The following is a 70768-nucleotide window of genomic DNA, read 5'->3' on the forward strand; positions in this document are numbered from 1 at the left end:
CTTGTTAGCTGTTTCTCCTCAATGTTTTAAAGATGTGACCTTAAAATACAAAGAAACACACACACACACACACACACACACACACACTGCTCCCACTTGCAACTCAATAGTTTGGTCCCCTGTGGAGAAAAACCTGGTGCCAATTAGGCTTCATTGCCTCGTAACCCTCCTTCTGTGTCTTTTTGTTTCTGTTGTTTGTTTTCTGCTCGCTCTTTGTTCAGCCCTCGACTGTGGAGATCCTGATCACACTCACACAGTTTGCTCAAATACGGTTTAAGGGGAATAAAATACTTTCTGAAATGATTTTTCTTTAATCAAGTTTGTGCAGAAATCTTTTTTCTCTCACACTATGTCCTGATTTACGTGTTGGCTCTCAGCTCTCGGGTCGAAGCGAGATGTCGGTTAAATATGGAAAAACAAAAAAGGGCCAAAAACTACAAGAAAACACATTTTCTGTTTTCATTTAACTGGAACTACTTTTCAGTCTTAAACCAACCTAAACCAAAGTGCTTTTTCTTCCTGAACAACAACAACATGGCTCTATCACTGTCTTCATAGCATCAAACCACCATGATGTCGTCTGACAAAAGCACCATAATATGATCTTTATTCTTAAAAGCCCTCACAGTAAACTAGAAATCATCTTTTATAAATCTTAGAATTGTTTTAGGGATGTTTTAAGATTTTGAAAAAACTTTCTGTGTAAAAATAAACTGGACGACAGGAGAGAAAAAGATGCATTTATCTTCTTAAGATGGATTTATACCTCGCTACGCTGTAACCTCTGCAAAGTTGGCATAACGTTAGCCCCTTTTACACTGCCAGCTCAAGAGGAGTTCTGCTGTTTACTTACTTTTGTCTTATTTTGTCTTTATTGTTTTGAACCAAAACAGCAAAAGCAGGTCCTTGCATGTGTGAACCTACGAAGCAATAAACCAGGCTCTGAATCCGAAGGTTCCTGGGGAAAGTTCCTGCAGTGGAAACGCAGCGTTATGATATGAACGCTGCTCTCAGATCTTCAGCGCTGTTTTAATTCCACCCTCCAACCTGAACCCCTTGATGTGAATCTATGCTAGAAAGACTTTGCTGTTGAACCCAATGAAAAGAAGCAATCACAGAACTCGCATCATTTTTCGGGCCTAAACTTGAGCTCGTCATCGTTCACAGTCCCACTAGAAACATGAGAAGTGAGTTGGAGTTATGACGTCTATGACCGGACTGTTAGCTGCATGTATACGCAGAGATCATTGAAAAGCAGACTCGTTGTGTTCTATGATTGCATTATGGTCTGTACATTTCACCTCTCGTGCTTCCCGCACAGACTGTTCTCCTGCATTAAACCGAAGCTTGCTAAAACACCAGAGGACACTGCTAATCTGACTACAAACTGAAACCAGAAAATGTCAACAGCAAAAGTCTCGCCCATAGCCTGTCTGTTCTATCTGTTCATAGAGACCGTTATTATACTGAGATGTATTTAATAAAACAAACTAGCTGTAAAAGACCATAATAAGGAGTTTGATTATTCGGCCTCCTCCACTTTCTCTTTCCGTCTGCTTCCCAGCAGCTGTCAGACTCAGTGCCCCACATATCCATCCTTCCGCCTGCAGCGTCTTCGAGTTTCCTCCTCAAACACACAGGGCGAACACTTTGCTTCCCTGGAAACAAAAGAGGGATTTCCTCCCTCCCCTGACAGCCTCTCAAACCTCAACACACACCCACTAACTCTAAATCCTGACCTGTGGTGGAGGGTCGGCTGCACGTCCTACAGTAGGAGGCAGATTTGGAGGTGAGGTATGCAGTGACACCCCCTTCACCTCCTCTCTCATCCCCCCTGCTCCTGCATCGCTCAGGGGGAGGATCGGCACAGTCTGGCCCTGAGCCAAACACTGAACCCTGTCTGTAATCCCCTCCTGCTGATACACACAGCTGCTGGTGTGTGTGTGTGTGTGTGTGTGCAGTGCGAGCGTACAATGGCTGTCTCAGTGTCTCGCCACAGTTTGTGTTTTTCTTTTTTCATTTTTCCCCTCCAGCAGACCGCTCATATCTCAATCTGCCTGACAGGGTTGAAGAGGCCCGTCAGGAATGTGATGGATTTTTTAGCTCCATCACAGAGTGTGTGTGTGTGTGTGTGTGTGTGTGTGTGTGTGTGTGGGCAGGGGGGACATTACAGCTCCAGTAACAGACGTCGACTGTGAACATTTGCAGGTTTCAGGGTCCGTAACCCCTTTTCCTGCTCGTAATGCTGGAAATGAAACTGGAGACTTGGGCGTTTTCCTGACTCCAGATGTAGTAATTCTCTCACTCGCTCACTTTTTCACCTTCTGCAGAACGGAGCACAAAGAGCACTTTACAGAAAGTCTGCTGCCTGCAGATACAGTGAAAGTGAACGCCTCACATTTATCACAACAGTCAGATAACACATCTGGACTAGTGAAGAAAAAGAAGAAAGAAAACAGATGCAAAGATATCTCTTTTAATCCACACATTTTTCATTCTTAAACTGCACACTGCATTACCCACAATGCAACTTGACTGTCTGCAGAGATTCAGGTGTTTTATACCTATATAAACCATAGATAATGCATGTAGCCTCTGTGATGTGACCCCTTGGTTTGATGACTGTAGTTCTGCAGCCTCAAGTTTGGCTTTTTGGACGTCGCCATCTTGGTTTCTTGGAAACAGAAGTGACCATATTTGGATGAGGGGTTGGAGCTGGAATCAATACTGTATTAGAAAATTATATAATACATTATAGCAAAAAAAATGATGTGCAATACTTAACTTAAATAAAACTTTTCTTACCATCAACAACAAATCTCCTTTTGTCCTCCATATTTCTGCATAATATGAGCTCAGCTGGGAAAGTCAGGAACCAACTTTAGGACAAGTCACTCGAATTTCAAGGTGGAAAATTGATTTTTCTGACCGCACATGAATGCCCCGTTTTTAAAGCAATGAATCACATGACAGAAAGTGGAAATATACTGGTTGCAGACAAATAAATGCATATACTCATATATATGTGTGAATACAGATTTTTCTGGAGCCTGTGTTGGACATATCCACGTGGACGGGATCAAACTAAAGGAGCAGAACATCTGAACGTTCATCCATTTCTCACTGAGTTATCACGAACAAGGTGGCAAATAATTATAACATGTCTATAATATAAACGGTTGTTTAAGATGAATTGAATGCCTACAAACTCGTCCTACTTGTAATCCAAACACACCTCATATCATATTTATAGGAACTGAAGTTTCTAACCTCCCAAAAGGGGGCGTGGCCATGATGTTTTAAAGAAGAACATAAAATGTATAGAAGTAAATAATTCTGGGTCTTGAAAATGAGCAGATTCTGCAAACATGTTCCCCGTCTTCCTTTCTCAGTTTGTCGCTGTGTAGAGTTCAGTATCAAGTGTGAAGTCCTGCAGCCGCGCTGATGGACAGAACACATGTTTTCCCTGCATGGTTGTTACAGCTGGCCGTGACTTTGACCTGCTGCTGACCTGTTATTGTGCTCCGCAGCTGAAACTCAAGAACCACAAGCGAGAGTGATTTGCTCTGATTAACAGTGTGTGTTCATTTACTTCAGACTTTTTCTCATTCAATTATGAGCCCATGATGAATTACATAATTATAGCTGTTTAATTTTTCTTTATTTTAATGTTGGTCATTTTCATGATGCAAATGAGGACAAAAAAACAAGAAAGAGAGAAACACAATGATAACAAAGAGATTAAAAACAAACACAGAGAGACACAAAAACAGCCACAAATGACTGCAAAGAGATAAAAAAAACAATAATCAATCACCACAGAAAACCTGCTTAGAGATGCTAACGAACCACAAAGAGAAAATTACAAAAAAGAGGCAAAAATAGATAAAAAAGGGATCAATAAGGATGCAGAACGACTGCTAAGACACACTGAACATCAATAGATTGCCACAAAACGACAACTCAGAGATGCTAACCGACCACAAAGAGTCAGAAACTGACTAAAAAAGATGCAAAAACAGCTACAAAGAGACACAAATCAAAGTCAAGAGACGAATAAAGACCACAATGGATTCAACATGATGACAAAAGAAACACAAAGGCGCAGAATGGCAACAAAGAGAAGAGGCTGACAAAGTGCCAGAAGGAGATGAAATTAATGCAGAGACACAAACCAACTACAGCGAGATCAAATATGAGCACAAAGAAACACAAAATGACTGTGAAGAGGTGCTAAATTATTGCAGAGATGTAAATTGACTACAAAGAGACACAAATGCATATAATGAGATGCAACAGGACCAATAAAGATGCAAAATATCTACAGAGACACAAAACAAACACAATAGATGCAAATTTACTGCAAATACATGCAAAATGACCACAGAGATGCAGAACAACAATAGATCACCACAAAACGACAACTTAGAGATGCTAACATGCCACATAGAGTCACAAGGATAGACACAAAAGACCACAAGGAGACACAAAACTAGTAACTAGTAAAGACAGTCAAAACGACCACAAAGAGATGCGTAATAACTTCAACAACATGAAAAATAAAACAAAGACCCACAAAAACTTTTTAAGAGACACAAAACAACCAGAAATAGGTGCAGAATGACCACGAAGAGATGTGAAACCAGTATGAAGTATCAAACCCGCACCAGTTTGATGTGGAAACTTGAACGCTTAGACTTTTACGTGGATGTAGAGATCTTGTGTGTCCAGATGTTTAACTTCTGCGGTAAGTATTTGACTTGTATATGTTTTTAGATAGTTCTGTGCCTTTTCATTTGTCAATAATTTACACAGGACATTGACTTCATTAAGTATTTTCACACGGGTATTGCTACTTTTACTTAAATCAAAGTTCTGACCATGTATTCAACATATGAAGTCCCCATTGTGTAAACCCTGTGGCCTAGATTTGTTCCCTCCTCGGGTCATGAGGTCAGAAAAGTGTCTAACTGCTCCTTTAAGGTCTCAAAGTGTCCTTTTTGTCCATCTAAACTCCTCCCTCCTCCTCTTTGTGCCTCCTCTGCAAACAAACGGGATCGACCTGTTGTGCCTGGTCCTGGATCAGTTCAGATAACTACTCTCGTTCTGCGCAGCCGCAGGAGCGCGTTTGCTTCACTGATCCAGGGTCTGTTTGGATCCCCGGTCCTCCCCCCGCGGTGTATTCCGTCAGCCCCGCAGTCTTTTCCTTCCACTCCAGCCCGACTGTTTCCCACGCCTCCACACCGCGAGCCTCCACAAAACGTCTCGAATCAGCAAAGATTGTAAAATGCGGAAACGATCACTTTTAAATACCGTTAGTGGGAATTATGAGTTTTTCATACTGGATTAACGATGCTGGGATTAAATCAAAACGGCCTCTACTTTTTCTGCTGGACTAACTGCACAGAAGGAGACGTAAACTTTTCGATCGGTGTGAACGGACTTCGCTCGGATTTATAATGTCAGCAGCAGTGAGCTGTTCATGAGAGATTTTTAAAAACATTTTTGAACAATTTGCAGCATTTACTGTCAATGCACTGCTTTTTATGGACTATTTTTTCGGTGGAAACACACTCAAGGAGGACTTCCACACCTCAGGAGTTCGACGCCAGAAACTGACGCGTCCGTGAACGCCTCAGGTAGCTAGCTAGCTTGTTAGCTAGTTTTTAAAAGCCACTATTTGCTGTTTTAAACGCATTTGTAGATCAAATAATCAATCAACTTAACGTTAACACTGGCTTGGAAATGTTTAGCACACGTGAAACGTAAGCTAAGTTGTTTTTTAAAGGTTTTCCAGCCTTTTAGGTTGTTTTTATAACGTTGCATTCAAGTGCCCCTCGAATGCTCGAAGTTCCCGAGTTGTAAAGTTGTTTTGACGACTTCGATGTGTTCACTAGCTTCAAGTGGTAACGTGCAAACAGCATATACGCCATAAAAAGTATTACATTTTATTTCTTATAACTAAGCTAGGTCACTCGAGGTGGTAATCAACAAGCCATCACCGTAAACAAACGGGCCAGAAAATAATTAGCAACAAGTGAACTTGTAAAGGGATTTGATCTTTAAGCCAACATTTACTTTGGCCCGCCATGTTTCTGGGTAATATGACTGTCAACTCAGCAACATAAGTGAGCCTTGACGTGACTGATCCCAGTCTGAATCTAATTTTTCCGATTATTCCGACAGTACTTGAATGCGGGGTAAGTTAGCATCAACTCGGTCTAACTCCGCCTTTAATGTTAGCTGTTGCAGCTAACGTCCAAACATGCCGCAGCTAAACGGGACAGACGGAGACGACCTGGGAGCAAATGACGAGCTGATTGCGTTTAAAGACGAAGGGGAGCAAGAGGAGAAGAGGAATGTGGCTGCGGGACGGGACCTGGACGATGTCAAGTCTTCTCTGGTCAACGAGTCCGAGACCAACAGCAGCTCGGACTCAGAGGTGAGTTTACTGGGACCAGTAACTTTTCCGTATCGGCTGGTGGACTTCCAGTGTCGCTGCCTCTGCTCGGTGCTACTCCGGTCTTTGTTTACCTTTGTGTTTGTGGTTTCTGCAGGCTGACAGACGCCCAAAGACCAATCCAGATCTGGAGAGCCGGGTCAGGCAGAGTCTGTTGTTTGAAGAAGGTAAGAACTGAATCAGGACTTTGTGTGTTTCCAGTTTGTGGGAAGAATAACGAAACCTGAAGTTATACGTCTCATTTAAGTCTGATTGTACAAGGAAACTTATTTGGTATTAAACTGGTCAGGTCAGGATCAGGGGATATCGTACTTTAATTACATTCCATTGTGTTCAAATTCTTGTGTGTTCCTTATGACATAGAGCAGTGATTCCCAAACTACGGTACAGGTACAACTTCAGATGTTTTCATCCATAAAGCCCTTACAGTCAGGTCCTGAAATCATCCAGACTTATCCTTTCACTTGGGAACCTGGGCAGAGCGTGCAGGAGGCGAAGGTGGACTTTTCCATAAAGGGACTGTATTTGACAACATGTATAAAAATGCAGATTCGGACATCTTCATTTTCTTACCTCCATAATTTATGTGTTTTTCACATACGCTATCAGACCGAGGTAAATTCCTCGTATTGTTAAATTACTTGTTAATTAACCTGATTGTGAGCGCTCCTGTCCTCATCTCTCTTTATCGTCTCATGCTTAAAACCTTTCTCACCACTTTCTGACGCGGTCCAACTTTAAAGCATCACTGATGTTATCTGCATCGTACCTGCTCAGGTTGAATTAATGTGTCCGGCCCGACTTGCTAGATCTGAATACCAGTTATCCATCACCATCACAGTGTAACTGGTTCCACTAGTCTCACCAATTGGCACCCACTGGTTGCCCCTCTGGTATGAGGAACTGTTCCTCCATCCCTTGACCTGTCCTACAAAATAAAGGAACATGGCATTAAAATAAATTTGCTTGTGAGTGTCAGATTGCAGACGGGTGCCTTCACAGACAGAGGACAGAGGACAAATACTTCATGTAGAATAAATAAATAAAATTATCTTTAAAAAATAAAGCAATATATACACGTATTATACATACAAGGAACAAACCACATATAGGAGAAAACGTGACTGTAATGTTGATTTATAGACAGATTTATAGAAGACGGGTCAATATCTGTGCAGCAGCGGCAGAGATATCTTCACTTTTATGGCCTTTAGTGAGATCATGAACACTGGTCCTATAATGTCCATGCAACGATTTATCGATAAACTGTTTCAAAGAAAACAAATCAAAATGCAAATATTTTGATAATCAATGAGCTATTGATTGGTGATTTTTTTTCATGCAAAAAATGTCAAAACTCGCTTGTTTCAGCCTCTTAATTTGCTGCCGTGCTGTCATTTTGTAAAGAGAAAGTTTGTAACTGATGGTTTTACAATAAAAGGAATTTAATGAAGTCACTTTGGGATCTTGGTATTTGTCACAACGATAGAGAGATAGAGAGATAGATAGAGATTAACGTTTATATAGACTAAACAGTTAATAGTAAAAGTAATCTGCAGATTAAGAAAGAATCGTTAGTTGCACCCCTTTCGTAGAAGCTTTTTCTCTGCCTTTAACTGATTTTAAACTGCATGTCTCCAGTTCATAATGCAGGTTTTCTGTTTATCTTTAAGTGTTTGACCTGCAGAAACATGGTTGTTCTTTCTGTGAGAAGTAAAAAGATATTTATGCATGAAATAATTTGCGTGACTCTGCGTGACTCTGACGTTGACCTTGTTTCTCAGCGCTCAGGAGGCGGCAGGATGGAGGTCTCTTCGGGCCCTCCCCGTATGTCGGGTATCCCTTCTTCATGATCCCGGACCTCGGGAACCTCTGCAGCCCCTACCTCGCCAACGGAGCGCTCACACCGGGCGCTAGGACGGTAAGACGGCCAACACACACACACACACACAAGTGGTCTGGTTGCACCCAGGTTTGTCCCTCCTGTGGTCCCCTCTTGTGGTGTCTTGAACACTTTAAAGGTAAAACCAACATGCACATTCAGATTGAATTGTTGCACAGTCAGGTTTAAACTTTTTACTCAGTGCAGAAGAAATTTAAAAGAGAAAACGTCCCAATTTTTGGGACCAGTAGAAGAAGAAACCAGAGAAAGACTGATCGATTCATGGATGGTGAACATCCAGCCTGAGAGTCTGTTGTGTCGCAGAGTGTCTGTTGTTGCTGCAGAGGTTTCTGTGGCTGTAGACGTTCACGAGACGCTGACGTCATGTTAATTAACTCATTCACAGGCGTAACTTAAACCCTGCTCGCCCAGCACACGGCAACAGGTTCTAGCTGCTTCACATTGTTTTGCAAATGGAGACCTGGATACCACTGACTCACCATTGTCCTGAGAGCTGTCTTTTGTGCAGTTGTGCATTTGATTTGGTGTGTGTTTGTGTTTCTGTGTGCGAGCCGCCTGCAGCCTGTTATGATAAGGCGGTGTGTGATGGTACAGGGTTAGACAGGCCTGGACACAGTCTGCAGCAGGAATGAGCTCTCATCATGGCTGCTGCTGTGCTGCAGATTAGCTGCTCTGCACTGCGGGGTTGACAGCGTGTTGCCCAATTTTCCCGTTCCCTAAAGCTTTATGGAAGCTCAGCGTGGATTATAGGGATACTGTGTGATGGTTTAATACAGTAACTCTCATAGCCACTAATCTAAAAAGTGCCTGGTTGGCACAGTGAGGAATTTAAAGTAAAGTGTTAGAGCAGAGGACAGTGGAGAGGGCTGCTCATGTCTGATTGCTGTGGAGCGGTGATGTTGAAGTGAAATTCTGCTGTTTTTAAACTTTGGCTCAGTTTTATTTTACATATTTTTGGGTCCAGAATGAAATTGCTCCAGTAGATTTCTCCAGCCAGCAGCACTGAAACAGGATGCAATATTTTGGAGGCAAACGCTCCTCTCAACGTGCATCCACTAAAAGTTCTGACAGGCTCAGATTGTTATTCCAAGTGTGTGACAACATTACAGAAAGGATCTCTACAGAGATAGACCTTTTTGTTTTTTAGGGCGTTACAGCGCTCTCTGCAAACACACCAGACTCCATTGACAAAAACATGAATTTTACCTCACAGAACACAGGAGCCTCTGGTCCACAGCTGCCTCCATCAGTTTGTTTGTTTGTGTTATTGTGTGATTTATTGTTTGTTGTTAATTTGGATTGAGCAGAAAATGTGTCGAACACTCAATAAGAAAAAAACAATCCAGGAAACAGTAGACCAACAACTCCTGGGTTCTGCATTGTAAAAATCAGTGTTTTTATGAATGGAGTCTGGTGTGTGTGCAGAGAGCGATGTAACGTCTGTGTGTGGTTAAAACAATCATCTTCCTCTGTCACAAAAAGGTCTATCTCTGTAGGGATCCTTTCTGTCATGTTGTCACACACTTAGAATAACAGTCCCTCAGAATCTTTATAGATTTTCTGCGTGAGTTTGTGGATAATACTTTCTGGCTCTAAATGTTTGGCTTCAGTTTTTAGGGTTCTGGATTTTTCTTTTCCAAGTGACAGAGGTTTGAGGTTTTTTTCTTCTTCTCTGGTTTGTTGTGAAAGTTTTTAGCCCACACACACACACACACACACACACACACACACACACCGACTAACACACACACCTGCATTCCTCAGCTTTGTACCGCCCTCCCCCTGTGTTAGTGGGTCATTGTTGTCATTAGCAGCGTCTGAATGGTCCTAATGCACGGCTCCACAGGGGCAGCGTTACACCTCATTATACCTCACACTCTGCCCGTGGCTTCTCCGGCGACACACACACACACACACACACACACACACACACACACACACACACACACACTTCCACTGTGGCTGTCTGGCTGATTGTTTGTGCTCAGACTGCATGTTGCCGTCACTCCTCCTCTTCCTCGGCCCGGCTCCTCCCTCACATTTCTCCTTACACAATAGAGACCTTGTGTACTTTAAGAAGGAGCGTTAGGTGTGTTTATGAGGGACACAGGAGGAGGACATGCGCCTGCCAGTCTGAAGGCAAGTCAAGGTAAACAAGCCACGGTTAGCCGGACGCTACCTGAACCATAATACAGGCTGTTTACTGTACTGGTGTGCACGGGCAGGAAGCAGGAGCCGGCGTGTAGACAACCTGTCTGCTGCCTCCTCGCTGAGCCTCCCCCACCTGACTCCCGTCTGCTCCTCACTTCCACAAACTCATTCAGGTTCTTTAATCTTGTTGAAGCAACTAAAGCAAATCCAGTCACAACACACACACCAAGTTACAGAAGAGAGACATTTGAATCGAGCTTTCTGCTCATCCAGGAGCTGCGAGCTTTCTGCTCAGCGTACAGATAAAGCGACCGACCTGAATGTAAACAAGAACCAATGACAGGTTGCTGCACTGACAACGTAGATAAAGTTTATTCAAACAAGACGACCACATCCTTAACAGTGTTGATGAAAGGAGAGAAAGGCAGCGTTGCTTTGTGTGACTCGTCTTTAATACGCTCGGTGTCAGGGCTTCACTGTGAGCAATGTCTGCGTGTATAACAACATCAGTCGCTGCTTTTTAAAGTGTTGTTTACTTTTGACACCTGCTGCTTCATCACAGAACGCTCTGCTGCGATCAGTCACTGTGCTGCGTGCAGTATGAGAGTGTTTGTCTGGTTCACACATCTATTTTTAGGGGCAGAAGCTCGATAAATACTCGTACTGTGGAGCACGTTTATAACAGCTCATTTTTCATAGCAGCCACGAGGGAAATCGGAGGCTAGATCAGCTCGGACTTGCCCTCCTTCAGACTCCACCCCAGGTGACGTCTGATTGGCAGAAAGTTGGCCCTGTTTTTACACTTTTGTACCAATAATAGGTACAAAAGCTTTTTCTTCACATGTGCAAAACCTGTGTGACGTGTTGTGTGAAGGACCCGTCAAGTTTTTTTTAACATGTCCTGCTTTAAATGATGTCTTAATTTAGTCTGACATCAGACAGTCAGAAACATGTAATCCACCTGAAAGCAGGGCTGGGAGTAAGTCACACATGAGCAAGTCTCAAGTCTTACACTTCAAGTCACGTGCAAGTCCTAATTCTGATTCCACATTTAAATCATTTTGTGATGAAAAGTTGAGTTTATATTTAACATAACTCGTCCGAGGCGACTCTGACACAGCTTAAACGTAATGCTAGCCTGACCAGCTGATAGATTAGCTGATCAGACGCAGTGACGAAGCGTTCTTTGTGGGTTTTGAAGTGACGGTGTACAGCGTCTCTGATCTGGATGTCTGACTTGACTCTGGACGAGGACAATGCTTGAACAGGTTAGTCGTGTTGCTTTGCGGCGCAGACGCAGGTTTCATGACCTCTCTGCTGATCATTGTTTCTTCTTCACATCACTTGAACCTGAAACACCTCCAAACGAGCGCTGACGAGCCGCTTCAGGGGACCAGCTCTTCGTCTTCTGTTCAGACGTTTGACTTAAGTTTCTCCGACCGTCTCTGTTGTTCACTCTTCCTCTCTAAACTGCCGCTGAGAGGTCGGCGCTCATCACATGACACGCCAGCTCCCCCAGAAGTGAAGCCCAAAGCTCTCCATCGCCCCCTGGGGGAGCGGCTGTTAGTTTAGGGAGCGACTGATTTGATCTGCAGCAGAGTTTTCTACGGGCGGAGCATTTTAAACATCAACATCACCGCCAGTCATGATTATTTAATCGTGGGAAGACAAAAAGATGATCGGGATTAATATTCGATTGATTGTGCAGCCGGTACAGTCTGGTTCACTGCTGCTGGCTGCAGAAACAATCAACAAAACCTTTTTTCATCCCTCTTCTGTACGATACCTCAGCTTTACTCGACTGATCCACTGTCACCACGTCTGTCTGTGTAAAATTGTGCTACGAAGTGTAAAAAGGAAAAAGAGCTTTGCTGACTTTAGACATCAGTCATGCACACACACACGAACACACACACACACACACCTGCCTTCACAGCGGTGTCACACCTGAGCAGCAGTGAATGGCAGGAGCAGAGCTGAGATAAGCTGCAGGTATGTGTGAGTGTTGATCATGCAGGAGATGGCAGGCGTCACGCTTTATACTCACTCTGTTAGAAAGGTTCATGTTGACAAAGCTGACCGTGTGTGTGTGTGTGTGTGTGTGTGTGTGTGTGTGTGTGTGTGTGTGTGTGTGTGTGTGTGTGTGTGTAAATGTGGCTGTGCTTGTTTAGTTAAAGTTGGTGCTTTTCAGCAGGCTGAACAATCCCAGAATTCCTCTGTTTACTCGACATTGTCTCCAGAGTCTTAAAATACCAAGAGGATGACCCCACTGAATCAACAAGCTTATACATACGTGCATGCTCCTATATACATGCAAACATAAACACACACACACACACACACACACACACACACACACACACACAGTAACTAAACTAGAGGAGGAGACTGTGTAAAATTACATAAAGATGGACGAGGTGTACCCAGGAGCCTGATTTGTCAGCAGAGCTGTCAATCATGAGGCCACACCCTCTTTTTATGGCATCAAAAATATAATTAAAGTTAACTAAGATGATAAGAACGAACTATAATGACAGAAACCATGTGTGAGAAAAATGATGTGTATTTAGATTTTATAGTTTGACTCATGTCCCATCTGTTCACATGGAGGAGGCGGGCTTTATGAGCTATACTGCAGCCAGTCAGCAGGGGGCGACAGAGAGGGGTTGGCTCTCATGTGGGCCATCTTTCTATTCAGAATATCAAAGTGAGATTTAATCGACTACATGCAAGTCGACTTTTATGTGGCAGAACTTCACAGCGCTGCTTTTAAAATTTCTTTAATGCAAGATCCTGGATGTGTTTTCGTTGCACACTAAATGTCTCGACGCACACACTTTGGGCTATCAGTAATTAATTCTGTTTCCTCTCGTCTTCACTTCTTGGTCTTGAAAACCAACATGTCTTTGTGTGTGTGCTGTGCAGTGTTTCGTAAACAGCAGTGAGCCTAATAACCCCCCTCCTGAGTCACACACCGATTTTATGCTTCCCTCAGTAATAGACTCTGATTGTGTGTGTGTGTGTGTGCGCACAGATTTCCCTGGTATTTCCAACAGCTGGATCCAGTTAGAGCTCTCAGCCGGAGCTTCCTCGGGCCTCAGAGCGGGGGGGACGGGGTGAGGCTGTGTTGTGGAGTTAAATCTGTGTGCGTGTGTGTGTGTGCGTGTGTGTGTGTGCGTGTGTGTGCGTGTGTGTTAGAAGAAGTCATGGGGTTATACACTGCAGAACTGGGACATGTGCACACAGATTAATCGAATTCAAAAAGACACAGGAGACATGTAAAAGATGGATCCTCTGCAGGAGCATCAGTCATGGATTGACAGGAAACCACAGCTCAAGGTTTCAGCGTTGACTGTATATAAGAAGGGATTGATGTATTCCCTCAGTAAACATGTTCCTGATGACTTTATGGTCTCAGTCTCTAGTCTCAAGTCTTCTTCAACACAGCATGATGTTCATTTAGTCACTGATGCTCCACTGAGAGTCACACAGACCAGGAGGAGGGGAGGGGTTAGGGGGAGTCGGCTGTGCTAGCTGGGCTAGCTCCGCCAAGCCTCGCTCCTCTTCAGCTCCACCCTCGTGTCCAAATATGGTCACTTCTGGCTCCAAAACTACCTGTGGTGATAAGCTGTTACTGCAGGTGTGTTTTTGCACTCTAACAGAAAGTGTCCAAACTGTGTCTCTCTTCTTACAGATTTGCTCTTGTATTAAAAGTTCATCGTGTAACATTTCCCTGGACGAGTAAGCTGAATTTGACGTGTGAATGTGCAGTGACACTTTAATCTGTCTGTGCAGCCTCCTCTAATTGTAACTAAAGTCACCTTCTTATTGTCAGCCTTATGAAGAGGGAAAGCTCAAAGACCTGAAGGTTAGGAATGAATGAAAAAGCCCAAAAACTCAAAGCCACCGTCCTCCTCCTGTCTCCTTTCTCCTCTTGTCTGGGGTCAAAGGTCACTGATGTGAGTCTGTTGTCGTCACTCGCAGTTGAGTGAGCGCCAAAGGCCTCTTTTTCTTTCTGTTGAGCTGTGTGTGTGTGTGTGTGTGTGTGTGTGTGTGTGTGTGTGTGGTGGGGGGGGGTCTCCCTGTTGCAGACGGCTCGGTCAACAGTGGGACCCCGGTGGTTTCTGGGGTGTTTATGTGTGGGGTAAGGGGGGGCGGGGCGAAGTGGTCTGCACTCTGTTCTTTGTCTAACTTAAGACCCACACCCCCCCCTTTCTCTCTCTCTCTCTCTCTCACACACACACACACACACACACACACATACACACACACACACACACACACACACACACACACACACACACACACACACACACACACACTTAAACCCAACATGCTCCTGTGGTTTTAGTGATGATTTCATTTGACCTCCAGCACAGCGGAGCGAGAGAGAGAGAAAGTGTGTGTTTGTTCCTTTCAGTGTGTGTGAGAGGAAAGAATGTAAACATGCAGGAGATGAACAACATTAAACTGTGTTATCTCACCTGTTATCAGAGGTGTGTGGACCTGCTGTAACCTCAACATCCTGCACACTCGGATGTTTCTGGAAGTTCAGCGATGTTACAAAACAATAGAAGCTGCTCGGAGAAGAGTCACAAGTGAAATCGGTTTAAAAGAGGAAACAATTAATAAGAATTATTTTTAACTTCTGATGAACTTTACTTGTAGAAAGTCTTTCTTCTTCTTTCTAAAGAGTAAATGATAAAAGACTGAGTGGGTCCTCGACATACCTGAGTGTGTGTGTTTCAGCTGTGTAACGTTTCCTCTCTCTCCACAGTATCTCCCGTTTCAATGGCCTCTGCTCGACGTCCCGGGAAGAGCCGCCATGAGAGACTCTGCAACCCCCACACACCTGGTAACACCTGCTTCACACACACACACACACACGCACACACACACACACACACACACACACACACACACACACACACACACAATGTGTCTTACTTTGATACTCTTTGATACCACGTGTTTTAAAACGATACAATCTGTTATTTTTTACGGCTAGTAGCACCAAAAGGTACCAAAGCTTTAAAAACAACAACAGATCTACAGTCAGATTTTCAGCCCGAAGCCAGCAAAAGAGAGAGAGCAGCTGTGGTCGAGCGACATAGACAGGAAGTGAAGAGAGTGAGCGCCGTTCCATTTTCTGTTTCACAGCGACACTAACACGCCTACACCTCCGTACGACCCCGCAGGAAGGGACAGGGTTTAGTTTTTATAGGCCGAAGTCGACTGTGTTGTCAAAGTGAAGTCGAGTTTGTGACGTCAGACGGTGACGCAGCAGAAAAGAGACCGACAGGAGGATACTTCACTGGCAATGGGAAAAGAGACAATCAGCATCTGTAAGTGGGTTTTCCCGGGTCTGATAAACCTGCGTCAACGCGCTAAATTTCGGTGGGAATGTTTGGGAATTGAGAAACGTCCCAAACAGCAGAATAATAATGAGAATAGAAACACAGGGCAGATCCTCCACAGACGCAGACAGCAGTGATGATTAAGAGGGAATATTTAATATGGAGAATCCTGCTCATGAAGCCTTTCAGTGCTGTTAACAGTGTCTGTGATCTGGTGTGTGTTTAGTGTCCTGGACCTGCACGGTGTGAAGGTGGCAAGTTAAAAACAAGAAAATGGTGTTTTAGCCGCGCCCATGCTAACGTGCCTGATATCAACTGAGCATTATTGTACACTGGGCATGTGCACGCCGCTGTAAACAGGAAGCAGATCGTCCACGACCGTGATGACTGGCCACAACCAGCCTTCACCCCCATGAAGGAGTGTGAACCGCTGTTTTGAACTCTTCCTCCTAATCACAAATACGAGAATGTGTAATGGTGTTTCATCTTGCACATGCAGTGTGGAAATGTAGCTGCAGGAGTCAGACGTGCATATCTGAGTCTTTCCTTCACACTGACGGAGCCGTGCCTCCGTGTCGGGCTGAACCCATCTGGCAGTTTGCATGTTGTGATACAGATAATTAGCAGGAGTTTTTCTCTTCTGAGAGATAATCGTCTTCTCGTGATTCGTGATGAAGAACAGTGAATGTTATCAGTTGGTGTTGTGATTTCCCATGAACGACAACTTCCTGGATTATTTTTACTTCCTTCATTCAATAACTTTTTCTCGAAAGGCGACTTTACTGTTGCACAAGACGTTGTAAATAAAGAGTCCTCCTCTCCTTCCACATGACCACCTTCCTTTGGTTTGGTAACAACGGTCCTGAACTCCGTCAGCGTCCTGTTTCAGAAAGAATGAATCATATTTTAAGATATAAAGCTTCTATGTTAAAAAAAGGTCTGTGGCACCTCTTATTCACGAGCGCGTCCTTCTTACAGAGAAATGAATACCACAGTCATAAGAAAGCTCAGGTGTTTCAGATCAGGGCAGACGATCAGAGGACGCCTCCTCCTGTGTGTCGTAGACTGATGTAGAAACACTGACACCTGGTGGACAGACTGCGTCACTGCATCTCCACTAAATCACCTGTCCTCTGTGTTTACAGTCAAACAACGTGCCGGTGGTGCAGCACCCTCACATGACCCACCTCCACCCGCTGCTGTCCTACAGCCCAGAGGCCTTCTCCCCTCAGAGGGCCTCACCTGGCTTCTCACCTGACGCAGGTAAGCACCCACACCTGACCTACGCTCCCCCTTTAATCCTTACAAACACATAGGACACCGAAAACACACAAAGAAAGAGCAGACTACAAAAACAGGGATTAGTCTCACCTGGGTGTACGTGTGTGACTCTCACCTGTGCAGCAGGTATGTCGAGGACCCCGCATGCGCCCTGCTACCCGGTGTCACCTGGAGGCATGGCTCAGATCCCGCACCCCCTCGGATGGCTGTGAGTAAAACACAAACACACAAACAGATGAAGCCTTCATGTGACTGCAGGATACCTGACCGTGTGTGTGTGTGTGTGTGTGTGTGTGTGTGTGTGCAGGCAGGGACAGTCCATGTATCCCATCGCAGGGGGGTTCTCACCTGCCGCTCTCGCTATGAACGCCTCCATGTCCAGGTGAGTGTTTCTTTAAAGGTGAGGGTGTGAAGCAGTTTGATCGGAGAAAGTCTGTTTGTTGACTGAGTCATTACGCTGTTTCCTGTTTACTTTCAAAATAAAATGACTCTTTTTTTTGTGCATTTTAAACATGAATCCTTTGATATTCTGACTGTTGTTTTATCTGCTAGTTATTTTAATGATTAATCAATAATCAGCCTGATTTTTCGTAGATGCTCTTTAAATTAATTAAATTAATTACATTTTCTTCTTTTGCCTTTATTGTTTATTTTATTTCTTTTCATCAACAATGAACTCTGCAAATAAAGTTAACGCTGAATGTTCTGTTTGCTCTGCAGCCTGGTGTCCGGCAGCTTCTCTCCTCGCTTGGTGCCGAACCCCCAGTCGTCCATCCCTCACCCCGCCATCGTCCCCACGGGGGTGAAGCAGGAGCCTGCAGGCTGCAGCCAGCCGGGGTAAATAAATCAGAAATATTACGTTCTTTAACTAAATACTGTTAATGACTCGTTTAAAGTCCTCAGAGAGAATCAGCGACTATGATATTCGGTGTTTGACACTTTTGATACTTCATATTTCTACATCCTATAAACTGGTGCGACCGATACACCGGTATAAAGAGAGAGGTATTTTATTGTGTCACTGTATTTTACGATAGCGCTGTAATGTAGCTGAAGTTGACGGTTGTTAAGTGGTGACGTCACCCCCCCGCATTATAAAGTGTGTGTCTTCTATTTACAACGTGCCGCATGTGTTTGTGTCGTCCTCGGAGTATTAAGCGAGTTAAACTAACTTAAAAGTGACGCTTCGTCACGGACATGCACGGTCATGATCGCCGGTGCAGCCGCCACCCTCTCAACATTAACACCAGCACCAGTAGCGAGCAGGGTGTCGAACTCCACATGGTGAAAACAGACGTTAGGCTGTAATTTGTGCTTTGAACGTGTTTTAAATGAATACATTGAAATAGTGTTAAAATATTCTGGTTACAAGTTTTGATTAATAAATAGCTATAGAAACATTTTCCCTCTGGGACACCTCTATATTCTGGGTTTTACGGTAAATCAAACATCATGTGTCGTTTCCAGAGAGATGTTCTGTGTTGTTCTGATCTTACTGCACCGTCACCGTGGTAACCTGTCCCGTCCCTCTGCAGGAAGTCGATGCCGGACGCGCAGAAGCCGGAGAGAGAAGAGGAGAAGAAGCCGCACATCAAGAAGCCGCTGAACGCCTTCATGCTGTACATGAGGGAGGAGAGGCCCAAAGTGGTCGCTCAGTGCAAAGTGAAGGAGAGCGCCACCATCAACCAGATACTCGGACAGAGGGTACGTGTGTGTGTGTGTGCGTGTGTGTGTGTGTGTGTGTGTGTGTGTGTGTGTGTGTGTGTGTGTGTGTGTGTGTGTGTGTGCGTGTGCGCATGCGTGCGTGTGTGTGTGTGTTTTTTATTGGGAAAAGAATTAGTTTTTTTTAAGGAGACATAAAAGAAGTTTAGTTGTATTCAGAGTAAAACGCTCAGATATCTTGGTCAAAGTCTGACGTGGTGATATTTGAAGATGCTGACAGAGTTGTTTTGTGTCCACAGTGGCATTCGCTGACCAAAGAGGAACAGGCCAAATACTACGAGATGGCTCGTAAAGAGAGACTCCTCCACTCCAAACTGTACCCCGGCTGGTCGGCCAGAGACAACTACGTACGAACAGCTGCTCACACACAACTTCACTACATATCATTGACATACTAAAACTACATCACTTGTCTGCTTTACAGCAGCTGACATCAGATATGAAGTAACATGTTTGTTTTCCTGCAGGGTAAAAAGAAGAAGAGGAAGAGGACCAAGAGTGAAACTCAGCTCGAAGGTGAGACGCTGCTCCCGTCAGTCACAGAACAGCTTTGATAAATACCACAGTTCATTACAATCATCATCTGTCGTATTTCCGCAGTTGGAAACGCTTTTTCTCCGGCCTGGAAAGTTTTCAATATTTATTTTGGCTATTGTTTAGAATTTATGTAAATGTACGCGAAACACTGTCCTCGAATCATGAGAGAGAGAGAGAGAGAGAGAGAGAGAGAGAGAGAGAGAGAGAGAGAGAGAGAGAGAGAGAGAGAGAGAGAGAGAGAGAGAGAGAGAGAGAGAGAGAGAGAGAGAGAGACTGACTGACTGACTGACTGACTGACTGACTGACTGACTGACTGACTGACTGACTGACTGACTGACTGACTGACTGACTGACTGACTGACTGACTCTTATGTATGTAAGCCCCCGAGTGCAGGGTTAGGGCGATTTTTAAATAAAATGGTGGAAATGGAGTAAAATGTGGTAAAGACAGAATGTGTCTTAAAGAGGTTGTTTGATCCCAGTAAGAGGAGCTAACTGGTTCCAGTAACCTGGTCTGTGTCTGTTTGTGTCTCAGCTCCTGAAGACGACTTCCCCCCGCAGCTGAAGAGGCCTCGTGTCCCGCCCGAGGAGACGCCTCACACGCACACTCCGCTCACACAGACTGCACACACACACCCCCGCTCCCACCTCACGCAGCCGCACACCATCTCCCACCTCACGCACACACACCTGTCCCAGGCCAGCCCCGCCTCCTCGCTGGACTCCCCGGCCACGCCCACCACCGCGCTGGCCTCGCCGGCCGCCCCGGCGCCGACGCACACCGAGCACACACACTCCTCGTACAGCGGACACACGTCTCCGTACGGCGAGCAGCTGCAGCCGCTCTCCCTCACCACCAAACCGCACCGGACCCCCCACCCTCTGAGCCGGAACACCGTCACCCCCGGACCCTCCACCCCCTCCTCCTCCTGCGACACCCCCACCGCCTCACCCCTCATGTCCTCTTCCAGGTGTTCTCCTCCTCCTCCTCCTCCCCCTCCTCCTCTGCTCTCTCAGCCCTTCCTGGTCCGGCCTCCTACCTCCGCTCACCAATCAGCAGCGAGCTCCCACAGTGCCTTAGCCCAATCACAGCCATTCTCTCTCAGAAGAACCAATCAGCTGTGAGCAGCTGGTTTAACTTTGTGAATCCTGAAATCAAACAGAAAACATGATTTGTACCTCTTTTTAACGCTGTAAATACGCTTCTTTTTTAAACTTTTTATAGATCTATCACATTTTATATTAGTATGAAAGGACAAATAATTGGTCAATATTTGACTGCATCTAACTTTTTTTCAAACTGTCACTTTTTCTAATTACTTTTAATGAATGATCAACTTGTAATTGAAATTGAGGTGTGTCACCGGGGTTCATTCATTTGTTTAAAACGCTTTTTTTCACCAGGTAGTAACGAGTGTAAATCTATGTTCTGGTTCCTCCTCTGTGTTAATAAATATTCACTGAGTTCTCAGAGGTTTGCTGCTGAGTGTGTGTTTCTATCACCAGGTACTGTGTGCCAAAAAGTGCACCTCTTTCTTTTCATAACTAAGTCAAATCTTAACACAGACATGACGCACACATTTGATTCAGTGTTGTTTACACTTTCTGGAGGTATTACTGATATCAATATAAAACAACCAGTCCCTCAAACCACATAGAAATCATGGGGGAAAAGCGCAGCCTTACGACCTCAACTTTCTTCATGAAACTCATCTACTGACATTTGTTTGTGCGTTTTTGTTACAGTACAAAAAGGAACTACTAATGTTTAATTTGGCATGAGCCTGTGAAAAAATGATAGGGTTAAAAAGTTGTAGCCGGCAGCTAGCTAGCTAAGCGGCTACATGGCAACAATATTTCCAGTTTGCATCCAATTAAATCCCAAACGAGTGCTTCCAAAGCTGTTCAACCCAGCAGTCACACACAGAGTTAATGCACGTGTGTGTTTTTATCCCAGATTAACTCAGCAGGAGCGGATGAACAGCACATTGAAGTGATGTGGGTTCTTTCAATCATTTTCCACATCTGCACCAAAAATCGCACCCTTTTTTTTAAATTCATAACTAAGTCAAAACGCAGTCCGAACGTACAGACATGATACACACATTTTTAGATTCATTATGACTTGGACTCTCTCAGGATATTACTTACTTATGTTGACAGAAAGAAGTCCATGAATGTGAGAGTGCACCCCGATAACTTCAGAACGTCTCTGAGAATCAACATGGTTTAAGTTTTCTTCATTTGTTTAAACTAGGCAGTAATATCTGTTTGTACACTTTTGGTACGGCACAAATAGGAGCTACTAATATTCAGTTCGGCAGACTTTTAAAAACAGACAAAGTACCTGCATGTAAACAACTACAGATTAAAAAGTGGTAGCCCACAGCCGGCTAGCCAACCAAGCCAGTACAACTTTGAGGTACTTGTTTGTTTTTTAACTACATAAATAAGTGTTTTCATTTTCAACTACTTTATATTTCAACTCCATTATGTTGTTTTCTACTCTACATTCATTTCATTGCAACATTAGTTTTAATTAACATACAAAACATCTGTTTTCTTATACATGTTTTATTGTTTCAATATGCCGGAACTTCAGTCCAGGAAACCGGTCAGGACTCTGAAACACAGTTAATTTTATGGTCATTAGACGTGTGTTGACTCATGTGTCAGAGCAAACACCTGATGGACAACACACCTGAGGAAGACGTGCAGACGGAGTGCACCGAGTCGTTTCCCAGCACATGAAACAAAAAGTCCAAGTTATGCAACACTGTCTGACAAATGTGCGTGTTCCTGTAACTGCCTGAAAAGGACAGTCCATATATGGTCATACAGGTGTGTCTGAAGGCGTGGCTTCAACTCTACAGCTGTGCTCAGAGAGGTTTAACAGGACTGCAGGTCAGACACAGAGACATAACGGACACACAGAGCAGTTCTTACACACACACACACACACACACACACACACACGATGCTGCAGTGGAGAGGACTGAGGGAGCACAGGGGGGAGTGTATCCGGGCCGTGTTGGTGTCTGTGGCTCAGCTTTACCTCGGGGTGACGCTGGGGAGGAGGCCCGGAGCCGAGAGGGACGACAAGAAGCTCCACCACACCCTCAGCAAACTGGGCTTCAAGGTGGAGATCCACCCCGACCTGAGCAGTGAGGAGGTCTACCAGCTGTTTCACACAGGTGTAGGGGTCACTGACGATCGACCTCTCTGTCATTTGGAGGACGTGTAACAACATGATGTCATGGCTTTCAAAATGTTCCAAGCAGCCATTGTTTGTCCTGATATTTATAATTGTAAACATAATGACTCACTTTAAAAACGTGTCATTGCCTCTTTAGGTCACCATCCTGAGACAGCTGAGGAACAAAAACATGGACGACTTCAACATTGTCAAGTTCTACGACTGTTCTCCACATGGCGCTTGGACCGGCGCTGGTCTTTGAGATCTTAGACATCAGCTGAGTGGACTACCTTGATTACAACAATTTTGACCCTATGTTGTTAAATGACATCAGGATCATCACCAAACAGGTATGAATACAGCACCATCATTGGAAAGCACAGGTCTGTAAAACATGGTTCAGTCTCTGAAGTTATTTCTGACTTTGTGCTTGCAGGTGGCCACGGCGCTTTACGCACTGAAGAGCGTCGGGGTGATCCATACGGACATTAAACTATGTTTAGGTGTGGCTCATTGTGATTCGTTCTTCCACAGAGCTCCAGAGATTACTTTGGGCCGACCATTTTCAGAGGCCATTGATATGTGGGCGTTGGGGCAGGTGGTTTTCATCATGCGCTTTGGCTGTCTAATGATCCAAACCTACTCTGAATATCAAGCAGTAAGTCATTTGCTAATCTGACTTTTTTTTGTCCACTCTTTTCCTAAAAGATTGAGTGCAGCTTTTGTCGTGAGCGACAAACACTAAAACATGATTTGTCCTTTGTTGAAGTGAACTTTCAGGAGGGTTGAGGGACATTATGGGATGTTTAGTTCTCTAGAGATCTCTGAATGTTAGCTCTGGCAGTAGACCACCAAGGCATCCAAGACGACCAAGACGACAAAGACCACGAAGACCAGTAAGTAAAGTTTTTGAGTATTTCCATGTTGGTGGACCATTTCTACTGCAGTGTTCAGAAAGGTTCAGAGCTTTACATCAGACTAACAGTGATTGTTTGTACACAGGAAGCGTACGACTGATGAGGGAAGCGTTCCACCTCCCACAGCCCCTCTATGCCGTGTGATCCAGGTCCAGCCTGCAGCCTCCGACAACACGCTGCAGCTGGAGGATGAGGAGAGAGCAGACAGGTAAGGGACTTTTACTTTCTAAACTGTAGAATAACTGCTTCTACTTTAAGATCAGAGAACTTCTACCATCTCTGTGTTTATGAGTTCATGACAATCACAGGAGCAAAACTCTGACCGCGCGTGTGTGTGTGTTTAGTTTGCAGGACGGGTCCAGTGAGACATCGGAGGTCTCATGTGACTCAGCACCACCTCAGTCACCAGCGATGACTTCGGAGGAAAGCGAGGACGAGGAACAGAAGAAGAAGAAGAAGAAGAAGAAGAACATCTGCCAGCGCTTCTGTTCGTGGATAAAGAGGACCTTCCACTGCAACCGGGTCAGCGTCGTTCAGGAATGAGGTAAGAAGTGAAGCTCTGTGAAGGTTTGTGCAGCACGATAACCGCGCTGCACAAACCTTCACAGAGCTTCTGAGGGCAGCACGGCGGCTCGGTGGTTAGCACCGCTGCCTCACAGCAGAACCACTTCCTGTCTGTGTGGAGTTTGCATGTCCTCCCCGTGCATGCGTGGGTTTCCACCGGGCGCTCCGGTTTCCTCCACAGTCCAAAAACATGCAGCTTGTAGCTCAATCGGAGACTTTAAATTAATCTGATCAGAGAAGAACAAATAAAAAGTGATTTAACAATTGAAAAAGAATTTGAACTGTGTTGTGACTTTGATTCAAACTGAGTGAATAAATAAATGCTTCTGATCTGATCGACTGTGTGCTGCTCAGTACAAGTTCTTTCCCTGTTTGGTAACTGAATCAATAATAATGCTTCATATTTAATAAACAGCTGATTTCATTTGTGTGTAAAATCTTCAGGTGTTTTTATGTTTCCTTGTTGGACCTCCTCTCAGGTCTGTGGGGGCGTGAACAAAACGTGCTTGACTGACAGCTCTCTCATCCGTCTGTTGACTTTGTTTTACTTTCTTTGTACAAATGGGTGAAGCCACATCCTTCCCGGCCTCTAACACCTGACCACAGGCCTCTGAGACGCTTAACCTGCACAAATGAGACGACAGAAACTGACAAGAGATGCACCCCAGACTGTGCTGCAGCTGACACAGCATCTCTGTTGGATTATAGTCACTTTGTCTTATTGAAGCATTTAATATTATTTTCTATCTAAATAACTCATCATGCAGACATTTGAGCCTCATAGCAATAAAACCAAACAGCAGCGCTAACAGCCGTCAGCAGAGAGCTGGTGGAAACTGCAGGGCCGTGTTTATGAGAGGTGTCACGCTCAGACTTTCCAACCATCACAGAAACAGTTCCACCTCTGTGTGAATCACAATCCTGTGTGAATAATAGTTTGACCTTATTATGTGTAAAATCAGGGGTTACACTCGTCCTGGACCGTCACACTTCCCCGATGCTTGGGGACAGTATGGAGCCGTGACAAAGGACAGGAGGAGAGAGGAGTTACATGTGGTGGAGCTGCTCTGGAGGCTTCGCTGTCTGCGTTACAGACACAGAAACTGGACTCCCATCTGTTGAGGCTGGACTTGCCTCATCAACTGAGATCTGTGAGATTATATCTTAAATAATTCTTTAAAAAGAGACTTTAAAAACTCTAAAGTTACTCATGAGTTCAATAAGAACCTGTCATGAGCGGGTATGGAAAGTGTTTGATGTTAGGAAATGCTTCCAGGAGTGACGGTGAAATATTGGAGCTGCTGTGAAAACAAAGGTTGTGAAATCAAATCAAACATTCCTGCATGAACCCTCCACACACCTGAAAGTACCTGTAGGACACCTGAAAGCCTAGACAAGTGAAAGTAGGCTTCGTTAAACCGTAACTCATGACCTACTGTCGAAACCCTCGTAAACTGAACCACTCACTGTTCATGACATCATCACCTGCTGACAGGTGAGGTAAACAGGCTGTATATGAGCAGCAGGGCTCCAGCGGTCCGGTCGGTTTGAAGTCATTACTACTGAGTGAACCGTTAACATGAACATAAAACAAACTCTCAGCTGTTCCTCCATGATTACACACTCACGCTAAGGTCAAAGGTCAAACGATAACTGATGAGTGGTGTCTTTACTGGTACAGTGACTGTGCTAGTCCGATTCAGCAAAGGTAAACGATCCCCACAGAAGAACACGAGACTCTGAGATCACATGAGGCAGGTCAGAGTAAAACAATTATGATGCAGATGATTCACAAACATACGCTTCACTCGACCTTTAAATCTCTGCCTAACTGTGTCGAGCAAACCAGGTTTGTGTTTGGAGTGAAGTGTTCACGTCTCCGCGGGCTGCAGAGCTTCATGCTGCCTCTGAGGACGCTGGCTGACAGTATACAGGAATCATTTCTCATGCCGCCTGAACACGAGCAGAAAAAAGTGATTTTCTCGATCACAATAAAAATGTTTAAATGATATCTTGTTAAAACCTCAATTAAGAACATATATCCAAATCAAGCACAGTCATGGTGCTGAAGCTGACAGCAAACTGACCTACGAGTCAGAGGTGTTCAGGTGCACAGGTGAGAACAGAATCATCCTCTGGCTCCTGAAGTGTGCAGATTTAAACACATCCAGGAGGAAACAGGCTGTGTGAGCTTTGTGAGTTTGGAGAAGTGAAAAAAGAATCACGTGTTCTTTTGTGTTTGTCCTTTTTATGATGAGATCAGAGCGTCCTGGATGAACGTTCTGCTTTTTACAGAAACATCCAGTTGACATGAAATACACGTCAATAACCCTCGAGAGCAAACCCACTGCTTCATGAAGTCCACTGACGTTATTTCACACAGTGATGAGAGCAGGCCTTCACTGCAGCTGAACCTGTCTCCCTGCACAGTTTAGCACAGAACATAAAGACAGTTTATAAAGACATCAGTGGGATGAAACACAAGAGGACAAAAGCAGCTCGTCTCAGCTGTAGCTTAGCATGTTTAACAAGCTAATTAGCATTAGCTCTGTGAGTTTGCTTGAATTCACTTTCATTCTAATCTGACTTGTTGTGACATAATAACCCTGGAAACACACTTTCTAATCTGGTCAATTTGTGCAGATCACCATGTTTTAGACGTAGAGCTTCATCAGGTTCTTTTTCAGGACAAAGAAAGAGGCCATTTTGAATAAACTGGATGACCCACATGGAGCCATCAGGTCACTGTATAGAAGGACTTATAACTAATAACATACAGACTATCATCAGGGCTCCACACACCTTCAGTATAAATGGACAGTGGATCATCGTGTACAAAAAGCACAGATTAATAAAGAGGCTCTATTGAAGTACACTGAAAAATATCCTCAGCAGCCAAAACAAATAAATATTTAATACATCAAATATTCTGACTGAAGCTGGAAGAAAACTTGCCGTGAGCTTCTTCACGCTGCGGAGGTTTGTGCTTCTGTGTTTATCTTAAAGTAACATGGACAGACACAATTTGAGTTATTTATTGTGATTTTACAAACACATTGTTACACTTGAACATTATTAAAGCTTTACATTTGACATTTAAATATATAAAAGCAGCTCCAGATCTCTGTACAGTATGTGCTGAATATCTCAGCAGACATTTACATGATGGCGTCTTCAGATTTTCTCAGGGAGTGAGACAGCATCAGGAAAACACAGACAGGTTTGTGAGCTCTCGTGTCAGCTGTGTCTGCTGACTTATCTCCTCTCCTCCGTCCACATTCCTGCAGATGATTAAAGCTGTCGTGCTTCAGTCGTGTGTTGCAGTCTAACTGATGGAATGAGTCCGTGTTCGGATGTTTTCAGGGTGGACCAGCGACGTGGCCGAGAGCCCCGCGGCCCCGCCGTCTTTCCCCGGCTCAGAGAACGGGAACACTTCTCTGGTCAGTCGCGTCATGAGGCACGGCATCTCTTTCTTCCCGCCCAGGACGCGACCTTTGGCCTGGAAGGTGTAGGCCACTCTGTGGGAGAGGCGCGTCATGAGGCGCGTCAGCTCCAGGTTACGATTCCCTTCCTCCTTTAATAAAGTGCAGAAAGTCTGCAGGAAGACGGATCCGAGCGGGTGCATGAACGCTCCGTAACCTGAGGAGAGGGAGGAGGTTTAAACAGGGAAGAAGAGGATGTAGTGCTGCTGTTTAAACCAGGAAACGTTCAAATATCATTTACTATCAAACAACTTGTTTGTTTTTTGAGCTGTCTTCTTTTTCCAAGTCTTCTTCACTTGCAGGGATGAAGTAAAAATTAAGTGATTCAGTTGTTTAACTGGGGCGAGGCAGCATGGAGAACTTTCTCTTTAACGACATTCAATAACACATTTTCAGGCTGAAATCAAAGAGACAAAATAAATCTTAAAAAGAATCTTTTTAGCGTTGAGTTTAACTTTGGTGTATTTTGACATGACAACAAGGAAAAGCAAATTGTCTTGACAGAGCTAGCCTTTGAGGGAACAGTTAGCGGGTCCAGAAAGGAGGAAGCTAACGTAGCTTATTAGCTTATTGCACCACCCACTTCTACTGAACTCCTTGGAGTATAACCTGGTGTGTAGGTAGTTACAGAAAGTGAAGTAGAAGGTACAAATATGTCTTTAAAAGCTGAGTAAAGTTGTTGGCCAAGCTAACAAGGGCTAGCTAGCTGGGGGAACTTTCTCTCACTTTATGAACGCTTTACTAAATCAAATGATGAACAATCCTGAGAACAACATTTAAGGGGAGGTAAAGAAATAGAAGCTCAGAGGGAACTATTTCCTGGTTAGCTAGCATGTTAGCTGTTAGCCGCCTTGTGTTTGTAGCTCACTAAGTAGCTCTCAGAGGAGTCAGTGTGTCAGCGTTTAAAGCTCATATTTCACAGTGAAGTGAAACTCTCTGCTGTTCAGGTTTTGTGTTGGGCTGTTTCTGTGTGATGGTTTGAACGAGACGTTGGAGGCCGTCTGTGTTGTGAGCTGTATCAGGTGGATGGACGGTGTTTACCTGGTGCTGTGGCGTACATTACAGCTGTATCTACAGGAACGCAGAGCTGCTGTGAGAAGCTGCACTCTGAGCTATCAGCGGCTGAATCCACCTCCACACCGTCATCCAGAGCGTCTCCCCGACACGCCTGCAGAGACAGAGACCAGACCTTAGAAACACAGAGGAGACACTGTCCTCCTCCTCCTCCTCCTCCTGCTCCTCCTGATGCCTACCTGTACAAGGAACAGTTTGGCCTTTTTCTCCATGTGTTCGTTGTCGAAATAGGAGAAGATCTTTGACAGTCGGACGGGTTTCCCATCAGCTCCAAACACGCAGCCCTCGTCCCCGTGAGACGACAAGACAGCCAGGAAACAGTCCTTCACAGGCCGCCTGCTCTCTGCAGCACAAACACACAACACGTGATTACACAAGTACACACTTCACTCAGTGTTTGTTAGTCACACTGCAGGAGGACAAATACATATACAGGTGTGCATGGTGCAGCACAGCAGGTATGCACGCAGGCCGTCCTCTTTACACAACATGCAGTGAAGTGTGCAGCTGAGAGGACGTCCAGCTCTGGCTCATGGCTCCTCTTTGTTTCACTGCCGAACAATCAAACACTTTAATATCAAATCAAATAAATGAGAGTTTAAATGTCCTGTTAGTTTCTCAGTCCTCCATCAGAACCTGATTACATAACCAATCATCTCATTCAGTGTGTCGTCTGTGGCTGTTCCACATCTTATCTATTAGTGATAAGCAGTTATAAAAGTCCAACTATTAGCCTGTTTGTCGTCAGAGCGTCTCTGCTGGTGATCAAATGATTACACCATTAGATTTTTATTCTCACATCATATAAAGGTGAGTGTCAGGAGAGAAAAAGGCGCTGTAGACAGAAGGGGTCAGGTGTGTTTCAGCTCTGAGGAGAGTTCAGTTACTTTAACTTCAAAACATTCGACTGCAGCTTTTTAAATCAGTTGTTCTCAACAGAATGTGAAGCAGCTGGTACACTTTGATGTTAACAAAGAAAACTAAGAAATAAAAACCACTAAGTGAATCTCTTCTAGCTGCTCTCTCTCTTTATTTCCCACCACATCATGTTTCACCTTCATAAACTGTTAAAAACTATAATGTATGTATAACAATAATGTATTTACAGCTCCAGAGTTTCCTTTGAAGTTTCCTGCCAATCACTTTGTAAGAATGATCCGAATGTTCAGACACCGTCCTGAGACAGGTGTTTTAGTGAATGTAGAAGAGTCTGAGGCTGCAGCAGAGGATTACTTTCATTATGAAACCATCTGCAGATCATTCTCAGGAAGTATTGATTATTTGTTTGGTCTGTGAGTGTCAGGAAGTAGAAAAAAACAGCTCTCAGAGACGTGGGCTCTTTAAAACATTCAGGAGGCCTGTGATCAGATCAGTGATCCAACATGCATCTCATCTGTGTCAAAGTGAGAACTGAAGAGGAGCTCAGGAGGAGGAGCAGCTGATGAAGATCTAATGATCGGATTAATAAAGTTAAAGCGTGTGTGTGTGTGTGTGTGTGCGTGTGTCACCTGTGTGAAACAGCTGGTAGATCTCCTCACTGCTCAGGTCGGGGTGGATCTCCACCTTGAAGCCCAGTTTGCTGAGGGTGTGGTGGAGCTTCTTGTCGTCCCTCTCGGCTCCGGGCCTCCTCCCCAGCGTCACCCCGGGGTAAAACTGAGCCACAGACACCAACACGGCCCGGTTACACTCCCCCCTGTGCTCCCTCAGTCCTCTCCACTGCAGCATCGTGTGTGTGTGTGTGTGTGTGTGTGTGTGTGTGTGTGTGTAAGAACTGCTCTGTGTGTCCGTTATGTCTCCGTCTCTGACCTGCAGTCCTGTTAAACCTCTCTGAGCACAGCTGTAGAGTTGAAGCCACACCTTCAGACACACCTGTATGACCATATATGGACTGTCCTTTTCAGGCAGTTACAGGAACAGTGTTGCATAACTTGGACTTTTTGTTTCATGTGCTGGGAAACAACTCGGTGCACTCCGTCTGCACGTCTTCCTCAGGTGTGTTGTCCATCAGGTGTTTGCTCTGACACATGAGTCAACACACATCTAATAACCATAAAAAAAAACTGTGTTTCAGAGTCCTGACCGGTTTCAGGAAAGGTGTAATTATCAGTGGGACAAACATGATCTCACACAAGGTCCCATCAGTAATCGTTACACAACTTGTAATCAGGCCGTGCTGTGGAGATAAAGAGTTCAGCAGAGCAGCTGATTAAGGTTTTTGTTTTTGTGACATAATCATCGTCCGCTCGTAGAGTTTGCATTACAGACTTAAAAGTTCAGTTAAAGGACTTCTCTATAGATTTAACATTTCTTACACTGTCAGACAGTTTCGAAGGCTCCTTCAGATGCGGCCTCCTTTTTGGGCCACAAAGGATCCATCGAGTGCGTCCTTCACGGCCCAACATATCCCAAGGTTCATTGCACGCCAATTCAAACAAGATAGCAGACTCTTATGCGGCCGAGGAATACACTTTAAATGTAAAAGTTTTTGGTTTCAACTCACTGGAAGAGCTGGAGATACACATATTAAAGAAACATTTCAGCTCGGCCTTAGCATCCTTCCAAGGATGCAGCCCCTGAAATGAGACACAACTAGCATCTGCTAAATCCAGCCTACGTTACCCACAACGCAACTGTCTGCAACTCAAACAAATATTTTTCAGCTCATAGACGGCATACAAAGTGCAAATATCCTCCACGTCTTTCAAGTGAAGCCAGAGCATAACTAAAAATGTGTGTAGTTTTAGCTTTAGCTTACGCTAGCTGTGACTATCTCACAACCTAGCTTTGTCCTCATATAACAGTAGCTGCTTTTTGGTTTTAGTGCCCATTTTGTAATAACTGTAATTATTTTATTTTATTAGCTAAAACACATAAAAGTTTAAGGAAAGAAGAAAAACAGGATTTTCCATAATAAACTTGCTGGGTCTGAATGATCGAGCTGGTACTAAACCTGTCGGGTAAAGTTCTGTCTGAAGGGTTTTATTGGTTCATTTTAATCCTTTGTTCGTGTCTTCCTGATTCCGATTATTGTCTGAAGGGTTTTATTGGTTCATTTTAATCCTTTGTTCGTGTCTTCCTGATTCCGATTATTGTTTATTTGTGCATTGATTTTATGTCCTAATGTAAGTACGGTGTAACTTCTCACGGTTTAGTTTTACTGAATCTGGATTGAAGATTTAAATCTTCTCTTTAAAATACGTCAAACGACTTCTCTTCAGAACTGCAGTGTGGACATGATGTTCCATGCAGGGAAATGTCACCAGTCAAGTCACGCAGGTTAACAGTCATAAGTAACTTTCCACATCATGTGAGTCAGTCGTCTTTGTGATTTGTCATTTCTCATTAAATTTGCTCCTTCAAACTCAAACCTGACTTCTGCTCCAGAGTCAAACCTGTCTGTTCTGCTGTGATGAAAACATGATGGAACAAAACAACTCATAAAAGTCTCTGTCTGCCATGACAGACCAGACAATGTGCTATGACATGTTCTGCATTCTGTTCTGGATTTGGGAGGTGATAAAAACTTGGTTTCAGGTATCAGACAAAGTGATTAACTGCACCCTGCCTTTGTTTACATTTTTAAGGGCCAAATTTAAAGTGAGTGATACATATGAAAAAAAAAACAGCATGACATTTTTTGTTTAACACCACCACTTAAAGCACGTACAGGACAAAATCAGCAAAGAGATGAGAGGTACAGCTTATGTTTATGTCTTACAGAGCATCAAATAAACACTGATGTGATCAATTCAAAACACTACAATCAAAAGTGTTCATGTACATTTTGAGGCCATGTTACATAATTCAAATGCATACAAATGTGTGTATATAAGTTTCCCTTTTCTCGTTATGTTTTTGTGTCCCACATTTACAGTACTACATGTGTATGCAACACAAATGTTACGGTAACGTTTTTACGTAGTATGTTGCAAAACTCACTCTAACAAAAGAAATATTTATTTGTAACTGCAATACAAAGTGTTCAGCCGAACTGACACTTCCTCTGTGTTCTTGCTGCTCCATCTTCTTGCCTAACACCTGTATAAGGCACTCGAGGCACTTTTATACTCTGACACCTAATTGAAGTGTTCTTCCAATTCAGTTTGCATTTTGAAAGCCTGTGTTTCAAGTAGGAAAACTGTCATCTTTATCGTAGCGGCAGCAACGGCCACCAGATGGCAGTTGGACAACTTCCGCTGTTTTGACATTACGTGTCGTTACGTCATCCACATGCGACAGTAGCCGGCAGCGGACAGCTGCCTTCAGTTTTTGTTTTAACACGAGAGTAGCCTGTTAGCTTATAGTATGGAGACGGCTACAGCACGATAGCTAACAGTACTTTTTAATGATTTAATCTAAGTGTTCTACTTTTGCTGTGTGTGTGTTTAAAGTAACAACGACAGACACTTAACTTCTAGATAAATACGGCTGTAAGCAGGCTAACTGTGCGCTGTGGCTACACGTGGACACGTTAAAGGTTTTTATATATTTTTTGGAGAGTTTATTTAAAAATCGGACAAAGAAGAAAGACGAAGATAAAGTAACACCGTAGAAATGTTCCACCATAATAAGAAAAACGGAATACCGGACAGGTAAGTAAGAGAAACATGCACGTTTCATGTGTTGTAACGTTACAAATGTCCAAACTGCTGATCTCACTTTGATTAAACTTTTGCTGGAACAATTTGGAATAATACCCCAACTGTATGAAACTGCTGAGCATCTGTAAAGAGTGATTTCTAGTCACAGTTAAAGACCCCAGAAACTAGAGCTCAGCTGATACTGGATATTTGGTGACTAAATCGCTCGATTTTTTCAGAGTTATTTTCCTTTATTTAACAATAACACATACACATGTCTTAATAAGTAATGCAAATGAGGGTACCCCTGTAGTTGTGTGTTTTTTTTCAATAATAACTTCCTTTTAAAACTCAATAAATTAAATGTAACACAGCTCTAAGGTCACTGGGGATTATCAACAAACAACAGTTTCATAATTATGTTTTGTTTATTTACGTTATATTGTTTATTTATTGAAACACTCTTTGCCCAAATAAACTCTTTATTTGCTGCCAAAACTATTTGTAAGATTAAAGACTTCCTAAACACGGATCAGGCGCTTCCCCTCCTGTTCTGAAAACTGAATATGACAGTATACAACATGAATAATTATCCAGTATGTGTGTTTTCATAATAACATATGTTCATGCCTTTCTCTGTAGTATCATTGTTAACTCATTATATCATTATTTTTTGATGTGTAAACATAATCTCTCCTTTCCCCAAATTCATCTATTTTCTTTTTGTTTTTTTCAGAACGTTTTTATCTGCTGCTTGGTTTGTGTTTGCTTGGGTGCACGTAGCATGTAGTAACTGTATCACCTGTATGTTTACGTCCTGACAGATGGCAGGATTACAAAGCTGTGGGGAAAAGACTTCAAGGCACACGTTTCATCGCCTTCAAAGTGCCTCTGAAACAGGTGACAGGTCACAGATGAAGTCTCTGGTTTGACCACGAGCACATGTGTTTAAACGTGTGTTTTGTAGCGAGCAGTGAGGCTGTGTATGCTGACGAAAATCTGTGTGTGACCTTCAGTCCTTAAACTGGAAGCTGCCGTGTCGGGATGTGTTTGGACCCTGGGAGCTGCTCGACACTTTGAACAAAGAAAACCAAGAACTTGGTTTGATCATTGACCTCACCTTCACCACACGCTACTACAAAGTGCAGGTAAACAACCACAAACACCCAGACAGGTTAAAAGCACTCTGAACTCTACGATGGAAGTCAGTCTGGTTTACTTCTTTTAATGATATTTGTGGAATATCTTCGATGAGCGCACGACGTGATGACTCAAAAGTTGGAAGCTTGAAGCTTTCCATTGTAAAAATAAAGTAACGGTTTAATTTGAGAAACAGTTGGATTAAACAACAAGCTCTGTTTTCATTGTGTTAAAGGGACATGACGGAAACTCCTACTCACTGTGTTGTCCGTGTGTAGGATTTACCCGAGTCTCTGCTGTTTGTGAAGATCCTCACAGCTGGTCACGAGCTTCCCAGTGACCAAACAATCCTGAGCTTCAAACGGGCCGTACGAAACTTTCTACGAGACAACGCGGATAATGGTGAGAGGTGGAAATAATAATAATAATATTAATAACCTTTATTTTAACAGCACTTCTCAGAGCAAAGTTACAAAGTGCTTCACAAACCAGATTGCAGCAGGTAGGTCATCCGGAGGTTGGGAGCCGGAACTGCAAAAGCCTGTTCGCCCTTAGCCTTCAGTCGGGGGGACAACCAGCAAACCCCTGTCAGCTGATCTGAGCGGGCGCCCAGGCTCAGAGGGGGTTAGTAAAATGATATACCTAGGGACCTGGTCATGTAGAGCTTTAAGAGAAAGTTATGGAATCTTAAAATCAATATGGAAATGGACAGGAAGCCAATGCAGGGTGGCCAAGATCGGAGTTCGGATCCTGTCTCCTTGAACCAGTGAACTGCATCATTTTGGACCAGTTGAAGGCGGTGAAGGGAAGCCTGAGAGAAACCCGTTTAGAGAGCATCACAGAGGTCCGAACGGGACAAAACAAAAGCAGGTTCCAGCCCTCACCTGAGCTCATGAGCTCTGGGTAGTGGCAGAAAGAATGAGATCGCGGTTACAAGCGGCCGAAATGAGTTTCCCTCGCAGGGTGTCCGGACTCAGCCTCAGAGAGAGGGTCAGGAGCTCAGGCATCCAGGAGGAGCTGGGAGTGGAGCCTCACAGGTGGCGTAACGTTTTGTAATAGCAGGTCAAGATGTTGCTTGTAGAAATGAGGATGTGTCTCAAAAACACAAACACAGAAAACTAGCGATGTACGATATTGGATTTTTTAACAACATCCAATATCGTATTAGGCACACGTTATTTTCCACCTAATTGCAGAGAACATCAAGTCTCCTGTAGTGGAATTAATATCATGCCTGCTCTTGTTGTAGTGGCTCGCTGACAGATGCAGAAGTAACATAAAACAGTGCTTTTTAAAATGTGCACATTCACTGGGCAATATGAGAAAAGTACTTAAACTTAGGATATGTACAAAACGCCATATTTATTTGTACAGAACATTTTCTGTCAAATGAAACTGTAATATTCGTACAAATGAGATACGGCTTGGATGATGAGATCTGGCCCCTCCTCACATGACCGAAGCTGAGCAACCTTTGCAAACGGCAATCTTGCTGTCCGTTTCTAAAAACTGCCGTACCGCGGACATCGTGCGCTCTTCTTCACGCTTGATGGAAGAGGTGTGGTGCAGGCAGCGCGCGCACACTCGTGCAGAGTTAATGTCGTAGCATTACGTCAAACTTTTTAAGGGAGTCATCGAGCGTTTAGGCAGAATTAAAGTTTTGTTTGATCGGCAGAAAACAACAGCAGAAAAATGACACGTATGCCGATGTGTCATTTTCAGGCCATAATCTGCAGATACGATCATATCGTGCATCCCTACAGAAAACATTTCATGTCTCTTTTACGAATGTTCACTACGACTGGGAGAAAGTTAGCGAGCAGCTCAAAATAGAAACAAATGAAACTATAAATAAGTATAAAAATGTAAACAATATAAGTGAGTGTCTCCTGAAGTGAATGTGTCTCCTGCTCACACCTGTTTCATGCTCTTCGTTTCCACTGCAGACAAGCTGATCGGAGTCCACTGCACCCACGGTCTGAATCGCACCGGCTACCTGATCTGCAGGTGTGTGCACTGTAAAACACACAGAGCTGCTTTAACAGGAGGGGTGTGTTCACTGTGTAACGGCTGTGTGTTCGTCCTGCAGGTATCTGATCGATGTCGACGGGATGGATCCTAAAGAGGCCGTGCAGTGTGAGTGCTCGTGCTCATTTCTAAATGAAGTGAAAGAACCTGTTTAATATTTAGTATTCTTGATTCTACGATGTTGTTTTGTTGTCAGTGTTTAACTCATCGCGAGGACACAACATAGAACGGCAGAACTATCTGGACGATCTTCAGTGTGGACCAAAGAGGAGGTGCGACGCAGACATGTTCACTTAAATATGTTGTTTTTATTATGTTTGCACTTTGAACAACAACACAGCGTATTTAATGAAGTCTCACACGGTGCATGCAGGTGTTACCTGCTGTTTTCATCGAGAATAAAGCACCAAGATCTTCTTAGAGATGCAAGAAAAAGACACTTCAGGATATTTAAAGTTTTCTGTACGTCCATGGAAACATTGCAAACAGGAGCTGCTAACAGCTCATTCAGTACACTATAAAAATAATGTACAACAACAGTTCCTCCAAAGCATCATGGGAACTATCTTGATTTCAGGTTTAGTTTGATCGGACTTTCCTGGATGCTTATTGGTCTTTTTGAAACAGCAATGACGGGATGGAGGAGTCTGAGCAGGAGCCAATGAGAGGGCGAGCAGCACATCGACCATCAGACTCGGACAGCAGAGAGGAGAGACGACCGCACTTCAATGAGTCCCGGCACCACAGGTAGAGAGGAGGAACAGCAGACGACTATGAAGAGATCATTTCTTTGATTACTTACTAATCTCTCGAGCCACGTTTTAAGAGATCTTTAGATGCATCCCTCCTTGTTCACATATCTGAGTTATTACATAAAGCTGATGGAGCGATGCACCTGTGCGTTTAGGGCCCCTTGGCTCTGGAATAACCTGTCTGAGGAGATCAGCGCTGCAAACGTTCTTTCCTAAGTGAGCTTGTTTCCTTTTTCTTACACACAGATTCCTTCTCTGTCTCTCATCCTCTCCCTGTCTTTGTTTCTTCCTTCCAGCAGAGCTTTCCCTCCAAGAGAAGGAAACCACCGCTCACACCACCACCGCCAACACGACGGCCTGCTTCCCAGTCCTCATTTTCTTCCACCTCCTTTATATCAACCTTATGGAGCAAATCTCAACCCTTACAGATGGACCGCCCCGCATGCTGACAGCAGTCAGTGGAGGAGACCCCCCCGCTCAGAGGAGAGCAGGTCCAGATATCCTCCTGCAGATCGGGAGTGGAGTTCTTCCTCCCGCTGGCAGGAGGACAGAAGGAGAGCTCCTCCTCCGTCTCTCCCCCGGTACTCTACCCGCTGGACCAACGAGTCCAACGGCCATGACGGCCCTGAGGAGGAGTGGGCCACTCCCCGACATCACTACAGACAGACGCACAGAGACAGAACTGACAGATATGAGGACTATTAGTGTGAAAGAGAAGACGGGACACAGACTCCATAGTTATTACAGGGAAATAATCCAGGGTTCTTTTTCACACACATATTTTGGGGTCTGAATGACTAAAAGGTAAAAAACAGTTTCGGAATACCTCCAGTAGATGTGTTCATCCTGCAGCAGTGAAACAGGCTGTAATGGCTGCAACATAATCCTCGATGGGTCAAAGGTCGTCCACTAAAAGTTCTTGTTGTTTCCACTGACAGGCTCAGATTGTTCTTCTAAGTGTGTGACAACATGACAGAAAGGATCCCTACAGAGATAGACCTTTTTGTTACAGAGGAAGATGATTGTTTTAACCACACACAGACGTCACATCGCTCTCTGCACACACACCAGACTCCATTCAGAAAATGATCATTAAACAGGAAACAGGAAAGGTGTGTCATCTGTTTGTTTTTATGTGCTATTCTGTGTCGCAAAAGTATTGTGTTGTGCCTAAACTAACCTTAAAACGCTAAAATCACCCAAAACTAACGACCGATCTCGGCAGAGGTGGACCTCCACCTTCAGTAACGTGACTGTTTTTAAACCTTTGTAGTCATTCAGACCCGGACATGGATGAACAGGGCTCAGATCAGCACAGCAGGATCACCCTTTGATAATGAAAGGAGACCTGAGGCCGGGGTGGAGTCAGACGACGTGCCTTGTTCTCACACAGGGAGCGGAGCTGGTGACGTAGCAGCTTTTATCTTGTTTTTATTGGACTCTTTATACTTTCTTTTTTCACGTGGCCTTCGCTCACTGACGTCTGCACATGTTCGCTGTTTCACATCAGACTTTGGACAACTCGGGATTATTTTCATGACGGATTTATCTGTTCATTGATTTGTCCATTGATCCAGTGGTTGCTTTGAAAGCAAACATATGCCCAGTGTGATGCCTTCAGGTTCATCTGTCTAAGAAATTCAGTTTTCCATCATAGAAGACTCAAAGTTTACATTTGGAACCAGAACCATGTGGAACAAGCATTTCATAATAAAAATTGACTTAAAGGATTATTTAAGTGTCTTAAATGATTGGTTGGAAGTAGACAGAATAATAAAATGCAACTATTTTGATAATTAGATTAATTGTTGCAGAAAGTTGGTGAAAAATGTTAAATGTTCTCAGGCTGCAGTCTCTGAAATACGCAGATATTCGGCTGTAAACCTTAACGTGAAGATAGCACACCGTTAAAACTTTGAATAGACAAAAATATATTGAATACATGAAAAATGATTTGCAGATTATCAGTATTTTGTTATTTGCATACCTTATTATCATTGACGAAGGTCGTGACCTCTCGCTGGCCTCCAACCACATAGTTTGTTTCAGTAACAGGAAGTGAACCTGTTCACCTCTGTGTCAGTCAGACGGCGTTTTAATTGAAGGTTTGTTTGTTGTTTAGCAGGTGGACTTCAGGTGAGCCGACGATTCTGTTGAGATTAAATGACATGAAATCATCGTTGACTGCTTTACTTATTTCAAGTGTTTAAATGCAAGAACAAAATAAATCAAGGTTTCTTCTTACGTGTTCTGTATGTGGATAAAACACACGAGTAATCGTGTGGACAGAACCAGCTGAGATCACCAAACTCTCACAGAATTTAGATTCAGTCTCTTAGAAATGCTTTTTAAGGACTTCTTTTATTTCAGTCCAAACTTTTTATCTGTTTTCATCCATAAATTGCAGGAAATATTAAATCAACTGAAGGATAATTGTAACTAAAGTTCATCCACTTCTTCTCTTCCTCTCTTGGCTTTTGTTGTTGTGCCACCTTGAGGTTTACATTTCGGTCCCTTAATACCCCCCAGCCTCTCTCCTGCAGGGCTTTTTAAAGGGTCACTTCACCCAAATGAAGAGTAAAACATTGAACATGCACTCCCCCACCTGTAGCTACCTGTACACTCAGGAGACGTCCCTTCAACTTCCCCTTTAATCTTCTAAACTTACATTTCCCCCATTTCTGATTCACTAAAAGCTTTTAATTGAAACGTTTTAGTAGATAGTAAATTATTTCGAAGTTTCAGCTTCCTTATCGATGCAGCGGCTGAGCTTCCCGCGCATGCGCCGAGCCCGTCACGACTCTGTGCGCTGCTGCGGCTGCTGCAGGTGCAAACATGGCGATGAAGGCGCTCAGAGGGATGGTGAACGGGGCCATGAGCGAGCTCTCCTCGGCCGTCAGCGGGAACAAACCTACGGCGGCGGCTCCTGCTTCCACGGCCGCGTCCCGGGAGCAGGTGATGGCCGTGAGCCGGGATTACATCTCCCAGCCCCGCCTCAGTGAGTCCCTCTGTAACCCGCACAGCAGAATGTAACGTGCTGCAGAGTCTGATTGTTTTTAAAGAGGTGTGCGTCATTTTAAAGCTATTAAACTAGATTAAAGTCATTAAAGTTCGGTACGCGCAAAATAAGGCTGTTTATTCTCAGTGATTTTGTGTGTTCACAGAATTAGAGCTGAAACAATGTGTTAACTGTGTTGTGCTCAACTAACTGCAAATGAATCTGCAGTTCTCAGATGTAAATATTCTCAGTTTGAACTGAGCTGTAATATTTAAATGAACCTTTAGTGTTTTTTTACTTTAACACTGGACAGAAAAAGATTTAACGCTGCAAACTTCAGTTTTCTTCCTGCATTTTTCACAGTTTTCTGACATTTTAGAGCGTAACTTGTTCATGTGAAGGATCCTTTTTGAAGCTCAGGCTGCTGACAGTGTGTGGGCCTCAGTGATATAAAAATATAACCACTCTGCAGCTCCCTGCTGCTCCTGCTGCTCCTGCCAGAGGCTCGCTCACAAATAATGTGATGAGTTGCATCACGAGTGTTAAATTACACCCATTAGTCTGAGACAAAGCTGCGAGAGAGCGGTTATCTTCTTGATGAATCGCTGTATTGTTGCTCTTTGAATGTTGATTAAATAATGAAAAATGTCCATCACAGATTCTTAGGCTCAGAGTGACGTCTTTAAATGTCCAGATCCTAAAAATATTCAACGAACTGGGATATTAAAGAAACTAATCTAGCTCTTAAGAATCTGCAGGCCTGCTCTCTGCTGATGTTTGGTTTGTATGAACCGTCTCAGAGCTCTGACGTCCTGCTTTCTGCATCCCCAGCCTATAAAACTGTGTCTGGAGTCAACGGTCCTCTGGTGATTCTGGATCAGGTGAAGGTAAGAGCGACCAAACATCTCAGATCAGTCACCTTTTTCCTTTCTTAACAGAGAGTTGTAGAATTTAAAGGTGAACTCTGGTATGTTTAAATCTGGCTCCTATCTTTCCTACAAACAGTCTGAACGTCTCCAGTAGATGTGTTCATCCTAAGTGTGTGACATGACAGAAAGGATCCCTACAGAGATAGACCTTTTTGTTACAGAGGAAGATGATTGTTTTAACCACACACAGACGTTACATCGCTCTCTGCACACACACCAGACTCCATAAGGTAAGGTAAGGTAAACTTTATTATCCCCGAGGGGCAATTCTTTTTACAGCCAGCAGGACAAAAAAACACAAACAGACAAACACAGTCACACAGTACACAGTAATCACAAGTAAAAACACATGCTACATGATCTCGTTGAGGAGTCTGATGGTGGCAGGAACAAATGAGTTTTTAAGGCGGTTAGTCCTACACCCCGGCAGTGCATACCAGCGCCCAGATGGCAACAGCTTGTATGCCGCAAAAAGCGGATGGGTGCAATCGGCTAAGATAGCCTGTGCCTTTATTGTGGCTCTGGCTCTGTATAAAAAAGATAGGTCATTAAGACTAACGCCAGCAATTTTACTGCACACTTTCACAATGTTCTCCAACCTTTTCCTATTTTTAAGAGAAAGAGACCCAAACCAACAGATACAAGAAAAACAGGGATTTAAGCTCGCAGAACAAGGTAGCTGCTGAACTACAAATGCCCATATTGATGAGTTTTTTTGTATTGCAGTGTGATGCACATATTTTGTTGAATCTGAACCAACCCTAAAAAAAACCAAGAGTCACAAAACACAGACACAAACAAGCTAACAGAGCGATGCAGCAGCAGAGCAGCAGCTGCTGTGTCTGTGTTCTTAAATGACTGTTTTTCTGAATGGAGTCTGGTGTGTGTGCAGAGAGCGATGTAACGTCTGTGTGTGGTTAAAACAATCATCTTCCTCTGTAACAAAAAGGTCTATCTCTGTAGGGATCCTTTCTGTCATGTTGTCACACACTTAGAAGAACAATCTGAGCCTGTTAGTGGAAATAACAAGAACTTTTAGTGGACGACCTTTCTGCCGAAACAGGTGCATCGTTATGAACACCTACAGAGATGCCCAACATGCCTTATAATAACCCCACATTCCTGACACTTCATCTAAAGCTTCATCTCACTTCATCTACAGCAGGACATGTTATTGTATTATTGTAATGTATGTATAACACATATCTCTTGTAATTAACTCCTGGGCTCCTTCTTTCCCACAGTTTCCTCGGTACGCAGAGATCGTCCATCTCACGCTGCCTGATGGAACCAAGAGGAGCGGACAGGTGCTGGAGGTCACCGGATCCAAAGCTGTGGTTCAGGTGCTCTTATTTCTACACCTGCTGGATGGACTGACATAAAATATACATACGCACTGGGTCCCCATCAACTGTAATTGCACCTTTCCCACTGGTGCATTAAACAGATAATAGACATTTACACATAACGAATGCATGCACCCCAGAGTTAATGACATGACATATGCACAGTGTAGATGATGCTCATCTTCTCTTCTCCGCTCCGCCCCCTGCAGGTGTTTGAGGGAACTTCAGGTATCGATGCCAAGAAGACGAGCTGTGAGTTCACAGGAGACATCTTACGGACGCCGGTCTCTGAGGACATGTTAGGTACGAAACACAGCACAGTGACATGTCACATCCACTGAGGTGCAGCCTTACATGAGTCACCAGTGACTGTTGTTTGTACTGTAATTAAAATCCTTAAGGCAGACATGTTTAACTCATAAATCCAGTAACATGTTAGTGTGTGTGCAGGTCGTGTGTTTAATGGATCTGGGAAACCCATCGACAGAGGACCGGCCGTTCTGGCTGAAGACTTCCTGGACATCATGGGTATGCTGACTGTTTCTGCTCTGACGTCAGTGTTGGGCTCGTGTAGAAACAACACCTTCCTTACACACTTTACATGAAAACATCCAACTGAATGTTTTTACGCTCCAGGTCAGCCGATAAACCCCCAGTGTCGCATCTACCCCGAGGAGATGATCCAGACCGGAATATCTGCCATCGACGGCATGAACAGCATCGCCAGAGGGCAGAAAATCCCCATCTTCTCTGCTGCAGGGCTCCCGCACAACGAGGTACACACACACACACACACAGACACACACAGACACACACACACACACAGACACATAAAGATGCTGATTTATCACGTGTGTCTCTTCCCGTTACTTTGCTTGATTTCATTCACTTAAAAAGCCCCGGAGACGTTTTCTCTCTAAACTAAAGCTTCGTATAAGTTGAGAAGTATTCAGATCCTGAACTCATCATTATCTCCTCCATCAATCGACTGATTGTTCAGTAAACCGTTTCTCCGTCTCCTTCCTCCTCTCGTCAGATCGCGGCTCAGATCTGTCGGCAGGCCGGTCTGGTGAAGAAGTCGAAGGACGTGATGGACTACAGCGAGGACAACTTTGCCATCGTGTTTGCTGCCATGGGGGTGACAACTGTTGCTTATTTTTCAGGAACAATTTCACAATCTTTGCCGGTGCAGACGGATCTGTAAGAGCAACTTAACGTGCCTTTTTTGATCTGATCACGCCTTCTCCAAAAAAATTAATCTTGATATGTTGGGCTGAAGAAAGGATCGAGAAAGTACGACGCGTATCAGGGCCACTGTAAAACATAACAATGGAGCTGGAGGAGAAGAGCAATACGCCCAGAAAAAACTAGAATATTCTGAGATTAAAGTCGTAAATTTGAGAGAAAAAAATGTAATTTCTTCTTAGAAAATAACTTGCATATTCATGAGATTACAAAGTCATAACTTTGCAAGAACAGAACTAGTAACATCGTGTTTATAGGAACCTTTTTGAGCCCTCTGATTCACCTGTATGGCTCGGAGGTCGGAGCAGATTCAGCCTCTCTGCACACAAGAAGCAGACTGAGCGACCCTCTGCTGCAGAAACACACGTTTCTCTGCTGCCTGTTTGCCCCAGGGGTGACATCACACATGACAGTTACCCTACGACCTCATGACGGGGACTAACAGGAAACAAACCTGCATTACAGACAGAAACTACAAGACTACTTTGAATCAGTTTGGCTGAACAATGAAAGATTCTCACACTCACGTTTGATTTTCTTTCTTCATTGGTTTTAAGGATTCTTCTAGTTTTGATCTGAAAGAAAAACCTGAGTGTAAATCAAACAGTCTATCACACTATAAGTCTATCACACTTTTTTACACTGTGAGGAGATGGCAGGTGATGATTTGCTGTAAAGAAAATGTGCCAAAGTTTGATGAAACGTCGTTGTTCTGCCTGTTTTCAGCAGAGGCTCTTTTAATTGCACCTTTTCTATGGCGCAAGTCTGCAGCATTATCGTCACCTGTTGATTATTATATGTGCACAACAGTAGTGGATGGAAATGAGGATATATATATATATATATATATATATATGTAATAGATTGTCTTGTTCTTGTCGACAGGTGAACATGGAGACGGCTCGGTTCTTTAAGTCTGACTTTGAGGAGAATGGCTCGATGGACAACGTCTGCTTGTTCCTCAACCTGGCCAACGACCCCACGTACGACCTTTTATCATCATTTAAAAATACATGAATTTCAGTCATTTGCTATTGATTAAAATATAGATCGACACTCAAACTGAACGATGATAAAGTCACACATCAATCAATCAATCAATCAATCAAATTTTATTTGTATAGCGCCAAATCATAACCAGAGTTATCTCGAGACACTTTACAGACAGAGCAGGTCTAGACCGACTCTTTATGTTATTTAAAGAGAGGCCCAACATGAATCACCATGAGTAGCACTTAGCAACATTCGGCACATTGGCAGAAAAACTTCCTTTAACAGGCAGAAACCTCGAGCAGAACCAGACTCATGTTGAACATCTGGAGAGACTGGATGGGCCGAACATGGGACAGAAGGAGATGCAGGATAGAGACAGGCAGAGAGAGAAACAACAACATATGTTCTTGTTAAACAACAACAGACACATACTGATGGTTACAATGCCAATAATAGTGGTAGACTAGGGTGAAGTTTAGCTAAATAAATACATAAATAAATTAGCGAGAGAAGCAGAGTAATGATAAAGGCTGAGGTAATCGTAACTGTAACAGTTGAAGTCAACAGGTCTACTATTAGCATTAGCAGCAACAATAATGATACTATGGGGAAGGCTGATCACATCAAACCCTTCCAAGTGAAAAAACATTTTGTTGTGTTTTTAGGATTAATTTGAGTTCTTCCGTTGATTCTGTGGAGAAGCTCATATCAGCCGTGTTGAACAGGGCTCAGATAGATTTGGCACACAACAGATGTCTTACTAACTGCCTTGTAAAACCTTCTTTCTTGCAGCATCGAGCGAATCATCACGCCTCGTTTGGCTCTGACATCAGCCGAGTATCTGGCCTATCAGTGCGAGAAACACGTCCTCGTCATCCTCACAGACATGAGCTCGTACGCCGAGGCTCTGCGAGAGGTCGGACGCCGTTTCTGTGCTTTTAATCTGAAAGGACAACAGGAAATTGTGCACTTACTGACCTGTGTGCAACTAATCTAAACTCAGGTGTCTGCAGCCAGAGAGGAAGTGCCGGGCCGGCGAGGTTTCCCCGGTTACATGTACACAGATTTGGCCACCATCTACGAGAGGGCGGGGAGAGTGGAGGGACGTAACGGCTCCATCACACAGATCCCCATCCTCACCATGCCCAATGATGGTACACACACTCACAAGCAAGCTCATAATGCTAATGCTAATGCACATGCTAGTGCTGTTGTTACAGTGTGTCCTTGTGTCTCTCAGATATCACTCATCCCATTCCTGACCTGACGGGTTACATCACTGAGGGACAGATCTACGTGGACAGACAGCTTCACAACAGACAGGTGAAGAAGAGCAGCGTCTCTCAGACACGTGTAGATCCTGTGGAAATCCTGACGGGACCTGCTTTATGCTCAAAGTCTGTCAAGTTAACACAGATACCTGTGTCCTAATGACAAGGATAAGCACTCAGTGAAGAAACCCCTCCCCTCGCTGCCTCATCCCAGTACTACAGACTAAGGACCCGACTGCGACACCGCGGTCCAGACTAAGGACCCGACTGCGACACCGCGGTCCAGACTAAGGACCCGACTGCGACACAGCGGTCCAGACTAAGGACCCGACTGCGACACCGCGGTCCAGACTAAGGACCCGACTGCGACACCGCGGTCCAGACTAAGGACCCGACTGCGACACAGCGGTCCAGACTAAGGACCCGACTGCGACACAGCGGTCCAGACTAAGGACCCGACTGCGACACAGCGGTCCAGACTAAGGACCCGACTGCGACACAGCGGTCCAGACTAAGGACCCGACCTTGAGTTGACTTATGGTTTTGACTTCGGTCTCGTCTTTGAACCTGACTTTGGTCTTTGCATGAGACATGCGTTGGCACCTATTAGTCTTGCATTGGGACCTGACTGGGGACTTGTTGGACTTGACTTTGCTTTGAACCTGACTTGGTCATGTTTGGTTTGATTTGGGATCTGACTTGACACTTGTTAAACTTGACGTAGGATCTGACTTGATACCTGCTGAACTTGACTTCTAGACTTGTTGATCTTGACTTGTCACTAGTTTTAAATATCTTTCAGAAGTCTCTGCTGCGGTTTTTGCAGAACTTGTACGCCCCCTGGTGGTTCTCCAGTGTTACAGACTTTTTAAACCACATCTTAGCATTGTTCTGTAAAGAAGGAGAAGGAGAAGCACGGGATCCTGTTTGTCCTCCTCACATCTCACTGATCTTTTCTTCTTCTGTGGTTTCAGATCTACCCTCCCATCAACGTGCTGCCGTCTCTCTCTCGTCTGATGAAGTCCGCCATCGGAGAGGGAATGACCCGCAGAGACCACTCTGATGTCTCCAACCAGCTCGTGAGCTCACACACACACTTCCTGCTTCTTACTGCACTTACCACCTGTACCTTTAAACTCTGAAAATGTGTGTGTGTGTGTGTGTGTGTGTGTGTGTGTGTAGTATGCGTGTTATGCCATAGGGAAGGACGTGCAGGCGATGAAGGCGGTGGTGGGCGAGGAGGCTCTGACAGCGGACGACCTGCTCTATCTGGAGTTCCTCTCCAAGTTTGAGAAAAACTTCATCTCCCAAGGTGCAGTGGGGCAGATCACTCAAAGTAGCTGTGTCTACAACTTATACAACTAGTTAATAATGGATGAGACAACTCAGTGAATGAATCGACAAACATTGTATTTGTTTAAAGGGTTGTTGTGTGTGTAAAACAGCCGAGGAGTAAATAACTGATGATCCTCGTGTGTGTGTGCGTGCAGGCGCGTACGAGAACAGGAGTGTGTTTGAGACTCTGGACATCGGATGGCAGCTGATGAGGATTTTCCCCAAAGAGATGCTGAAGAGGATCCCTCAGAGCACCTTGGCCGAGTTTTACCCCCGAGAGGCCAAACATTAAGCCCTCACACCCGTCTGTATCTCCACCACACGGCTGCTTCCATCAGTGAACATTCACTGCGTACGTACAGTAACGTGACGTGATGCTGTGACCGTTAAATACTCGTGACTTTCATGTGGCCTTGAACGCACCATTCCTGCTTTAAAAACCAGAAACACACGGAGGGAAAAACAGTCAGTGTTTGTTTACAGTGTGAATGTAAAGAGTGTAGATGGAGGGAATAATGTCTTTAACTCTTTTATGAAAATATGGATCACTGAGTCATATAGTCAGAAAACGATGCGACACAAAGCCAGAAACAAAGTAAACAATCCTAATAACTTCCACACGCAGGTTTTCTGACCTGCACGACAACCAAAAACGCCCGAAGAAGCCAATAAAGCATTTATACTTCAGTCTTCTGTAGAATTCACAGTAAGAATAATTATAAGTCAGTTTTGCTTTCAGTGTGGAGATTAAGTTAGCAACATTAAAGGGTTAGCTGTAGCTTTCACTGTATCGTAAAAACAACGTCCTGAGGTCGAATTAAAAATGTTCAAACCAAACCCCATTCCAAAAACAGTCATTTTAAAGTCGTGTTCTTGTTGTCTCACAGACAGACCTGACAAAGCATGACCTCAGCCTCTCTACAACCCTGCCTCCTGATGTAGTTCTCTCAGCATCCTCTCAGCCTGTTTATTGTCATTAAATCTCAGTAACATCTGTTTGTTGTGGCTTCATAGCGCTGTAGTGAGACAGATCTCAGCCCACCTGTGACTTGCTAGATACAGTGAAACTGCCACTCAGCGCAGACAGATGGACGGGCGCTTAATAATAAATATTTAATTCTTAGCAAAAAAGTGTTTTTCCAACATGTCAAACGATTCCTTTGGAGGGACCCTGTTTCTGACACGAGTTGCACTAAGGAGGAAAGTTTCATGAGCGGATCCAAAGACTGCTAGCAAGCTAACATGTTTGTAACCAATGCAGATTTCTAAATGTTCATTAAAGCAGCTTAACAAGAGCTCAGATCTTAAGGATACACGCGGTGTGAAAACGCTGAACGTAAAGCAGACTTGTTGGTTTACAAGAAGACTTTAAAATGCACCTTTAACAGCAGCTGTTTTCTGTCCTCTCGTTTAAAGTGACATCCTGTTTATTCTCTATAAAATACTAACTTTCAGTTACAAAGAATTGATGTTACTTTTGAAAAGACATTAACTATTAATTATTTTTCTTCAAACTGTAATAAAAGCTTTTAAGTCCTGTACATATGAAGCATATCAGCCTCATGAAGAACAAAAGTCTTCAGCCCACAGTCGGTGTAAGAATAGACGGCTCGCTGTGTGTTCAGGAGTAAAGCTTTACCTGCAGTGTGTCCGCCTGAACACTGCAGCTAATGAAGAAGTCTCACCTGAGTGGACTTAAGAGTTTGACGACAGGTGTGCACATATTAAAGTGTTCTCATTTGGCCTTCAGCACACATTTCCTGTCCTTGAACGCACCATCAGACTGTGACACTCTGACAGACTCGTGTACTGCCATCAGGTACAGGCCTTTCTGCACTTAGCTTTGATGCAGCCTTTCAAGAAGCCATGAAATTATATGACAGCATTGTAGTGGTGAAGAAGCTGTTTAAGAGAAATGTCCTTTAATTCCTTTTTCTGCACGTTGATGTCTTTAGCTTTGTTTTATTGTAGTGAGAGAAGTGATTATTCTGTTTCATGTTTCCTGTTTAACTTTGGTGTCTTTCCTCTCTGAACAGATCGGCCTTCAATGTCTTTAAAATGTGTACTTCTGTTTGAACAGTGTGCATGTCGACTAAATATTCACCTGGCTGCATGCATGGCTGTTAAATGTTTCCTGTTGGTGCCTCATGTAACAAATGAAGTAAAAGCTGCTGTCTCTCATTATTTCATTACTCAGGTTTGATGTTGCGTGTGAAACAGTGAAACAGGCTCCATGTCAAATCTGAATATTAGATTTCAACCTTTTAAAGTGACAGGAATCAGCATTTTTAGCCATGCTAGCAAACACTTGGTATGGTCAGTTTTAATCAGTATGTTTGTTAGCATGCTAACAGGCTAAACTAATGTGGTAAACACTATACACCTTCCAAAAATAGCATGTTAGCATTGTTATTAGTAAGCAACCGTAGCCTGTATGGAAAAAATGGACATAGCCTGCAAAGATGAAGTGAAGCCAACAATGAAGTCCCTTAAACCTGCATTCTTTCTAGTGTCCAGCAGGGGGCGACTCCATTGGTTGGACTCACACTTAGTATTGCAACCAATGGAGTATTGGTCGCAATACTAAGTGTGATCCTATAGAAGTCTATGAGAAAGTGCTCCTCCTCCTCTCCTGATGTATTCCCTCAGTAAACATGTTCCTAATGAGTTTATGGTCTCAGTCTCTAGTTTCAAGTCTTCTTCAGCACAGCATGATGTTCATTTAGTCACTGACGCTCCCATTGAGAGTCACACAGACCAGGAAGAGGGGAGGAGTTAGGGCGGGGCTACCTGTGATTGACAGGTCGCTAAGGAAACCTGAAAGATGTCTTGTGCAGAGTTCGGTTGTACTGAAAGCCTCTCTGGAGCCAGCTGACCTTTTTTCTGTAAGTATTTTCACTAGCTTAAATTAGCATCACAATTAATATCATAGTTGTGTATTTCATTAACATAACTTAGCGTTTGCTAACCCCTCGCTCCTCTCGTCTAAATACAGTCAGACCTGGCTAAAAAACCAACAAACCAACAACAGTAGAAGTGATACTAGTAGAAGTACTTTTGCTCTTTGAACTACTTGTACCCCAGCTCACACTTTCTATCCAAGTGGGGCTGAAAATAACTAAAATAAATAAGTACTTTGTTTTTTAAAATCTGTTCTTATACTCGAGTAGTTTTCATCACAAATGTCATTTTCTACAGTCCAAGCTGCGGTCTTTACAAAGTATAAAAAACATGAAATAGTCCTGCTGCTCAACTCAACCCACGCCCACTGATTTTGAAAGAACAACAGCCAATGAGGAAACTCCCAAAACCCGACCGACCGTCAAACTAACCTTAGTTTATCACCACGCGAGCACGTGAAGTGCTGCAGATCAAACGCATCCCTAGTGTTGCGTGATCAACAGGTCAACGCATGCATGCCGGGCCGGGCTAAATGCTACAGTGCTAAAAGCGGAGTGGTCACAGAAAGACGGAGAGGCTGAGTTTGTGAATGAACAATCACAGAAGATTCACCTGGAGCAGACGGAGGAGGACTTCCGGTACGCATGACGTTCATACATACAGGTGAGCAACAACAAACACTGACGTCAGCAGCCATGGTGATCTTTAAGATGTGTGTTAAATGAGTTTATATTTCGTGTTGGCACATTGAAGTGTTGTGGAGTAATGTTGCTTGTTGCTCCTTCATGTCGTCTTTATTTATTGTTGGTTATTTTTGTCTAATTGTTGAGTTTTGTCTCTTTTCTGGTTACTTCTTAAGTTAACACAGAAATCACGTTTTTGTAGAAATGGAATGTAGCCTCATCAGAGCTCACGTTGCTGATGTTTCTCCGTTGGTGTGTATATGATGTGAACAAATTATTTTGAGACCGGATTGTAATTCAAAATGACGATTGAAGTAACGTAAGTTTACTTTAAACCTGGAACAAAACTGAGTAACAACAATGGGTTTAGAGGTATTTTATATCCAGAGAATAAAAGATCATTTGTCTTGATTCATTAAACATAAAAAGTTACGTCCTGAGCGGGTCTCACGTGCTGTTGCTCGTAACTCTGTTCATTTTAAAGTGTATATTTGGCGAGTGTTGTGTTCAGTGTCTGGATCAGGAGAACGACACAAATGTGATTTAATTTACATTTAATTAAAGTTTGAGTTTAATAAGTTTATAAAAGCTGCAGATTCTCAGTGGAGCAAGAAATCACAGTGCAGTTCTGTGAGTGACCACAGGGAGGAGCTGTTGGTCCGTGTGTGTTCCCTGCTTAAGCTTCCCCTCCACAGTTTTCTCGTCTCTGTGTGATCCAATAATAAAATTAGAGGTTGAGAAATTTCACATGAGTCAGTGCATCTCTGAAAATACCAGCAGGTCACACATCAGAGTCCAACTGGGAGTCAGAGACGGTGAAGTGTCTGATACAGAACACTGCTTCAGATTACAGAGGAGCTTTATGAAGGCTGCGCTGCGACACCGTCTGTGGACTGTCCACCTTCCCGTCCACCTGTCTACGTGTGCTTCTACCTGCCCGTCTACCTGTGCATCCATACGTTTTTCTACCTCATTTGTCCACCTGTCCGCTCAACCTTCTACTTCTCCCTTTACCAGCTTGTTCACCTGTGTGGCTACTTTCTTTCTACCTGTCCCGGCACCTGCCTGTCTACTTGTTAATTCATTTGTCTCTTAAGTCGACTGCTCACCTTATTGTCCACCTGCCTGTCTACCTGCTTGTCTTCCTTCTCTGTTCATCTGTCCGCCCATCCGCCTGCCCTCCCTTATGTCCACCTGTCTGTCCCAATATCTGCCTGTTTACCTGTCTGTCCCTTCTCTCCTCCACCTGTCTTCCCACCTCATTTAAAATAATTTATCATCTTCACCTTTAGTCTCCTTCTGACCTCTTTTCTGTCCTTCCCTTGTTTCCTTTTCCTTGTCAACCCTCTCTTTCTTCTCTCCTAGCCTCTCCTCCTCCTCTTTCCTCCCTTTGTCTTTGTCCTCTCCTCTCCTCTTCCTCTTTCCTCCCCTTGTCTTTGTCCTCTCCTCCTCCTCTTTCCTCCCCTTGTTCTTTGTCCTCTCCTCTCCTCTCCTCTCCTCCCCTTGTTCTTTGTCCTCCTCTCCTCTCCTCTCCTCTCCTCCTCTTTCTCCTCTCATATTCTCTCTCTTCATGTCTCTTGCCCTCTGTATCTCCTCTCCTCTATTTTCTCTGTTTATAGCTGTCTCTTCTTGCCCCCTCCTCCTTATCTCATCTTCTCTCTCTCCTCCTCTTCCCCTTCTTTCCTCTCCTTGTCTCCTCTTTTTTTCCTTCAGCCACCTCCTCCTATCTTCTCTCTTTCTCCTCTCCTCTCTCTCCTACCCCTCTCCTCCTCTCCTTCCTTCCATCCCTCCTCCTCCTCCTTCCCCTCCTCCTCTCCTGTTGACAGGATGTGAGTGGACGAGTGTGGACTCTGATGTTGATGGATGCTGACAGCTTTGTGGCATCTTTGTCTCTCCACGCTGCTCTGATTGCTCACAGTGACTGGTCCTCTGCCACAGTGTCACCACCGTGTGTGTGTGTGTGTGTGTGTGTGTGTGTGTGTGTGTGTGTGTGCCTGCGGCACACGCTCAGTGTTAAAGGCTTCAACATGGCTGCAGGGGTCTCAAACTTTTCTCTGTGTTGTGTGGCGCCCTCACAGGATTTTATTTCCTAACCTCCTGAGAGTCTTGAAACACTTCCTAAAAAAATAACATTTGTTCTTTATTTATATTTTATTTTAGTTTCATTTGTTTCATTTCAAACAAAAGCACGAGTTTAAACATCCACATCACGATTCTTACAGATATCTTTAAACAGCCGGCTAAAACTTTATTTTAATTTAAAGTAAAATGCACCACATTGTGATGTGTTATTATAAATGAGTCAAACTATTATATGACGACATTTTACACACTCTGAGAATGGGATTAGCGCGTTGACGCAGGTTTTTGAGACCCGGGAAGACCCGCTAATAAATACAGATTGTCTCTTTTCCCATTGTCAGTGAAGTATCCTCCTGTCGGTCTCTTTTCTGCTGCGTCACCGTCTGACGTCACAAACAGGAGACAGGGTTAGTAACCAGTGAAGATGTTACGGTGGTTAGGTCTTTGTTGTATCCGTTACTCATTCAGTCTGTTTATCAAACTCGGTGCAGACAACTTTGGAGCGATGTTCAAGCGCTGCTCGGACGGAGACGGGCGGAGTTTGTTGCTGAGATGACGAGGAGTCGCAGAAGTTACCGACGGAGCATAGCATCACGCCTGAAAGGGGGCGGAGATTAGCGTCTCGACACGGGTTTGTGTTCCCATCAATGCCGATCGGAGACGAGGCTATAATTACCTGGGTCTGCTGCAGAGTCATGTGACCCGGGTCTGAATGCTGATTGGAACCTTTCCCACTAAGAACAAAAAACAGATGTTAGCGGGTTTTTTGACCAGCGGGAAGCGGCTTTAGGCTCCTGTTTCTGAGCAACGAAGATCTGCTGGATATATGAAGGAATAACAAATGATGGTATCAAAGACTGAGACAGATCTGTCTTTTCTGGTTCGAAAAAACAAGAAGGCAACAACAAAACACGCCAAGCAAAACAAATGAATGGATGAGTTCACGTCGGCTACGTCGGCCGTGTGTCTGTGGCCCAACCTGTTTGAGAATTAAAGGTATGATTGAATAATTCTGCAACAAAACACGACAGGTTGTCGCTGTTGTTTCCTGAATGTGTGAGTCTGTTACTGAACAAAGTAAACCCGGTCGAAGAAATAAATCCTCTTCCAAACAGTAACTCAGTTGGGTAATATGTGTGTGTGGAATACGATTTAATGCATTAGACTGTAAATTTAAATTGACTGCACTGATACCACCCTGTTAATCTTCAGGAGCGTCCTCTGCATATTTCCTCTGTGAGCGTGTTTGATGAATGTTCCTGGCTGAGGGTCGGGAACACTGTGCAACGGGTGCAACTCCTGCCTTCTGCCAGGAGTGCATTATTATTCTTGTTTATTTCTGTGTGTGTGTGTGTGTGTGTGTGTCTACCTCCGTGTGTGTGTGCAGGGGCAGAAAAAGCCAACATACATGAGTGTATCATTCAGTGTGCATTCATATTAATTTTCCGCAAAAGAGAGCCAAGGAACCCTTTAATTAGACTCAAACCGGGACTATCTCATCCGTTTTGTACTTCGGTATCACTCTTAATTATCTGCGGCATTATCATTTCAATGGAGCGGAGTGTGTGTGTAGGTGTGTGTGTGTGTGTGTGTGCGTGTGTGTGTGTGTGTGTGTGCCATGTCAATAAGCAGTCGAAAGGGTAGATAAACACACGCTTCCTGCACAGGACTAGAATTATTCATGAGCTGTCACAATGTATTCCCAACCACACAACACACAAATAATTGAAATAACGATGTTAAAATACTCATGCATGCTCACTCACATTAACTAAGGTTTAATGCACACACACACACACACACACACACACACACACACACACACACACACACACACACACACACACACACACGCACGCACGCACGCACACAGACACACGCAGACACACACACATACATACACACACACAGACACACACACACACACACACACACACACACGCACACACAGACACACGCAGACACACACACATACATACACACACACAGACACACACACACACACACGCAGACACACACACACACACACACACTAGCGAGTGTAGACAGTTGAGAGTCTGCCAAGGTCTGATTTCATGGCCTGTGTAATTACAGTATAATTTATTAGCATCACCATATTAAACGTATAATCTTCATCTGAGCTGAGTTGAGCTAACAAGCTCTGTCTGTTGGGGACTGTATGTAGTTCTGCTCTTAAATATAGATAATGCTAATGTTCATCAGCCCTTAATATCCTGTTCTTCTCTCAGCACAGTTTATGGTGGACCCAACATGCTAACCAGCTAACATGTTCAGATAGCATGCTGCCGAAGTCACCACGTTAACCTTTTTCAGTTTCCTTACCAAACAAATTTCTGTCTCCAACATCACCAGCTAACACAAACGGCTAACAAGATGCTAGCTGGCAACCACCAGTAAAGAAAATGTTAGATTACCTTTTTGCTTGGCCCCAAACTCGTCTCCTTACCCTAAAAAAACTAAACAAGCTTTGTTCATATCAACAGCTAACACCTTCAACTAACAGCTAGCTAACAAAAAAACTGCTGCTAACTAGCAAACAACACAAATGTTCCTCAGCCTCAAAGTGAGCAACAAATCAAACGAATAGGATATCTAACATTATGCTATCTGACAACAACCAGCTAATAATAAGTTAAGCCAACTAGCATACTAAAAAAGAACCACTTTTGTCCAAAACATCACCAGCTAACACTTTTGGCTAATAACAGTCAACCAATATGCCAACAAACAACAACTGGCTAACAACATGTTAAGCTAGCTATCATGTTGATCTTCCAAATAACTAAACATACATTTCCTCAGCAACTTCACAAATCAAGCAACAAAGCAAACACTTCTGTCCATGACATCACCATATCTTAAAACACAATCTAGCTGACAACATGTTAAGCTAACTATTAGCCACCAAAAAACCTTCATCAGCTACTTAACTAAGCTACAAAGTACTAACTTTTGTCTAAGTGTAGTGGGTGGCACTGAGTATAGAGTATAAGTCTGCCTGTAGTGGGAACACAGGTTGTGATGCATGAATTCTTAAAGCTAAACATTTTTGCAATAAAAGCTCTGTAATATCTATGTCCTCAATTTGTTATTCCTTATGCTAATTAATGATTAGCTAATACGTGAATTTCCCTTTGGGGATCAATAAAGACAAATTATTGTTATTGTAGTGGGTGTAGCAAAAGTATACACCAGTTATCATATTCAGCTAACAATGCTAGCTAGCGAAATCAACTAGCAACATGCTGGATAACAACAGGCTAAGAACATGTCAAGCTAAGTAGCATGTTGATGTACTGGTTGAAACAAACAAGCAATCTTCGTCAGCTTTCTTATCTTAGCAAGCGACAAAGCTCACACTTGTCATGACATCACCAGCTAGCACGGTCACAACATGAAGCTAGCCAACAAAACACAACGCAGCTAACAATGCTGCCTGATCCTCCAATCAAAACAAACTATCCTCATCAACCATTTTAATTTAGCAAGCAACAAAGCACACTCTGTGACACCACAAACTAGCAACATGCTAGCCAAAAAAGAATTATATCAGGCCTTAGTTTTTTCCTCTTTACATTGAAAGACCAGGACGAGGGTAAAGGGAAAACACACACGACGGGATGTGATGTATAAATCGTGTTTGACAGAAAAAAAAACATCAGATGACGTGAAGCTTTTAGAGAGCAGAACGAGTTCTCTGCGGGATGAATCCCATCACAGCTTCAGGACTGTCAGAGCCATGCATTTAATTTAACGAAGATGTGCTGCTCTGCTCCCAGAGGTTCCCGCTGTGGAACCAGTCCATTAAAAATACATATTAACTGGTCGTGTAACCTTGTGGAAAAATGGCACCGCTTGTATGTAGGTTATGTCTGCAGTTAACAAAGATAAAAGTCTTCCATCTCATTTGACACTGAGCCGAATGTGTTGGATGTGTTCCTGCGCCTGTATAGTGGACATGACTTGGCCGCAGTGATGTTGATGGATCTCTGGCTCGTAGTCTTTCCCTGTGTCATGTCTCTGGACCAGTGGGCCACAACATCAAGGGTCATGCATCTGTAATCAGTCATGTGTTGACACTGAATGCAGGATCCACTTGGACCACGTCCCTCATGTCGCCTCTGATCAGCTGCAAAGAAACAGACTTATTGTTAAAGGGTGAGTCCACTATTTGTTTTTTAAATACCCTGTCCCTGTTCTTACATATTTAAGGGTTTAAATGTTTTGAAATGCTGCAAAAGATTTCTTCACCCGTCAGCAGTGAAACAGGCTGTAATTACAGAAAGGATCCCTACAGAGATAGACCTTTTTGTTACAGAGGAAGATGATTGTTTTAACCACAAGCAGACGTTACAGCGCTCTCTGCAAACACACCAGACTCCATTCATAAAAACAGTGATTTCACTTTGCAGACATGGTAGTTGCTGATCTATTGTTGCTGCAATTGGTTGGCTCTTTCTGTAATGTACTGTTGTGCAATTTTATTGTGTTGGAGCTAAACTAAACATTCAAGACACCAGAGTCACACAAAAACGGAAACAAACTCACCATTCGAGGCAGCTGAAGACCAGCGCCCACTGTGTTCTGAGAGGTACAATTACTGTTTCTGTTAATGGCGTCTGGTTGCATTGAAGAGCGCAATGCAGCATGTGTTAAAACAATCATCTTCCTCTGTAACAAAAAGGTCTCTCTCTGTGGGATCCTTTCTGTAATGTGTCGAACACTTAGAATAACAATCTGGATGCACTTTGATCAGATGCTAAGATACGATGAGGCCAGTACAGCCTGTTTTGCAGCCTGAACCAATCTACTGGAGCAATACCCGTACGTCTTAAATCTAAAGTCATTTAGAGGCCAAATAAATAAAAATAGGGCCCAGGTTTAAAAATAGGCCTTTAAAAAAAACAGGCTATTAGTACTGTAAATAACCCAGCAGCTCCAATTTGCAGTTTCACACCTGTTCAGATTGCGGTGTGACTGATCTCTCCCACTATTCCCTGTGGACGGGTGCATGTCCTGGCCGTGTCCTCCCTGCGTGTGGTGCAGTGTGAACACGGAGTCGATATCAGGCTGCAGAGGTCACACGGCTCCGCTGTGTGTGTGTGTTAGTGACAGACGAGTGGACACAGCAGCCGTGATGTGCTGTAATGTGAGCGTGACACGAAACTGCTGGATAATAAACAAGTGCAGTTATTTATCTCCGTGTGTTAGCATACATTTCTCCATCCATGCATGCATTTATGAGAGTGTGTGTAGGCCTGCATGTGAACTGTATGCATTAAGAGCAGAGTTGAAGCTGATGGCGAGCGAGCAGAGAGTCACGGCGAGCTCAGCGATATCCTCCCTCCATCTCCAATCCCCCTCTGGCTGTCTCTGTGCGAGCCTCGAGCAGAGAAGCATTGTTTGTTTTGACAGGCTCTGAAATCCATTTCCAGTATCTGTCACACGCTGCGTGAATCCATTTGAACTCTCTATCTGCTGTGTTTCTGCCTCGTGGATTTGTCAGAGTGTCTGTGTGTGACGAGGAGGCTGAACGGCACACGTGGACGAGACACATTCTCAGACAAACTGGCCGCTCTCTTGTTTGTCGTCGGGGAGTAACCGAGCAGAAAGGTGTGCAGGGAGCGGCCGAGCACACACACACACACACACACACACACACACACACACACACACACACACACACACACACACACACTCACATGCATGAACACACTCACACACAGGGGGGTAAGATGGGGGTTATTATCCGTTTTTATTCTGTCATTATTCAAACATGAGGCTGCAGCGGTCCGGAGGGACGGAGCGGTAAACGAGGGTTTGTTAGCAGAACAAACCAACAGAAGCGAGCAGGGAGGAGAGAGAGGGCGGCCGAGCGAGCAAGACAGAGACATGATGTCAGCCAGACCTAGATTCTTCTGTTCTCTCCTTGTCTCCTTTCCTCGCCCACTAAGCTTCTCTGTTCATCCCTAAAATGCATCCTCTCTTCTATCGTCGTGTTTCCTCTCCTCACCTCCTCTCACCTTCTTGCTTCCTTTTCTCCTCATGTTTACTTTCCAGTACTCGTTTCCTTGTCTGGCATCCTCACCATCCCTTTTCTTATGTTTCATTTTCTTTCTCTTTCCCTCTCCTTTCTCAGTTCTTCTCCTTTCCTCTTGTTACCTCTCCTTTTGTCCTAACAGATTTTATCTTCTTGTCCCCTTTACACTTGGCTTTGTTGCATCCTTTCTTCTCCCCTCTTCATACTGTTTAGTCTTTTATGGTTTCCTTCCTCTGCCCTTGCTCTTTTCTTCCCTTGTCTCCTCTTCTCTCTGCATCTCTCCTTATCCTTTGCTCTTGTTTCCTCACATCTAATCATTTTCACTCCCTTTTCTCTCTTTTTCCTTCTCCTTATTTCCTGTCCTTGTTTCCTCCACCCTCCGCTTCTCTGTTCTTTCTAAGTGCTGCCTTTCTCTTCTCCTCTTCCCTTCCTTGTGCATGCACTGTTACTTTCCTTTTAATTGATTCATCTATTTATTGTTGCAGCTCTACGTGTGAACAGAAAGTGAAGCTGTGCATGAGCAGGAGGCTGCAGGAGTTCCATGGAGCTACACGCTTGTTGTCTCTGTTGTTATGACCACCTGCCTAATATCGTGCAGCTCCCCTTTTGCCGCCAAAACAGCCCTGACCCGTTGAAGCATGGACTCCACCAGACCTCTGAAGGTGTGCTGAGGTATCTGGCACCAAGACGTGAGCGGCAGATCCTTTAAGTCCTGTAAGCTGCGAGGTGGGGCCTCCATGGATCAGACTTGTTTGTCCAGCACATCCCACAGACGCTCGACCGGATTGAGATCTGGATAATCTGGAGGCCGAGTCAACACCTTGAACTCCTGAACCATGTCTGCAGTGTGGCAGAGAACATCATCCTGCTGAGAGAGGACACTGCCATCAGGGAATACTGTTTCCATGAAGGGCTGTACCTGGTCTGCAGCAATGTTCAGGTAGGTGGTACGTGTCAGAGTAACATCCACATGAACGGCAGGACCCAAGGTTTCCCAGCAGAACATCGCCTAAAGCATCACAATGTGTTGTGATGCTTATGTGCCCATCGTGCGGTGGACAGGGGTCAGCATGGCGCCCTGACCGGTCTGCAGCTGCACAGCCTCATACACAACAAGCTGTGCTGCTCTGTGTGTTCTGACTCCTTTCTATCAGAACCAGCGTTAACTCTTTCAGCAGTTTGAGCTTCAGTAGCTCGTCTGTGGGATCGGACCACACGGGCCAGCCTTCTCTCACCACCTGCATCAATGAGCCGAGGCCGCCCATGACCCTGTCGTTGGATTTCCTTCCTTGGACCTCTTTTGGTCCGGACCGCTGCAGACCGGGAACACCCCACAAGAGCTGCAGGTTTGGAGATCCAGTCGTACCCATCACAGTTTGGCCCTTGTCAAAGTCGCTCACATGCTTACACATGTCCATTTTTCTGCTTCCAACACGTCAACTTCAGGACTAACTGTTCACCTGCTGTTCACCTGCTGCCTAACACATCCCACCTCCTGACAGGGGCCGTTGTAAGGAGATAATCAGTGTTAATCACTTCACCTGTCAGTGGTCATAATGTTATGGCTGATGGGTGTATGTGCCTGTTGATGCAGACGTGGATACAGGCAGATACAGATGAAATGTTTTGAAGCCTTTTGTATTATCACACAAACAGTTAAAATGTGTCCTGACCTCTGACCTCTGTGTTCATCCTGGGATCCATGTAGTAACTCTTCCTACTGTTCTTTAGATATGTTCGTGTTACGGCTGCACAATAGCAGTGTCTCTTGGTCTCAGTGCAATAAACGTGTTGTACTCTTTTTATTTGGCCTTGATAGAGAACCGTACCGTCTCTGAGAAACCCAAAGATGATTTGTTTTCTGCCTCTCGTCACAAACAGAAGACAGATGTGTCCAAACTGCACAGTTTAGGTTGAGTCACTGAGTTTCATCGTTCAGCAGATGTCCTCTCCGTCTCTCTGTCACTGCATTGTGTGCGACTGAATCTAATAATGCTCACAAGGCGTCCCAATAAGACAACAGAAGATGCTTCTGCTGTGTGTTCACCTTTCAGTTCCAGACATCAGCAGAAAAACATTTTTATTCAGCTGGATTACAAAAATAACCTCATCACAGAAACGAGACGACAAGTGAAGTCTAAAGTCAGACGTGTCCCTCTGGAGGACACTTCTGCTGTTTCTGTGCTAAGCTAACTGAAGCTAACCTCATATTTGGAGACTATTAAACTGAAATCATATACATATCCATAATGAACTTTGTCGGCCATGTCGGCTTCTCTTTCATCCACGTGGCTCCGAGTTCTCCCTGTCGCTCACAGACATCAGACGCCTCCAGTTTCCCTCTCTGCCTTTCTTCACACGTCTGCTACCTCCTTACCTCACCTTACCTCACCTTACCTCACCTTACCTCACCTCACCTTACCTTTGTTGATTGGATGAGTCCACTTCCTGTTCTCCTCATTACTATTGTTGTTCTCTACTCCTCCATCTACTCCTTCAACTACTCCTTCTTCTACTCCTTCTCCTCCTACTGTTCTACTTATTTTACTTCTTCTCCTCCTCCTCCTTCTTCGTCTACTCTTTATTTATCTACTCATTTAATGTCTTCTCATCCTTCTCTCCTTCTTTTACTTCGTCTTCTCCTCCCACTTCATTTTCTTCTTCTACTCCTTCTTCCTCTTCTTCTACTCCTCCTTTTACTTCTTCTCCTCCTGCTCTTTCTTCTTCCTCCTTCTTCAACTTTATCCACTTCGACTAATCCCTCTTCTTCTTCTACTTCTACTCCCTTTACTTCTTCTGGTCCCTCTTCTACTTCATCTTTCCTTCTTCTTCTCCTTCTCCTTCTCCTCCTCCTCCTCCTCCTCCTCCTCCTCCTCCTCCTCCTCCTCCTCCTACTTCTTCTTCTTCTTCTTCTACTGCTTTCACTTCTCCTCCTCCTGATTCTTCATTTTCTTCTTCTTCTTCTTCTACTGCTTTCACTTCTCCTCCTTCTCCTCTTTCTCCTTCAACATTTACTTTTACTCCTTCTTGGTGTTATATATTTCTTTGAAGGACCGTCTCTTCTCACGTGTCTTCTAAAGTGGATTTACTCGTCTCTTTCAGCAGCTATGAGGAGGCTGTCTGAGAGTCTGATGTGAATTGTGATCATTTCACTGCCACTATCATTTCCTGTCTCTGTCTCACACACACACACACACACGCACACACACACACACGCACACACACTGTCACACACTGATGATGTGATGGTGAGTCAGTCCTGAACACTGTTTTCTTTCCCTCCGTCCACTGACTCATATATCATCTAAGTGCTTTGTTCCTCTCTGCACCGGTCAGCAGTGAGAGTTAAGTGGTCTTCAGAAATCAATTACCATCGATCTGATGCCCACTCGCCGTGTGACGGTTATTGTACAGGAGCGCATGTATCTGACCTAACATAGATCTCAGTGATTGAAAGACCTGCTCCAGTACAAAGAGCTTGTTTAGTTGATTGAATCACTCATAAAATAAATCTTCTGTTCAGTCTAATTATTCTGAAGGCATCCAGACAGACAGGTTAAAGGTGTTCTGACTTCACTCAGTCCCTGTAGGAAACCTGAGATCTGTTGGGCTGTAGATATCGCCGGCCCCTTCAGGAGACGACGAACAAACTGAGTTCATGAAGCACAGTCATGAAACTAATGGTTTACTTTGATAAATAAAACATGTTCTTTATACACCTTAAAGAGTCACCAGACGTTTAGTGCCACTGTATGAAAGGAGGAGGAGGAGGAGGAGGAGGAGGAGAAAAGGAGTATAAGGAGTAGTAGAGGGAGGTGTAGGAGGAGTAGTAGAGGGAGGTGTAGGAGGAGTATAAGGAGTAGTAGAGGGAGGTGTAGGAGGAGTATAAGGAGTAGTAGAGGGAGGTGTAGGAGGAGTAGGAGGAGTAGTAGAGGGAGGTGTAGGAGGAGTAGGAGGAGTAGTAGAGGGAGGTGTAGGAGGAGTAGGAGGAGTAGTAGAGGGAGGTATAGGAGGAGTAGGAGGAGTAGTAGAGGGAGGTGTAGGAGGAGTAGTAGAGGGAGGTGTAGGAGGAGTAGTAGAGAAGGGAGTAGAAGATGAAGTTGTTTGGACAACAGGGTGGCTACATTTCTCCGCCTCTACCTGGTTGACAGGTCACTGTGGTCATGACCTGTCAATCACAGGTAGCCCCGCCCTAACCCCTCCCCTCTTCCTGGTCTGTGTGACTCTCAATGGGAGCATCAGTGACTAAATGAACATCATGCTGTGTTGAAGAAGAAACTAGAGACTGAGACCATAAACTCATGAGGAACATGTTTACTGAGGGAATACATCAGGAGAGGAGGAGGAGCATGTTCTCATAGACTTCTATAGGATCACACTTCTTTTATAACCAATGGTTTCGCCCCCTGCTGGACTTAAGAGAGAATTAAGGAATTCTGAATTGGCTTCACTTCTGAGACCCGGAGGCTACGGTGACTTCTCGCTGTTGCTAAAGTGATAAAACACCGAAGTTCTTCTTGATTTAATCCTGACGTGAATATTTAGAAATGTCAAGTTGCAATTGTACCTTAAATTCCACTTTGCTTTCATTAGTAACTTTTCAGTGCAGATAAAAAAAAGTGCATTTCCTCATTACATGTGAAACCAGTTGACTCATAGTGAACCCGGCTCCTTCTCTGGAGTGAAACCAGTGGTCGAAGCAGTGAGCCCATCAGCGCTCATCTACATTCAAATAGAAGCAGCGGTGCACAGTCCATCTGACAACTCACTCAGCTCAGTGTAAAGCCTGTGGTTACTGAAAACCATTCTCCCCTCTCTGTTCTGACTCCCTGAAGTGTTTGTTTGTTTGCAGCTGTCGCTTTCAAGGTGACCAAAGTGTGAATAAAACATAAATGGAGAACACTCGCTGTCAAACCCCGGTGACGACGCACCCTGAGAGCTAACAGGCAGCTATCTGCGTGTGTGTGCTGGACAGGGATGTGACAGTACTTTTAATTTATCCCTCTGCAATAGAAACAGTTCAACACTGTGACTTTTGCTTCTTGTAATGTCATTTCTTGGAGCATCTTAAAATGCTCCGTACCCCTAATCATTTCAAACAGGATTATGGAAACAACGATCTCCTACCGCAAGATCGTCATCGAGTCACAAGCCTTCTTCAGAAACAATGAAGTCTCCTGCAATTCTAGTTTTTATTTTAGATCGATTTAACCGAGCCTACAACCTGGTGACCTGAAAGACGTACGTTTTTCGAAGGCTTCATCTGTATATTTGCTTGTATGCAAGTACATGACTACATCTGTGTATATGTGCTGGAGGAGCACCAAAGAGCAGCTTGATGTGATCGCAAAGCTGTGCCAGTACACAACTATTTGTGTGTGTGTCCGCTGGAGTCTTGTGATTGATGCTGGCAGGTGTTTCTGCCCTCACACACACACTGACATCTCATTCCCATCCGAGTCATTCAAAGCCGAGGCTCACTGGGCTCCGGGAACCCGCGGATCACAGGCTGAATGCTAACGAAGATGGCCGCAATTCCCGCCCGGCTCTGTGATAAGATCACAGGCTGATGTGACAGGGAGGGATCAGAGCTGACACATCCTCACCTCGGCTGGTCTGTGTGCTCAGTCGCTGTGGCCAGCGGAGAGCAGAGATAAAGAGAACACAGAGGAGGGACACGGAGAGGTGACAGATGATGAAGTCAGCAGGCAAATGTAAGTAAAGAAGTGAAGCTGAAGAAGAAACTAAAGAAAAAAAGGGATCAGTGCAGAAGAAAGGGTGACAAAAAGTTCTTGTTCTCGCTCGTACTGCCTCCCTCACAGTTCGCAAAGTCACCAGGGAACATCTGCTCTGTGTTCACGCTTCAACCCTGCGCTTTCCAGACAATACCTCTTCCCTTTATTCTCTCTCCAGCCGTCTTTTACACCATTTACACAATTTCTTTCCCTCTGATTTTCTCTCTGCTCTTCACACTCACAGCAGCCCGTATGTACGCTTGGACAAACAGTTTGATGGATGTGCCTGACGGTCTATCTATCGGAGTGCTTAGAAGGCCAAGAGCCATGTAATTGCAGACCAATTAATAGCGACAGAATGACTAATGCTGACCTCCTCCCATTTCCTTCCTCCTCTCCTCCCCCTCCATCACCCTCTCAAGTACCTTTTCAAATCTCTCATCTGTTGTTCAACATCTCGTTCTCTACCTTTGCATGCCTTCCTCTCTGCTTTTTTAAGCACCTCATCCTCTTACTCTCCTCGCTCGTCTCTGTGTGAATGTCTCCCTTGACCTCATCTTCTACTTCACTCTGCTGAGAGGCACAAGGGCAAAGCTGCTGAATTAGCTGTGTATGTGTCTTTTTTTTTTTTAGTGTGTTAGTGTTCAAAGCCTTCACTTCAGGCTTGCTGATGTTGCTGTTTTCTCTTGTAATATGCAGATGCTAGTCATATGCTAGTGTCTAATACCTACACAGCAGGCAGGTCAGAGAGTGGGAGTCCTTGTTGTTAATAAAAGAGAACACTAAAAATGCACTGGCTCCAACAGCCGGGTATTAGCATCGCAGGCCCTGATTGACAAAACACCTTCCTGTGAAAGTCAGGGTTTGAAACCAAGTCGTTTAGATGACGGGTGAAATGTTTACAGCTGTTGCAGACGGTGGCATTTAAAGGTGGGTTGAAAAGCCTGCTGTCATTGAGAGTAAACTTCTAAATGGATAAAACAAAGAACACTTTCACAGAGTCTGAAGTGAAGGCATTCGAGGTTTGTATTCATGTGTTCATTTGGACACTAACAAAAGACGTAGAACAAAAAAAGTGCTCGAGTTGGAAGAATACTTGGGCGGTGCTTTGTAAAGCGGGCACACTTGTGTGATTATCGGTTTCAGAAAAGTTAGCACACCGGTCAGGGGAGGGACTTTCTGTCTGCTGAAGAAGCTCAGGCAGCATCTGCGCTATGTGGCTTTTTGCCAAAGTTGTGGCTCCTAAAGGTCCATTTAATCTGACCCTTGGACGACCCTTCCAGAAGGTGTTGCCCAGAAAAATGCACTTCCCGGGGACTTGGCGGACTGTGTCTTCCCTGTTGCAGTGGCAACTCTCCAAGTCTGAGATTGACAGGTCTGATGGACATGAGTTTGTGATGAAAAAAAAAGAGAACACAGAAAGTGTGATGGCTTTAACTGCCTGGGTTTAGCTTGGAGACACGCTTGCCTTCGCCGGTCGTCTGATTTGCAGCACAGCTGATGGTTAAAGCCAGGGTTTAAAACATTTGTTCCCACAGTCTTTACCGCTGATGTTCACAAACAGGTTAAAAAGCAGTCTTGAAAAATAAATAGATAAAACATATTTTCGGACAATCATAAAGACATCGACGGTGTCGCACACAAACAAAAATTGAAGAACAACAAAAAACAGAGCAAGAAGAGTAACTGGCAAACACGGAGTGAAGTGGAAATGCTTGTGGAATTTTCTCTTTTGGAAAGTTGACAAACTTGTCAGGGGAGGGAGCCTCCATTACTGATGAAGCGTCCTGGCAGCTTCTGGATGAGGTGACTGTCTATCAAAGTTGTCAGTTGGTTAAAATCAGCAGATCTCTTTAATCTGACCCATTGCCTGGGACCACTTTGGCTTGGACAACTCTTCCAGGAGGTGCAGCCCCAAAATAATGCAGCTTCCAGGGACCCTGTTGGCTGTGTCCGCCATGTTATGGTGGAAACCCTCAGACTCTGAGTTTAACAGGTCAGAAGGACAGATCACAGGGTGGGATTGCGTGATAATTAAAGGTGGTAATACAAATGTGCTGACTTTAACAGCCTGGGATTAGATTTGCAAGGTCCTAGCTTTCACCTTATGCCTGATTGTCAGATCACCTGACCGTTGGAGCAAGAGTTGGGGCTGAAAACTCAACAGTTTGTATGACGGGCTGAAGTGTTGTAAATGGTAACACCAAAAAGCAGAGGATAATTCTACCATCATAGAGATTAAACGTTCATATTAGATTAGAGCTGTGCAGACAATCTGTCAGTGAAGGTGTGCGTCCTTTGGCACCATTATGCACAAAAAGTTTAAGAATAAAAAAGAGGGCTTGAGCAAGATGAATACTTGGTCAACATGGCATGAAGTGGGCATTCGATTTTGGAAAGCTAACTTGCCAGTCACAGCCCCCTCAAATCTGATGCCTGAAAGTTTTAAGGGGAAGGGAATTACTGTTATTAATGAAGCATACTGAGAGCTTCTGGGCAAGGTGGCTTTCTGCCAAAGTTGCCTCTCTGTAAAGGTCCTCTTTTATTCTGAGCCACTGCCAGTTTGGCTTGGACAACCCTTCCAGGAGGAATTCCCCTAAATAATACAGCTCCCCGAGTCTCCAGGGTTTGCCGCTTGCTTTGACGCTTGGGCCTTTGTCCTACCTATGTTGTTGTGCCAACTGTCTGGGTTTGAAGGGCAGCGCTCTTTCTTTTGAAACTGTCATTCCAACTCTCACCTAGAGACCTGAGTCCTTGGTAATGCCAGACTTTCTGCCAGAGTTGCTTCTCCATATTTGTCCCTGCATCTCCTGAATCTGGCCCACTGCCAGTTGGACTTGTACGAGCCTTCCAAGAGGTAGTCCACCGGAAACACTCAGCTCCCAGGGTCATGGGGAGGTTGTGTCCTCTTTTTGTGATGCTGCCAACTCTCTGAGTCTGAAGGCAGAACTCTTTCTTTAACCTGCAGATCTCTCAAACCCTAACCTCAAGACACAAACTCTGGGGAATGACAGAAAACATTAGATCATGGATGCACCCTTCAGACAGGATGAGGAGCTCAGACATCCGGAAGAAGCTCAGAGTTGAATTGCTGTTGTTTTGTATCTTAAGGCGCAAGTTGAGGTCCTTCCAGTGTCTAATAAGGACACTTGGACGCCTTCTCGTGGAGGAGACCCCAGGGCAGACTCGGAGACCCCTGGAGAGATCCTGTTCAGTCCAAATCTTTATTGTCCCACAGAAAGGAAATCGTTTTCCAGGAAGGCTACACTGAAAAATTCCTGGACAAAATAATCAATTATAAATCCCATCTGGCCTGGAAACACCTCTAAAGGGAACGTTGTTTGGACGGACGTCTGGACCAGAAACGGATTGATGAATTGCTTCAAAATGTGTGTGCATGTTTGTGTCGATGGCACCTAGAAAACCACTTCCTTTCTGTATAAGAATTAATGTGCGTATGTCTTCAGCTTGGGTCCTCTTGCAGTGACAAAAGACACATTTCACAACAGTGATTTGTGTGCACTGATGATTTTCACTCATAAATTGAAGGTGAATTTGGTGATTCCTACAGGGTTGTCTCGTGCCTTTCTTCCAATGCATCAGCTGCAAGTCTGGTATTAGTTTTGATTAGTAAAACTTGTCAAAATTAACAGTAGAGGACGTTTTCTCATGTTGGAATTCGCATCCTGCTTGTTGCCAAGTGCGCCAGTGAAGCCGCTTCCTCAAGGACGACAGGAGGGTGCAGATTGTGAGTAGTGTGTTGATTATGTTTCAGAGACATTTTCACAGACAAAACTTATGGATCCGTGTATGACAATTATTTCCAAGAAAGTTTTAGGGAAATGCAAATGATGTGAGTTTCTATGGAGTTACAACAAAACTGGAGGGTGCTGGGAGATGGCCTTGAAACAGATTTGGCAGGATTGCACTCTCAGAGGAAAGTACACTGTACTGAGTGCAAAAGCATGTTTCTGGGGCGCTATCCAACTTAAGTCACAGTATGTTTCACTTTCTGAAGTTATGTACCCAAAGTGGCACACACACACACACACACACACACACACACACACACACACACACACACACACACAATTTAATCATGATCATGAAGCAAAACTGAGACAATGACTGAGTCAGTTATTTACTTCTTGGCACCTCGTCTCGTAGTCAGCCATTGTTTGGCTAACTCCTGCTGTTGGTCCCTGAAGAGTTCGAAGGACATAGTGCTGTGACTCATCGCCAGATTTGTTTGAGGGTCAACATTTTGCCAATAATGTGTCATAAAAGAAGGATTCTCCTCCTCCTCCTCCTCCTCCTCCTCCTCCTCCTCCTTTAAGAGAAGAAGCGAAGTAAGGACGATAATAAAGAACAGTTTGTATGCTTGAATGTTTTTATGTGCTTCAGTGTTAGCTAATGACTTTGTGTTTCTGGCCCATGGCTCCTCAATTCCACTCTTTTCCCAAATATGGTCACTTCCTGCTCCAAAAAAACACCATTGAGATGATCAAAATAACAAACTTTTACCTGCAGATTCTCAAGTGATTTCGTCTTCGTTACCGACAAGGAAATGCAACGTTGGATTGAAGTTTACCTTTGACTTAAAGCCAGATTCACTCACACACAGTTCTCCTGAATTTACTGATGATTCAACCGGGAGAGTTTAATGCCAATTAAAGAGTCAAAGACCTCCAACTCTGAGTCACCATCGATGTCAACAACAAAATAAGTGGGACATTATCATCTAAAGGGTGCCCAGAATAGCTCCTTCGTTTTGATCACCATACAGGAAATAAACACGATCATGTGTGGAGCGTCCTGCCTTGCTCATCAGCAGTGTGTGTGTTTATGTTTAAAAACCGCACACACATTCCTAACATCACTGTGCTGCAGTCATGAGTTGGGTACATTCACTTTTTGTCGTCCCCCGCACAGGTGAAGACGTGTGAGAGCTAATAAAAAGCAGGGATGAAAGGAGAGCAGCCTCGCTGAGACGGAAGAGTAACTTACGAGGCTCTGATGTGGCAGTATATGTACTGACGTTGATTTTATGTGTGTGTTTTCAGCCTACAGGGAGCAGTAAGTGGGTTGTAACACAGAAGAGTGAAAACACTAGTGATGCCATCACCGCTCACTTTCTGCAGAGACACACATGAATGCACAAAACTCAACAGAACACTGTCACTTCATGGAAAATGTGTCCTCCATTTGTTTCGTGTGCGCCTGCATACGGCGTGTGTGTGTGTGTGTGTGTGTGTGTGTGTGTTTTTTAGCGTGAGTGCTTACACATGCATGTACTGTGTTTATCAGGGTCACAGATCAGAGGACGCAGCTTAATGACTGATACCTGACACTGTTTTTCCTCTTCTTTTCTCTCCTTACTTCCTCTTTATCTCCTTCTTCTTGCCCACAGTCGTGCAGATTGCTGCGTCGGCCTATCACTCATTAACTGTGGTCACTCACAGGGCAGTTTTCTTGACATTAACATGAGTAAGACGAGACTCTGGGTAAGAAACGTGCAGCACAGACTTCTAATGAGGCACACTTTATAAAATGTTTATGAAGTGGTAACTAATTTATTATCAGGAGCCTGCAGTGAACCATTAGAGGACATGTAGAGTCTTACTTTGAGTAATTATAACCATTAAATACATCCATTCGTTTAAAAATGCTATTATAACTTTGTTAATTATGCCTACTTTTAAATAATGCATTAAAAACTCTTATAAAAAGAAACGCGGTAGCACCTCGACAGTCTGAGCTCCGGCTGCACTGTTGCACTAAGACTGGGTGTTAATGTGACGCAAACTAGACGACGAAGAAGCTGCTGCTTTCTGTCGGGTTGAAGTTGCTCCAGCTGACTGAACAGATTCTTTATTTCACGTTAGCATCCGGGATAGCGCGTCATGGTTTAACCCTGTCCTGTGCAAGTAAAGTTTTGCATTAAAGATACTTTAAATTGTCTTCAATATGTGGCACCAAAAATAACTTCACTAATTACTTTTAATCACCAGTTAAATTCAACATCCGAAGTTTTTTTTCCTCTTG

At 44.1% G+C, this 70768-nt stretch overlaps 4 protein-coding genes across 6 annotated transcripts; 3 read left to right on the forward strand and 1 right to left on the reverse strand.

Moving 5' to 3' along the window:
• Positions 1-5219: 5219 nt before the first annotated feature.
• LOC138601854 (transcription factor 7-like 1-B) lies at positions 5220-20866 on the forward strand. 2 transcript variants are annotated; one of them, XM_069673121.1, is made up of 13 exons: positions 5220-5639; positions 6244-6442; positions 6558-6627; positions 8245-8381; positions 15292-15369; positions 17017-17134; positions 17276-17360; positions 17460-17534; positions 17873-17989; positions 18688-18856; positions 19114-19221; positions 19342-19390; positions 19947-20866. In XM_069673121.1, exons 2-13 carry the CDS (start codon positions 6266-6268, stop codon positions 20534-20536), a joined length of 1773 nt encoding a protein of 590 aa, XP_069529222.1. In that variant the 5' UTR covers positions 5220-5639; positions 6244-6265; the 3' UTR covers positions 20537-20866. The 2 variants fall into 2 exon arrangements, with proteins under 2 accessions (XP_069529222.1, XP_069529223.1); XM_069673122.1 differs by having other exon boundaries at positions 17279-17360.
• Positions 20867-27153: 6287 nt separating this feature from the next.
• LOC138602152 (caspase-3-like) lies at positions 27154-30438 on the reverse strand. Its single transcript, XM_069673556.1, has 4 exons — positions 30153-30438; positions 28824-28987; positions 28612-28738; positions 27154-27727 (listed from the first exon to the last, which is right to left on the reverse strand). The coding sequence occupies exons 1-4, from the start codon at positions 30367-30369 to the stop codon at positions 27414-27416; spliced, it is 822 nt and encodes a 273-aa protein (XP_069529657.1). The 5' UTR covers positions 30370-30438; the 3' UTR covers positions 27154-27413.
• Positions 30439-32905: 2467 nt separating this feature from the next.
• Positions 32906-39283, forward strand: dusp11 (dual specificity phosphatase 11 (RNA/RNP complex 1-interacting)). 2 transcript variants are annotated; one of them, XM_069673085.1, is made up of 9 exons: positions 32906-33236; positions 34049-34124; positions 34241-34372; positions 34643-34766; positions 36311-36371; positions 36454-36500; positions 36589-36664; positions 37020-37139; positions 37441-39283. In XM_069673085.1, exons 1-9 carry the CDS (start codon positions 33199-33201, stop codon positions 37847-37849), a joined length of 1083 nt encoding a protein of 360 aa, XP_069529186.1. In that variant the 5' UTR covers positions 32906-33198; the 3' UTR covers positions 37850-39283. The 2 variants fall into 2 exon arrangements, with proteins under 2 accessions (XP_069529186.1, XP_069529187.1); XM_069673086.1 differs by having other exon boundaries at positions 37444-39283.
• Positions 39284-39979: 696 nt separating this feature from the next.
• atp6v1b2 (ATPase H+ transporting V1 subunit B2) lies at positions 39980-49445 on the forward strand. The gene is made up of 14 exons (XM_069673084.1): positions 39980-40142; positions 40974-41029; positions 42316-42414; positions 42627-42720; positions 42868-42945; positions 43054-43193; positions 43454-43555; positions 44548-44645; positions 45448-45571; positions 45659-45809; positions 45896-45978; positions 46901-47005; positions 47109-47238; positions 47417-49445. The coding sequence occupies exons 1-14, from the start codon at positions 39980-39982 to the stop codon at positions 47551-47553; spliced, it is 1560 nt and encodes a 519-aa protein (XP_069529185.1). The 3' UTR covers positions 47554-49445.
• The last annotated feature ends 21323 nt before the right edge of the window (positions 49446-70768 follow it).

Source organism: Semicossyphus pulcher, unplaced genomic scaffold (genome assembly GCF_022749685.1).
Source record: "Semicossyphus pulcher isolate SPU_LCO1_2020_fin unplaced genomic scaffold, fSemPul1.0.p SCAF_22, whole genome shotgun sequence".
Lineage (NCBI taxonomy): Eukaryota > Metazoa > Chordata > Actinopteri > Labriformes > Labridae > Semicossyphus > Semicossyphus pulcher.

Excerpts from the sequence above, each read along its gene's own strand:
- LOC138601854 (XM_069673121.1), top strand. The coding sequence starts at position 6,266 with ATGCCGCAGCTAAACGGGACAGACGGAGACGACCTGGGAGCAAATGAC. Across the intron at positions 6,443-6,557 it reads ACAGCAGCTCGGACTCAGAG|GCTGACAGACGCCCAAAGAC; the intron begins GTGAGTTTACTG and ends TGGTTTCTGCAG. Across the intron at positions 17,135-17,275 it reads TGGCTTCTCACCTGACGCAG|CAGGTATGTCGAGGACCCCG; the intron begins GTAAGCACCCAC and ends TCACCTGTGCAG.
- LOC138602152 (XM_069673556.1), bottom strand. The coding sequence starts at position 30,369 with ATGCTGCAGTGGAGAGGACTGAGGGAGCACAGGGGGGAGTGTAACCGG. Across the intron at positions 28,988-30,152 it reads CTACCAGCTGTTTCACACAG|AGAGCAGGCGGCCTGTGAAG; the intron begins GTGACACACGCA and ends TTTGTGCTGCAG. Across the intron at positions 28,739-28,823 it reads CCAAACTGTTCCTTGTACAG|GCGTGTCGGGGAGACGCTCT; the intron begins GTAGGCATCAGG and ends CTGTCTCTGCAG.
- dusp11 (XM_069673085.1), top strand. The coding sequence starts at position 33,199 with ATGTTCCACCATAATAAGAAAAACGGAATACCGGACAG. Across the intron at positions 34,125-34,240 it reads TCAAAGTGCCTCTGAAACAG|TCCTTAAACTGGAAGCTGCC; the intron begins GTGACAGGTCAC and ends TGTGACCTTCAG. Across the intron at positions 37,140-37,440 it reads AATGAGTCCCGGCACCACAG|CAGAGCTTTCCCTCCAAGAG; the intron begins GTAGAGAGGAGG and ends TCTTCCTTCCAG.
- atp6v1b2 (XM_069673084.1), top strand. The coding sequence starts at position 39,980 with ATGGCGATGAAGGCGCTCAGAGGGATGGTGAACGGGGCCATGAGCGAG. Across the intron at positions 45,810-45,895 it reads CCTCACCATGCCCAATGATG|ATATCACTCATCCCATTCCT; the intron begins GTACACACACTC and ends TGTGTCTCTCAG. Across the intron at positions 47,239-47,416 it reads GAAAAACTTCATCTCCCAAG|GCGCGTACGAGAACAGGAGT; the intron begins GTGCAGTGGGGC and ends GTGTGCGTGCAG.